At 38.2% G+C, this 62,230-nt stretch overlaps 1 protein-coding gene across 1 annotated transcript; it reads right to left on the bottom strand.

Annotated features, from left to right (window-relative positions):
• Positions 1 to 17,839: 17,839 nt before the first annotated feature.
• On the bottom strand, positions 17,840 to 43,903 carry LOC130607424 (mannosyl-oligosaccharide 1,2-alpha-mannosidase IA-like; the record flags this gene model as incomplete). The annotated part of the gene is made up of 7 exons (XM_057424494.1): positions 17,840 to 18,676; positions 20,048 to 20,163; positions 23,894 to 24,066; positions 24,869 to 25,088; positions 37,202 to 37,317; positions 41,398 to 41,491; positions 43,780 to 43,903. Coding segments are annotated over 7 exons (970 nt in total), but the record flags the coding sequence as incomplete, so codon positions are not given.
• Positions 43,904 to 62,230: the final 18,327 nt, after the last annotated feature.

The following is a 62,230-nucleotide window of genomic DNA, read 5'->3' as shown; positions in this document are numbered from 1 at the left end:
CCTTAGTGATATGGTTTAGTGGTGGTCCTGGCAGTCCTGGGGTAATGGTTGTACTTCATGATCTTAAAGCTCTTTTCCAACCTAGTTGATTCCGTGATTTAGCTTTTACATCAGTTGATTTACTTCATCTTGACTTGCTGTGCTCTTTTGGCTAATCAGGAAATGCATCCCAATCTGTTTATTTGTGCAGATGAAATTATTTTATGCCTAATATTTCCAGGGGAGATTATTTCAGTTATGAATCATCTCCAGAAGTCTTAAGTAGCTTACTGGGAAACAGAACCAGTGTTCATACCTATTTCATAATGGTAATGATTTTAGATCATAACAATGAACACAAACATACCTGAGCTGAAGATGTAATATTCTAGAAACTTTTAAAGCTGTTTAGTTGTGGAAGAATTATTCCCACACTTAAACAGTAGAAGAGTTTGGTAGACTTAACTCCACTGAAATCCAATGACTTGGAAGAATGGAGAGAAAAGATTGCTTCTACCAGTTGACTTTCACTTCTATGTTTGATTCAGTCTCTCTTGAGAAATTTTTTCTAGCTTCATCACTAGGTTGTTTTATTTTTATTATTAATTTTAGTTCCTTTTTTTCAGCAAACAGAGCTTCTGAATATAAAAACCAGAGGTCAGCTCTGAACAGGCTAATTTACACTAGTAAAAAAGAAAGTAGTATTAGACGAGGCAGGACCTGACTGATAGGAATCACAGCACACATTTTCATTGTAACTGTACTTCATATTTGTGGAAAGGATCTGAAATATTACTGAGAAAGTTTCTAGTTACTCCTTTAAACACCAATTTCATAATCTCCTGCACCTGTGCTAGCATTACTGCCACAACTTTGTGCAATTTATTTTGCTGACATCACATTTCTTATTAAGTACACTCTGATCTTCACAAATCAGGTGAGGTGCTGAAAGAAATATTTGCAGTGACCCATTTTCTGCTAATGAAGTATTGTGCCGCCTATGAATCACAGTTTCAGAAAAGCTTTGTCTGCCAGAGGTTGGATGTGGGTGTGTGAGGTGTTTCTCCAAAATATGTGGAAGTAGCATATTGCATGTAAAGACACGTGTTTCATTATCCTTTCATTTCTGCAGGAAAGGGTTACATAAACTAGGACAGCACCTGATGTTTGGCAGGTTTGCTTCATAACAATTTGACAGGAGTAACATTGCTCTGACTTGAAATGTGGGATCCCCCCACCTGGTAAGTGAATCTTTGCAAATGGAAAGGGGTTTAAGGGGCACAGCCATGGGCTGCATTGGGATAGCGTTGGCTGGGGTCGGGCAGATTGATGAATCCAGCAGCGACCTATGCTTCTTTACTGCAAAAAAGATTAATTCTTAGGTGGGTTCAGTTTGTGCTGGGAGCCAGAGCAGCTCCCCAGAATTTAGAGAAGTCATTTGAGCCAAGCTCGGGAAGGCTCAAAAATTGTGCCCTTAGGTTCTGAAGAGCAAGAACCGTTTTGAAATAATTGTTCCCTGTGGAGGCTGTAATGAGGTTAGGTTAGACACAATGAGTAATTCTAATTCCGTATTGTCTAATGACACAGTTTAAAAGAGCATTTCAGACTTGAGCCTCACAGATGACTGGGTTAGGTCAGTAATCTGCTCTGATAGAAGCTCTTCTACTCATTCCTCACAGCCATGTCTTTTTGTGACTGACCAAACATAGGCTTTCTAGGTTTCGGTATAGCAATCTGACTATAAGACCTTCTTTTGTTGCTGTATGTATAGAAGAGATGTTTATTTCAGGGCAAGGTAGAATACAGTTTTTAATATATATATTTTGACTGGGGTAGAAAAAACAAAATTATTCAGGGGGAAGGGGAAGATCTTTTTGAACAGCTGTATCAAAAGCTAGACAGAATAATTGCAGCATTCTAGCATATTGTCAGTAATGGCCTGGTGGCTGAATAATTTTTTTCTTACCAACCCTTTGAGATCTTCTTCCTTCAATTTGTCTCTGAAAGGAGATCAATAAAATAGTTTTCTCTTCCAGGAGTAAAGATGTGTCTAGACTTTACAATAGAGAAAGTAACAGTTTGTTCACAGCAGTGATGAAGTTTCCACTCTCAAGTACTGTAATGTGAACATAGGGCTCCCAGACTGGCTCTTCCTCATACAAAGTGCCTTTATATACACAAAAAAGCAAGCTCTTCTCTTAAGTCACTTGCAAACAAACTAAATAAGATTGGTAAAAGCAGTGACTTTGGAGAGTAATATTTTACTATCTCCAGTCCCAAGATTAGGGTAAACTTTAATCTTTGGAAAAGAGGAGCGTTTAAAACAAGTGTAATTTTCTGTAGATGTTGAATCATAGGATACTAGTTTGTAAGGGACCTCAAAGATCATCTGGTCCAGCACTTCTAGACAAAGCATGATATACACTAAAGGGCCCAGTACCCTGTCCAGCTGAATCTTGATAGCATCTGACATTGTGGAATCAACCAGTTTTCTGTGCAGATGGATGATTCCAATGGCTGAAATCGTTCTCACTGTGAAAAAATTTCCTCTTGTGTCCAGCTGGAATCTCCCCAGGAGTAACTTGTGCCTATCACCCCTCATCTTTTTCATGTGATTTCTTGTAAAAAGGGAACCTCCATCTTCTTTGTAGGCACCCTTTAAATACTGAATCATGGTGATGAGGTCTCTCCTGATTGTTCTCTTGTTTAGTCTGAACAAACCTAGTTATCTCAGTCTTTTTCCACGTGGAAGCTTTCCCAGTCCTTTGAATTTATGTATCCTTTTATACTGCCCTAAAATTCTGTGAAGTCATTAAAAATTTGAGGTCTCTTAAGCATTGTTCTGCTGATGCTCATCACAGACACAGAGCCCATGCCAATGAGAGAGATTTTTCTGCTTCCTTCCTCAGCCATACTTGTTTGGTCGTCAGTTAAATCTTGGTCCTCACTGATCTGCAGAGAATGGCTGGCAGACAGGATTAGGAAGACTAAGGAAAGCTCAGGTGTTGATGGCTCATTCCTCTCCAAAGGAAAACAATCAATAAATAGTGAAGGCACCTGGACCACAGCTGCAGCCTAATTAGTAAATTTCATAAGTATGATGGCTTGACTTGTATTTACTAAGTGCTTAGGAGATCGGTGGTGTGTCTTAAAATTGAATCCAGCTTTAAGGTGAGCAGGCTTGTAATAATTCCTGCTGGAAAAAAATGTGGGACCGCCTCTGCTAAGCTTGAACGTAGTTCAAGGTTGTAAAGTAAGAGAGCTCTTTGAATGGACAGAGAAAATTACTTTCATATTGCCCCAAATATTCAGGTAAGCACTTGTTAATGAACTCATTCCTCTTCTTTCTGCTCTTCATTAATTTCTATTTGTCAAGTTTCTTTGTGCAGGCAAAATTCAGCCAGGTCCTGCAAACCATAGCTCCATAATAACAGACAGGCCTGGCTTGCAGAAGCTAGCAGAGCAGGTAAGCAATGTGACCTTTATTCTGCTACCTTGGAGGCAAAAACAGTATCCTCGAGAACTGTAGTTTGCTGCCTAAGGATGAACATCAGTTATATACGGCAAAGAGTGGCATGTCTTCTCCTTGGAAAGGCAGTGTATTCCTTGGCAGGCTCCCCAGAGGACTCATCTAGATTTGTATCTGTTTGTCCTCACCGTACTAATCACCTCGTGGTTAAAGCAGATGACTGACTTAGCCTACTTAGTGGGGTCAGACATGGGAAATATTTCAGATCTCCTTATTCCTCTCTGTTTGCCTTGGTTTTCTCAGCTTCACAGGGGAGATAACAGCAACACCGTGATAGCCAAATATTTGCTTGTATGAGTACGTATCTTAATTAGCATAGATCTTTGAAAAACTGTCTGTGGCAAGAGGAATCCTTCATGCTCTAAAAAGCCAGGAATTGTTTCCTCCAGCATTTAATCACCTCTTAGGATGAAGCCCCTAATTTCTCCTTCTTCCCCTTTAATACACACATTATGTAAATAATCCCAACAATAAGTTGTCTGTAGTATTTTATTGCTTAATTAAAATGGTTTCAATATTATGAATAAATAAGATCAAGTTCAGATTATGAGTATAGTAAAGTTAAGGGGATATGATTCAAGAAGGAGTTTCAGATCCCTTCGCACCTGTTCCTCTATTTTGTTGGACTAATTTTATGTTCTAAATTAAATTATTCTTATGAATCCCTTTCCTCTGATGTTTTGCCTTCCTTCTCCCCCCATGCTTTTCATCATCTGTCTGCTCAAAGAGAGCCTTTGCTGCTCTCTTGCATGGGGAAATGAAAGCCACTTGAAAGCCCAGTTGACTGAGGAAGTCTGTGCTGTTCCACTCCATCCCTTGTGGGGCTGCTCAGTGTGGTGGGTTTGGAAAGTTCTGGGCTGGTTGGTCTCTGTTTTCAGATGAATGAGGGCTTTCCAACTGGCATTTGTTGTTACTTTCATCCACGTTTTAATTAAAAACTTGGGAATTCAAAGTTCATTGAACTGTAGTAGACTTACTTTTTACTAAAAGATAATTCTCTTCCTCTCTTCCCTGCCTTAAGATAAAACTCAAACCCAACACCACCCAGGGCCTTGCTTATTTCTGTTTAGTGAAGGAGAAAGAGTTGTTGAATATTCATCTCCTTTACATGGCTCTTACAAGAATATTTTTTAAACTTTTGGCTAGAGAAATGCTAATGTGACTATAGTTTCCAAGTCATAAGAAAAGGAAAAAAGAAATCATAAAAAGGTCACCAGAAAACCGGAATTCTTATAGGCATATAAGATGCTTATGTAGTAACTGAGATTCCATTTTAATTTTGGTAAATTGTAAATTCTCAATGGAAGGAACCACCCCTCCTTCAGGCTAGATGGAGGATCTGGCACACCTTGGACAATTCTAGCAGGTAAAAATAGCTGGGGTGCAGGTACAACTGGTAAGGAACTTCCTGTCCTGTCTTTGGTGTATTGAGAGTCTTTGCGCAAAGATACTTCCTTCCAGACCCGACTTCACACAGTGCAACCAGGGCTCTGACACCCACTAAGTCCTCCTCGCTGCCTCTGAAACACTGCCACTCCTGCTGGGATGCAGCTGCCTCCCTGCTCCTCCGTGGTATCCCTCTTGCTGGGAGCAGCCAGCTGTGCTGGGCCCTGAGTTACCAATGTATGACTGCTTGATCCCTATGTTCCCTAAAATTAGTAGCTCAATATTCCCAACTGATCTACCTTTGATAGAATCAAGTATGCAGCTATTGCAAATCCCCTCTCCTTTTCTTAACTATGTATTTTTAAGAACTTACTGATGTGTATTAATGGGACTTGAATGCTTCATCTCTGGAGAAAAATGAAGGTTGAAATGAGCCTGACAGGTTAGAAAGCCCTTAGAGAGGGATAGACTAATGTGAGCAGACTAAATGGCTAGTAAGAAATGGATTATAGCCAGGAATTCACCATTTTTTTCCAGGAACTTTGTCAGGCCATGATCATTTACATGCTGCCATGTCTGGCAGTACATAGTGAAAGATGAAGGTATTTTTTTTTCATGTTTTTGAATACATTTTTTCACTTTTTAATTTATTCTTTCACTCTTGTGTTGCTGATCCCTGGTTGCACCCAACCTCTTATGGAGCAACCTGTTTAGTCCATGGCTTTTCCTCCTTCCCTCATAGGAGCACAAAGAGGATGCAGGAGGCATCCTGGGTCAGCTCCCACATGTTGAGGGACATGTGCCATGGTTGTTATTTCATGGTGATGTCTCTTTAAGTCTACCTCCAGAAACTGGAAATACTTTTTCCTGTTCAAGGCATACTAGCCATAATCCCTGCTCTACCATTTTTTTTCTTTTACTTTTTATGCTTATCTCTTCCCCTGCAGTAAAATAAATGACAACTTAATGCGAAGGAGCTCATACTTGATTTATTCATGCTTGTATAAACAGCATGTATTTCTTCACATACAGGTAAATGGATTATAAAGACAAGACTTTGCGAATAAGATTTTGAGAAATGAGGGAGTTCACTAGTAACTCATTTATCTTGACAGGAGATGAATAGAGGTAATTTAGTCTCATAAAACTAAAATTGGCTCATGTCTTACATGGGGGTGGGAGGAAGAATAGTATTTAGTGGCTGGAAAGCAGAGTGGAGTTGACAATTGACAGCTGTGTGAGGGGGTTTGACTGCCTGGCTCTGTAACCTTGGGTGAGTCATTTTGTGTGCCTGGTGTACATGCTGCCTTCTCTAAATACAGATCTAATTCTTGGCAGTTTGTAGAAGGTTTTGTTCTCCCTGTGTGAAGCACCAGAAAATAGGACTCCAGTGCAGTGCTGCTGTATTGCTAAGTTTAAATAACAGGTTTTCCTCCACTCTTTTCTTCTCTTGTGGCTGATATATTTGCTCCATAAATGTGTTTCAGCCTTCACATCTTTCCTACAGACAGAAAGAGCGGAATGTAATCCTGAAAGAAAAGCAAATATCCTTTGGTTTTAAAGATATATAATAGTAAGATAAAAAGATTAGGGCCTGAGGGACTAGGCATTATGACACTCAAATGAAGTATATGATCTAAGGTACCTATCTCCTTGGACAGATAAGCTGGGTTGAAGGCACAAATGAAGTGTGCCTGGGAAGTTTTTCCCAGGACCTGCCTATTAAAAGCACGATGCAAAAGGAGACCGAGTTAAACTATGCAAGAAAAAATTCCCCTTGTTACTAGCGAAAATGTGCAAGTCTCAAAGTTAAGCGATACTCAGGGCTGCTCTGTGGTGTGGGCTGAATAGTGGCTCATTTGTGATGTCTAGAGATGGCCTGAAATGAGAGAGAGAACTGGCAAGGACAGGTGAATGCTAAAAAATGCATGCAAAGAGCTAAAGATTTTTGCCTAAATTCATTTTGGCGCAGTTCTCCTCCCTCACCCCCCTTAGTGAAGGAGGACAGCTGTTTTTGTTGTGGTGTGTGTTCTGTTGTTGAAGGTGGGGCAGGGAAAGAGGAGGAGGTTTGAGGGTAGACTGGATTGGCTCCAACATGGCTTATGGCTTTCGAAGATTCAGGAGTGTTTGATCTTTGGGACCATCAAAAATTCACTGGTTCACAGTGTGGGTAATGTTTGTAGACTGGTCTGAATGGATTAAATCCCCTAAAAATGCCTATTTTCTGCCTAATGGTGTTACTTTCAGCATGTTTTAGGCTCTTAAGAAAACTAAACAATGAGGTTGGCTTATTTCTACTGGCATTTTGGTTCCTAAGAAGTCTTTGCTATCTTGTTGAAGCTAGAATATTATATGTAAAATGGAGTTGCTAAACCTTGCATTACCAGTAATTAATATAATGATCGTGTTTCTGTTTTCATTTTTGTGGGCTTTCTACTTCCTCTGAGTGGTGATGATCTGCAGGCTGCCCGTTCTTAATGAATTATTTACACGTTATTGCTGGTAACTGATGACTTGTGCCTTTTTAAAACATTCCCCTAAATTACTCTGAAGATGCCACTGTGACCATACTACCATACACACTGCTTCTGAGCTTTTAATCAGCTCATCATGCTGCAAATTTGTGAATAATGTTGTTTACAAGAGTTTGGGACTTTTCACTAAACACCACAAACAACTTTGGCCTGGGGCTTGCTGAAGTCTCCAGTGGCTGCTTCAGCCTGAGTACTAATCCTTGAGCTTTGCAGCCCTGGATGAGATTTACCACCAGGATTTAAAAAAGCCTATTCAGATTTAGGAAGCTGTGCAAATGCTTGAGGTCTGGGTAGGCAGGAAAGAGCTGTATGAGCTCAGGGAACTCTCCATCTCTCCTAACCTTTAAAAGGTCTGTGTGCATCTCTCTAGGAGATTTACTTGAACAGTCTATATATTCCTCCTGGTGAAAGGGCAAATCCAGTGAGGGGTTCAAGTGGGCTTTGAAGTATGTAAGGCAAAGCAGAGAGCTGAGTGATCAGTAAAAACTGCTAGGTGGTGTTTGTGTTTATGAGCAACCAACAACTTGTTATAGGGGAAAAAACTATCAACTTGGAAGTTTTTTTTGTTTCTTTTGTTGTTCTAGCACAGAGTAAGACAAAAAGTGGAGGTAACATATACTGCACTTTAATAAGCCAGGAAAGGAAAGCTTTGCAGGAATATTTTCAACTTTTCTTGGTAGCTGGGTCCCTTCATGCTAGCAGCCTCTGCTCGTGCCATGGAAAAACACAGAGCCTGTGAACACACCAGGATGAGGGAGGGGAATTTTGGACTCCTGAGGGAACAGGAGGCCAGTCTGCAATGCAGGGTCATATCACGGGAATCTTTTCAATGACAGACCGTAATATTAGGTTTCTAAAGTAGATGCTTCTGCAGATGCAGAGCGGGAGTGCTGTAGCAGCCTTGCTTACTGTGTTTGCTCTGCATGCATCAGCCTTGAAAAAGAGGAGGCGTTTCTGTGGCAGCAGTGCCATTTTCGCCATAATTCAATTTGTGTCTTGTGTGAAGATGATTTTTATGAAGTGCCCAGTTTGAGCGTGTGTGGGAGACACACCCATTATCTCTGACTCCTTGTCCTCTTCCATTCTGAAGTATCTTGCCTTTATCACAGTTCAACTTGCCTGGTTTAGTGGCTTCTGCTTGTAAGAATTACATCGCCTCTTCTCCACATTCCTTTCTACCCAGAAAATTTTTAGCAATTCTTTTTTGCCTTATTCTTTTCACTACTGATCTTCGTGTGCCCTTTTCTCATTTGAGTAGTTGTCCATTGGCTTACATTTGTCTTATAACGTGAAAATTTCAGGAAGATAATGTGTCTGTATCACTTGCTGTTCCTTTATGGCATTATTGAGTATAAATGGTGGTTATTAATAATGCATCTCAAGATGGTCTCTTATTTGACAAGTGTACTTTTATTTTAAACTATAATATTTATGGCCTGCTTTAAGTGTTCTGCAGCATATTTTATAAAATTAATGGAGTCCCACAAAATGGGAACTCACTTCTGTGTCTGGCATTTAGATTTTTTGCTGCAAAATGGAAAGAGGTTACAGGATTTTGTATGCAAATTATGAAAGGTGGAGATTTGGCTTTACGTATGTTAGCAGCCAGTTGAGAGAGGGAGAGAAAAAGAGGCTGAGATGTGATATATTATTGCGTTTGAAAATGATAGAGAAAAGAAAGCTTCAAATTTTGTTAAGCTATTAATGTTAAGACATGCACACTTTAATTAAAGTAGCCAAACATCAGCTGAATGAAAGGCACTGATATGTTTTCACTAGGTATAACATAGCTCTGATAAGAAAATGGATAGTTTGCTCAGCAAGAATAAATCCAGACAGAGTGTTTATAGTCTAAAATAACCGTATTTGAAAAATAGATCATTCACAGGATATTAAAAAAAGAAAGAAGAGACATAGATGTCTTTTCCTTGAGTGTTCCTTAGGCTGTATCTACTCTATAAACATCCATGTAAAATTCCATGGAATTGTTTTCTTTGAGTGGAAAAATGGACTTTTTAAAAAATAAACGGGAGTTTTGCTATTGACTTGAATGGAGCTGGTTTTCTTTATGTGTAAGTTACTTTTAGAAAGAAAAATGCTCATCAGTGCAAGAAGCTTTCCCCAGTTAGTCCTTGTTGGCAATAGTATGGGTATAAAGATAGAAGATTTAGTACCTCAAACAAGTTGTGACTGTAAGCAGCCAATTAATTCTCTAGTCAGAAAATGTTCATACTCTTCAGTGTGAGGCTGTTTCCTCCCCCTTTTTGCCTCAGAACAGAAAGAAAAAAGAATTGGATACTGAGATCTATGTTACAGCCTTATCAAATCCTGTGGCAGAAGTAGATGGTTACACAAAATTGCTTATATCTGGAAATATATCTTAGTAGAAAACACTGATAGAGTTTACATATACTCTTATTTTTTTTTTTTTTTGTATTGAGAAATGTTCAGGTTTTGGATTAAAGATGTGGGCAATAGATTTTACTGGACAAATGTATTCAATTTTGGATCTAAAAAAATAAAACCAACAAAGAATACTTCATTAGTTACTTGGTCAGAGATAAGCAGAAGACAAAACCAGGAAATTGAAAAATAGGATTGTTTTTCTCTCTAGCCTCAATTTCCTGTAATTTAATGTAGTTTTTCAGGGCTTCAGATGGCGGTGCAACTCCAACTGGCTTCAGTTGTAAACTTTTCTCTAGTGCTCTCAGGGTGGAAATGGTTATGGTAACAGAGAGGCAGGCTTGCATTGCTCTGCACCAGTCTTGCCAAGAGACCCTGGGGAGGCCGCCCAGGTAATTGCTCGTTATCTAGGTCCTGGCTTATCTTCTTCCTGTTGTTTGCATCTGTAGATGTCAGGAAAGAGGTGATCAATAAGATTATAAACTCCCTGTGTCTGTCTCTGTCCCATTGGACAGCGAATGTGTGTTTTAATTAGTTTTCTATCTATCTGTATTCTTGCAATGACACAGGGGAAAGGTTCTTCATGAGAAAAGGAGGAAACAACAAGTTTCTTTTTCTGTAGAGACTAATGTTTGTTTTTTTTTCTAGCATCTTTCTTTTAAGCTCCTGCTCTCTGCCTGCTAAGCCTCCCTCTCCTTGGCTTTTCAATTTTTTTTGCTTGCATGGGCTGCATTGGAGCTAAGTCACCAAAATTAGTTTCCTGGGCTATCTTAGTGCTGTCTTTGCTATGCCATGAGAAATCACTGCTCCTGCTTTTTGGAATTTTACTCTTATGCTTTTCTACACTCTGAGACATGAGGAAGAGAGTTTGGAACTGCGGATAGAGGAGCATTCTGTTCTGAGTCATTAGGGTCAGCATTCAGCAGGATTACAAGTGAAGGGCTGGGAGCAGAGGCTTTTGGGGAACTGCCAGCAGCTCTGTTGCTAAATACCCAAAAGTGCTGGTCTGCAGTAAGCAGACACCATTGTATCATGCTGTAGGGGCACAAGGGTGGGCAGCAGGACTGAGGGACACCTTCAATGTGTGACAATGGCTGTGCATGAACAGACAACAAAGGAAACCTACTTTCCTACTTTCCCTCCTACTACAGGGAAAACATCAGGGACAGTTCTCTGGCTCCTGAACCACAAAGGAGCTCTCTGATGATCGAGCCAATGGTTTGACTCTCTTCTCCCCCTGCCCTTCCAGAGAACAGCATAGTAAATGTCTCTGGACATGACTCTTCCAGTGGTATTTTGAGCCATTATGTTTTGCATTCCCTGGGTTTCTCCTGCAATTTGCTGTTTGTCAGCTCCTGCCCAGAACGGGTGTGTAGTGTTGTAGTATTAATTCACTGCTGCTGCCCTTGTTAGGTCTGGGTGGCATGTTTGAGAATGGCTGTGACAAATCCTGAAACTCTTTTGCAGTTGTAGATTAGAAAGTGTTGTATAAACTGTAATGGTTGTAACTGCATATGAAGAGTGTGTTTTTAGAGTAAGTTCCATTTCTTCTCGCTTATGTACCATGGAATTGTAGCTCAATATTTGAAGTAACAAAGTTTTGTTGTAAGTGGTTTTGTCATGTATTTTTGTTGTTGTTGTTATTGGGTTGGTTTATTTTTTGTTTGTTGGTTTTTTGGGTTTGGGGATTTTTTTTCAACATGGAGCACTGATGGCTATCTAGCAATGGAAAATTAAATGCAAATATTCGAGAGAAAGCATTCGAAACACAAGAGGAGCTGGGAATTACATCAAACCCAGAAGCAAATGGAATAGAAAACAACTGTGGCTGAACATTTAGCTGTAGCTAAAAGATAATCAAACTATAATAAACCCTCTTGTAAGTACAGAATTTGGTACAGTTTTGCTCGTCCCTTACTTCGTCATCCTGCTATACAATTCTTTGCACTGTACTTTCGAAATAAAGTGTTATAATATTTCAAATTGCAAATTGAAGGAACAGTATGAAGCTTACAGATACAGCTCTTCACAGTACATAGAAACAGTTTTTCCCATGGGGTTGAATACACAGTTGGACACAGCAAGTGTGAAAGCAGCAAGGCTCTGAGTCTACTTTTATTCTGAGGTGGTTTTTTTTTTAAGTTGAGGGATTTAACATGCTCAGAGCAAACAGCAGTGACTTGTAAGATTCATGAAGCAGCAGCAAAGTGAGCTCTGGGAATACCTTTGTGAGAATGGTATCTGCTTTTGAGGGGGTAGGGGAACCTGAGGTAATTGGAGCCAAGAAAAGCAGAGGTGTCCCCAGCAGCAAACACAGAGCACTTGACTGAGAAAAGTAGGACTGAAACACAGGAATGTTTCACACAATTGAGGTTCCTCAAGGAACAAGCACCAAAATAGGAAGTTTTTAAAGAGGGAACGCGCTGGTTAGTAGATAGCACATAGTTAGCCGGTAGAGGTTAGTAGTATCTCTGACTAGAGATAGAAGGCAGATTATAACATTCAAACTGTTGGGGAAGAGCAACAGGGTCACAACTGTGAGATCTTACAGCAGTGCAAGAAACCTGAAAAACTTTGACAGTGTATTTTAATAAACAAAGCTCAGACCAGTTGAGGTCCACCAGTGACACAGCTGCCTATCATGCACGCACTCCCAAGGCCTTGTCCTTATCCGTAGCTGCTGGGCCATGTGATGTTGGGGCAGCTGAATCTAGCAGCTTGGCAGCAGTGAAGTTTCCTCAGCTCTGTCCCCAGGCCCAGCTAGGTGGAATCTTAAGGTCCTTTCCAACCCTAACCTTTCTATGATTCTATGTAGTCACATGTACACAGAGACAGACCTATACAGAACCTTTGTGTACATGTATATGGTCAGCAATACAGATCAGCACAGACATACTCAGCACTCATGCAAGCCCTTTATTCCTTATTTTTTCTATGCTCGGGAAATGACCTATAGGCCTTGCTTTATCCACCTTTGATGCGTCCTCTGAATATCCTCTAGGTCTTGTGCATACATGTATGTGCATACATACACATTGGCAATGTCCCTTCCCATTTCCTCTCTCCCCCCCCTTCTAAAAGGTGCTCTAGAGATTTGTTTCTGTTGACCCCTTCTAATGGGTGGTTTCTGGACACCAGGGATGAGGCCCACCTGGGACAACCCTGGAAAGGGTCCTGGACAGGATGTTCTTCCTTCCAAGTGCCTCACTCAGGTTGCCACTTACCTGTGTGCTCCAGTGCTCCTCTGGGAGTGTGGAGATGGGCCTTTGTTGGGCTGACAACCATGGGTCTGTTGGGAATAGTTGGGAGAGTATTGCATGGTGCCTCAGTATGTCACTACCTGTGCGTTCCTTTGGATATGTGCTGATGAATTTTTTAAAATCACATAACCTACCATTACTGTAGGACGGCTATTTGCAGCATCAGAATGTTGTAACTATCCCCCATGGCTGAAATAAATAATTTTGAGTTCTTCTGTCATGGACCTTGCCAACCAGAACACCTCTCTGAGCTTCTGGAGTACCAGCAAGTCCCCTTGTGATAGCGTGATGCTCCTTGGCAGATGAATCAATGGCCAGAATGTGACAGTATAATAAAGTCACACTGACAATTTTATTAGCATTTTGTTTGCTGGTTTTTATTTTTAAACTTGAGGTGCTCAAGACTAATAGAAGCTCTGTGCTACTCTGATTGTGTGAAAGCCAGGTACAGTTGAAATGAAGGGATACATTATTAATAATGACGGGGTCTTTAATGTCTGTAAAACATCGATATGGGAATGGTGAAAGGCAAACAACCTTTCACAAATCAACCACAAAATCTGCACAGAAAGTTTGTAAAGCATGTGAAAGTCTTAAGAAAGGGGCTTCTAAAGGGAAGGTTGATTATGGTGATTTTACTTACAGGGTGAGTGAGAGCTGGTGCAGAGAGAGGAGCAGATATCTGAGGAATAAGGGTCAAACCACTAGCTTTTGAGGTGCTGTTGATTGCTGACAGCCTGCTGGGCTCTAACTAGATTCTGCAGCTGTGTGACTTGCTCCATCCACCACTTTGTGGATGTATGAATGCATACATAAACATGGGAAAGAGCAAACCCATGTGTTTTATTTCCCCTCACACTGTTCAGACAGGTCTCGGCAACCATTTCCTGGGCTGGACAGACTGCTTTTTATCCTTCCTTTTGCATTTGAGATCAACCAGGACAGCCTAATCACAGGATTAAGGCAGATCTGAAGGGCGGTTTCCATAGGAGATTCTGTCATGTGAGTGCTGAGTTCCTCTTGCGATAGGGCAATGCAGGTGGTGGGGCAAATCCTGTTTGTCTTAATTGTCAACTCAGTCCTAGTTCCTTTTTTTCCCTGCAGAAAACAAACCACATCAAGCATCTAATTAAGAGACTGAATAGCTTGAAATTATAAGCAGGCTTGTATTTATGCTCTGAATAAGACTCTGCGGTACGGTTTGCATTAGTTAATGTTGAGCAGCAGTTGGCATGGTCTGGAGGTAGTTAGAGGAGGGGCTGCCTGCTGGCTACCCCAAGGACTGCACTACGTAGCTGCAGACCTGCAACTATGCTGGCAAAGTGAGATGCCAGATCAAAGAGCTACCCTCGAAAATGACTTAAGCAGGTCTAATGAGCAAGTCATTTGACAGAAATTGATGCTACTGAGACTGTTCTGTAAAATCACAGCAATTTATTTCACTATCATCTTTAAATGAGGCTTTCTACCGAACAGAGAAAACAAGGTTACCTATGAGGTGAGCTGTTATTTCAATATTTAGACTAGAAATCTTAACATCCTTCTGACACAAAATATAGTTACAGTTCCTATGACAACTGTTCCTCTCCCCTCTGGAGCATGGACGAACGACAGCATTTCATTACATGATCATGTAATGCTGGGCACTGCTATAGCCTTGTCAGCTCTGCTCTGGTGTTTGCTCCTAAATGGCATTTAGCTGAAGCCTGCTTGTACTGTGCAGAACATGAATTGGAGTGAATGACCTTCGCTCTGCTTGCTGCCTGCCACTACCAACTTCCTAGCTTTCTGCTTTTCATTAGTAGGTTCACTTTCTACTAAAATACGTTTGGTATGCTGAATTTTATTGACAAAAATTTCTAGAAATTTATTTCTGTGGTAACAATTCTATACACCAGTTAACATTAGTTAACAATAGTATCTTAATAAGTACACAGAGTACTAATCTTTATCAAACCAATCTGCTGACAGAAAATTCATTACTATAGCAGCCAAACCAGAATATATATGCAGATTCCTGTAGCTACTTCTGCAATACACTTATGAAAAATTATAACAAGTTGAACAGATATATTAAAAGACTTTATTCACAATAGAGAAATTTTTACAAATATAAGTTCTTAAAAATTAAGCATCTTGATCTATTATGTATTCCATAATTTCTGTTTATATAAAGATGAAAAGACTAAATGGACTCTGTACAAATCAAAAAACTGTTTAAATGCATGATAGAAATGGATATGTATGATGAAGTCACCATAGAAACAGTGAGCCATTAAGAATTGCAAAAATCTGTGTACAACCAACACATATATGTAATACTTATCTCACAAACAATCAAAACATTATTTTTTTCCCCCATGAAAAATTGTGGGTGCCATTTAAAGCGATTTACCTGTTAGGACTTAACATATGAACACTGAAATGCATTATTATGCTATGAAGAAATGTAAAAAGTATAGGCAGTTTATGTAAAGATGTGTGTCCACCCCCCCATGCTCCCAAGAATAAAGCAATTTCCTTTGCCCTTATGAAGGACTGGGAATACACGGGGACCAGTACTAGTCACTTCCATGTAGCTAGTTAAGGGAATGGGAAATAAACTGCACACTATCTCAGCACTCTAACAAGCAGTGGTAAGTATGGACTGTTTCAAAATGATTGCTCTAACTTTGGTGTTTTGGGGTTATTAAAAAAAAAAAAAAAGAGAAATCAATATATTCTCAGCTTATGTAAAGGTTTTTTCTTACAGTTGGCAGATCTACACATTGTACAATCTTCTCGTCTACTTACATTAGTTTACAAAAAGTACAGTATAGTGCAGTTTGTACATACAACCTGAATACCAATACCAGTCACATCTCGTTTGTGCTCTTTCAAATCATTGTAACTCCCAAACTAAAAAATACCAAAAAAACCCCAAAACCAAACCAAAACAAAAAAATCCAACCAAACCCCAACGTACTTAACGTCTGTATTACAAGCAAACAGTCATGCTGCTTATATTTAAACATGTAAGATCTGATGCATACAAGAGCTGTGTGTTTGTAGCCTGCTTTTTGAAACATAAAGAGCTACCTGGTTCTCCTCTTTTTCTCTTCCGCTTGGTAAATAAGATCACTAGATACTTCTGGGGGATACACTGAGGTTAAGAAAACCATGTAAAAAGAGACTTACAAAACATTTCTTAAAGACTTTTTTTGTCTGAGCTATTGTAGTTATTTAAGCAACATGAGGCCTATAACAGCTGTAATTTTTCTGTGGTACTCAGAGCGTGGTGGGGGGGTGGGGAAGAGCTCCCTTATAAATACTGTTTCTGAAGAAATACAATGAAATATTATAGTCCTCCGACAATACAATTGCTGGAATATCAGAATCAGCAGGATTTCTGCTCTTGAAGAGAACCAAGACTTCATCCTTGCTCATTCACTTTTGAAAAACCATTACTGTGACATGAGGGAATCATACTTTAAGAAAAATAAAAATAGAATAAGAAAAGAGAAAAAAAAAAGGCAGTAAAGCAAAAACTCCTGAGCCAAGGTGCTGGTTCCATGTAAGCAGGCCTTACCTGCAGGTTCATGAACTTTGTGCCCATGCTCTCAGCCCTGGGTGGCCCAGGCTCAGCAGGGTACCCTTATTAACTTCCGTGTACAAATGCTCAGCTCTGCCAAGCCTGTGAAGGAAGGATCGGCATCACTGAAGATCCTCTTGCCTTGCCCCCTACATAAATGTCTTTGGCAGCTCATGTGGCACATACCGTGTTCTCTGTCTGCAGGGGAAGCAGAGAGGCAGTGCTGTCTTTACAGAATCCAGAGAGTAAAATTTATGGGTCAGCTTCCAGCTGCTATATATAAAAATTTAACTAGTTATCTTTGCTCTTGGCTTCTACCTAAGTAAGAAAACTTACATCACAGACCTCTATCAGTGCAGAAAAAATGTACTTCATAATGCCTAAACAAATGTGACTCCTCAGCTGTGATTAGCTATGCTGGACTGAGCTATCTTACTAAATACCTTTTCAAGATTACTGTTCGGAACCGTATCTGTTTTGTTGCAATCCAATTGATGAATTACGTGCTTTCTCAGAATGGGAAGCCAGGTGTTACTCAAAATTAATAAGTCATCCTGTCACTAAATGAAAACATAGGTAGACTTAATAATCATGTAAACCGCTCCAAACTGCATTTAAATAGAAACAGGGATTGATCACGTCCCATTTCTTTTTCCCTTTGGTGATATCGCACATTAAAACTTTTTTGGCAAAGCTGTTACCTTTCTTAGTAATCTAGGCCTATAATCTAGGAAATACTTTTAAGGACACTGTATTTCTTTCACTTACATAAGACATACTCAGTGCTTTCAGAAAGTTTTAGTTCTATGCTGGATAATTTCCTCTCTGAATGATTATCTTTTAAGAAGATAAATTTTCTTAAAAGGCATCTGAACATCTAGCTCTAATGTTGATACATTAAATTGTTTTGTGACAATAAACTATCAAGTCTGTTTTCAAGTCAGAACCTACTTGAATGTTTGCGGAAGTCCCAAAAAATTGTCTCCAGTATAATTAATTCTCAGCTTACCAGAAAATGCCATTGAGTACTTTTTTTTGTCTCCTTATCATACAACCATATGAAAGCTACTGGACTAAATACATAAAGAAGGTATGACTCCCTTCCTTAATAAGAAATTACTACCTCAGTTTACTCTATAGTACTCTGACTGAAAACATGAGAATAACACCACTTAGAAAAGGGAGGAAACAATTTATTCTATTAAGATATTCTACTCAAAACCTGAAAAACTAAGGTCTGTTAACTAATGTGCTAAATTCATAGAAACTGCTTTAGTCTAACTTCAACTTATACTACAGTTTCAAAGTCGTGTCTGCATGAGATGAAAAATATTCCTGTGTAGACCTCATTGACAATGAAATACATCAAATAGTTTACCAAGTAATAATAGACCCGCATAAGAAGAGGCTGTCACAGTCACAAGATTTGTCTTGGATGACACACAAAACAAATTAACATAGAACAAAAAAAAAGAAAAAAAGCTCTTTATACTTAATTCAATATGGCTTTTTGCAACATGGCAAAATATTACAGCTTAAAGCAGACATCTCCTCACAGAGGAGAAAAGAATTTTGCAGTCAAATTAAAAGCATAACGGATAAGGAGTAACATGCAGACCCTCTGCTCCTTTTGGCCAAGATGGCGGTGCAGCCTAACACAATCTGGAGAGATGTCCTGTTTCTCTTCTAAGAAGTGGTTCAGCTGGATTAGAGGACTCGGGTTATATCATAATTAGTTTGGGTCCATTCATAAGCATTTACTGTTAAAGAAAATAGACTGCAAAACACTTGATTAAAAAAATTAACTCAAGAATTTAAAACCAAATCATGTGCCCAAGTCCTGAAAAGAAACACAAGGAATGAAACAAAATATAACTTAATCTTCATCTATTTCTGGTCATCTTCTTTATTCCCATCATCTTTGTGAAGAACAGGGAGAGGATGAGCCTCTGTGTTGAAGACCCAGTGTTCGAATGGAAAAAGTTCATCTTCAGAAAATAGCAAATACAAGTACCTGGCAAGAAAAAAAGCAGGAAATGTGACCACATCAGGGTAGTAGAACTACAGTAGTCTTCAGGAAAACAAATACCTGATTTCCCTATGTGAATGTATCAATGGAACAGCTGACCAAACACAAACCACTAGTAAATCTCAGCATCAACAATGATTAGTACAAAGCTTTGAGACTCAGATTGGATTTAGGGCAATAACAACTTGAGAAAACAAAAGAATGCCTCTATCCTGATAAAGGACAAATAAGTTTAGACTATCAAGGTTAAATATCCGTTCACTGCACTTCCATTTTATCTTCAGTAATTTTATTACATATTGTTTTGATAATATACAACCACAGTAAATTTTTTCCTCCTGAACGTCCACATATATCAAGGTGTAGTAATGAAAATATTGAAGTCCAATCTTGTCTTATATCTCAGAACAACTTCTGGGTTAGGATTTTTAAACACGTAAACTAGCAGTAGGCCAGTAGCTTGGCCATCGATTTACTAAGACAGACTCTACAGAACCCAGCAGTAACCAATACACGAATCCAAAATTGTATTTATTGTCACGATACAAGGTAGTAGCTACTGTAGTGTGATTACTGCAGTCTGCTTAGGGTTGAAGGTCTGCTTAGCAAGTGAAATTTTATTTCTTCCTCAATCACCATCCTTCCCAGAAGGCTTTTCTTGGTCTAATTCTGATAGGCCAATTTAAAAGGTATAGTGGAGGGCATGCACTATCTCTAAAACCATGCCACTATGTATATAAATGTATTTTAAATATATATATGGTATTTCATGTACTTGAATGTTACACTTTCTGTTGAAATAGCATGATTGCTTCTTTCCTGCTTTCTGGTCTTTGCTAAAAAAAGTGAAGAGACCAAGACAAAACTTCCTTTGTTTCATCAAAAACTTCAGAGATGATAGATAATTAAAGCTTTTATTTAACTCTCTTAACAGGCCCTGCAAGCTTACCATGCAAGTTGACTTCTTTTTTCTTTTTCTGTACCTTTAAAATGAAAAGTATGCCATACGAGCTGGCTAAGTCCTTGGTCTAGTTCAATTTGTTTCACTAGAGTTGGCATATATAATTAGATCTTATCAAAGTTAGGAGATGTAATTTCTCCACAAAGACTATCAAGTACTTTTATCAGAAGTAAGGATAATTCCCAGAAGCCATAGAATTTAGTTTATTTACATAGAAGGCAGAAAAAGAAAAGAAAAACAAAAGGCCTATTTGGCTTCCTATCACCTAAGAAAAACTATTATTTCAGTTAAATTTTGTTAAGTGAATGTCAAGGGTACTAATGTTAAATACTGATCTGTAACAATGATACATAGAACTACTTCATATTAATGGAAAGTCGACTTTCTTAACTTACTTGAGTGTTTCTGAAAGGAAGAAACTTTGCTGCACATCATCATGGCTTTCATGATTGTTATAAACATCTCTAATTCCAGAATAGCCACCATCTACTCTGCAGTGTTTTTCCAGTGCCTGAAAAGGAAAAAAACCACCTCAAACTCAAACCAAAAAACAAACAGTAGGATTAACAAAAAGATTCATCTGACAGTTTTCATTTGACAGTAATGCTAGGTAAAAAAAAAAATCGAAAAGTTGTCACAAATGTTTTGATAAAGAGATGAAAACTAGACAAAACTCTAGATGGAAAACTCTTAAAGACAAGACACATGTCTAATTTTACATTGAGGAAGAGAAGCAAAATGAAAACTGACTGAAAGAAGTGAACACAAACCAGTTTTCAGAAGGAAAGATATGCGCATGTAAGGATGTAAAGATATACGGATTTTCACTTATTTTATTTTTGCCCTTTTTAATAGCGATAATGATAGCCTCTCTCTCACAGGCTGGTCTATCAGCCTTCACATACCTTTCTTGGTCACACTTTAGTGCTTAAAAATTATTGTGATAGAATTCAATACCATTATAAAGACCGGTCTTTTCCTTACCTCCTGCAAGCATTTTCTGATAAGAGATGAGACTAAAAAGTCACTAATAATTTCTCAGGTATCCGTCACCTCCACCTGCTCTAAAGGCTGCTCAAGATCTGTCTTTTGCTTTGAGTAGATATCCTAAATGTCCTTGTTTTTGCTGGAGTCCCTGTAGCTATCTGCATATATTTAGCTTGCATGTCAGGCTCTCCATAGTTTTCACTGGAGAGTAAGCTGCCTATTGTATATTTAAAAGGGAGTTTTCTCCAGGAGAGATTCTTTATTTTATAACAGGCCTATTTGTCTTTCCTTATGTGTCTTCAGGTTCTTTAATTTTCCTGGACACTTTTACTAAGTGACAAATATACTTAAGTTTAAACAAGTAATTTCCCCTGGCTGATGCTTCTTCCCTCTTGTCTACTTCAACCTGCAGTGAATTCAAAATGCTGAATCTGTGTCTGGATTTTCAATGTCAAACACAAGATTGTGTTTTCCAAGGCACAGCAGAAGGAGAACTTGCACTTGAAGGAGATGGCTGTTATTCAAGGAAGTATCTGCATTCTAAACAGGGTGAGGTAAAACAAAAGTAAATTGCATTTGTGGTTTATGTGGTCTAACATGTAGTCAGAGTCTTTATGAGTTCATGGTAGGGAGATGCCATATAGGTACCTGAGCAAACTGCTATGCTGTAAAATAAGAGGTTAACTTGTACCATGTTAGCCATCTGCTACTACCTACTTGACACAAACACGAAGATCTTAGCCCTCAAAATTACCTTCCACTTTACTAAAGGAACAGGACATTCATGTGCAACATTAAGTATGATTAAAAGGCTCTTGGTTGTCACCCTCCTTTAACTGGAAGTACTGGCCCTTTGTGCCCAAATCTGCAGTTTCAGACTACAGTGATGTTCATACTGACAGTGGGATAGTGGTGGGTGGGGAAGAAACTATCAAACACATTTTAAATTAGTAGCTCTCAGAAAATGAGGGTGGCTAAGATCAGTTATGCTGGAGTAATGGGAAACATCAAGCAGAGTGCAAACTGGCTGACAGTCTCAAAGTATCATAAAGGGAAAAAACAAAGGAAGTGCTATGAATTCAAAATATGTGCCACATTTATAATGCAGAAGGGGAGACTTTCATGGTCTAAGCTGATAAAAACCTTTCTGACTCAGTAACAGTAGATATTGCTGCTGGTCATAACTGCATTTTCTCCAACTGCTGCAATAGATACAAAGTGATCTTGGGCTCAAATTAAAGCAGCAAAGTGAGTTTCCAGAAAAAAAATGGACAGGCTAGAGCATGTTTTTAGTCTGTCAAAGTTAGAGAAAGAATTAATAGACTACTTGGGGAGCTTAGAAGTCATGATTTAGAGAGCAGCCTCCTTTTCAACTATAAGAGCACTGGGAAAAAAACTGATGTGTTTTTATTGACAGTATCATGAGTTGAAAATGGACATGAAACACTTGAACAACTTTTCTGGGCAACAACAAATGGTCTGATTGTTCCTCCTTTTTTCTTGTTTTATTCTCAGATTCCTCTTCATGCAGCACATACTGGTAATTAAACCAACCATATTCAGTGGTCATGGACTTCCCCAAGAAAAAGGGAAATAAGGGACTGCAAGAATAAGGAGCAAGAGGGAGCAGAATTTATGAAATACTTGTGGTAAGCTATCAAGATGTGTTGGAACAAAAAAGAAAATAAAATACAGTATCAGGTGGAGCTGTATGGCTAGAAACATCAAGGGAGAAGATGAAAAGAAAAAAAAGATTTGAAATCTAAATTGACTCTATAACTTCTGTGAGGCTGTAAGCTTTGTTTTCGTGAAACAACTGCGCATTAGGGCAGTAGAAGATGGGCCTGTCCAGAATGGAACCAGCAGCATCTCCCACACGTGGACTGTAACCCACTGTGTTAGAGCCAGACGAGAGTAGCCACAAAAATGTTAAACAAGGAGCACATGGGGAGCTCTAGGAAGGTAAATAAGTACACAGACTTGAAATAAACACAAACAAACTGAACCAACATGGTAAAGAATAATAAGGAAAACATTTCAATTGTTTATAACAATGATATCAGTGTGGGCAGCAGCAATGAATCAGGAAAAACATCTCCTGGAGAATAACACTTGGCATTGCTGAAGCCTGGTGGGCTGACTTCCACAAACAGCCACTGTAAATATTCCAATTATAATCTGTCTGGGAAGATTCCAGTAGTAAAATGTGTCCTTTCTGAGTGGTGTTAGCAAAGAGGAAAGGAAGAGAACAGCATTCCAAATTAGAGGTTTCAAAAAAACCCACAAAAACAACAAAACAAAAAACATTGCTTTGCAATCAGTAATTCAGGAGCATATTGTTTCAAGGCTGACAGAGCCAACACCTGAGGAAGGCAAATAAAATGTCCTAAATAACTACAGTCTACCTAGCTGAATACAGCATTGACTGCAGCTAGAGCATTGCTGGGAATATTTGAACAAGGAGAAGTTAAGAGAATAGAAGTATAGTTAATGCTAGCAACTATTCTTTATGGGAAGTATATTTTACCATAAAGTTCATTCTTCAGGAATACCTAATTACCAAACTCTCAACACTTGCACAACATTTGAGATAAGTTCAGTATCTCACACAGTTAATACTGAACACAATTACAGTTCTTGGATGCTGTTGACAGAGCTGTTGACAGGTAACTGGTGGATGTCATGCTGCAGCCAGGTACATGGAGTCATAATCCAGTAACATGAGCTGGTTGAAGCTCAAATGCTAGTGGGACACAGAAATTTACATCTAGAAGAGACTGTTATCATTGATGGAGTTCAGTCCAGATGACCTGTGCTTTTTGAAAGTGACCCTTTTTTTAAATGTTTGATACTATCTAGTAATTCCTCTTGGCCTTCATCACTTTAATTAAAATCACCTTCACACAATTACTATTGGAAATGCACTTCATATAACTTATTTCCATGTCCAAGGCTCAAATCTGACAGGCTTGCACTTTCCCTTCACGTGCAGCAATATTCCACATCTTGAGCAGCACATCCAAATATGACCTTGATCTGAAATGTGTTGAAGAAGGAGAAATCACAATCTATTTCTCTAATATACAGTACCAGCAGTATTTGGTTTTGTCAAAATGATCTTAGTTCATCTATTGAGTAAATGCATCTCTGGAAATTAGAGTTAATATTACTGATTTAAAATATATATTTATGCTTCAAGTACTAAACAACATTCAGATATCATTCAGTAAGAAAAAAGCCTGACAGAACATTACCTCTACAGCTTCCCATCCCCACTGCCTGTACTTTGGGTCATGAGTGAGCCGCCACATGTACATGTAGGTCTCTATGACTTCTGGTCGGAGGATGTAGTATTTTTCATTTTGTCTTGTAGCAATGGCCTCAACACCACCATCAAATCTGAAGGCTTCTGGTCCCAGTTTCATGTCTAGCCAATATAAAGACACATGGTAGAATAAAGGCATTTTAAAAGGCTTTGAATTATGTAACCTACCAAATCAACTATCATTTCATGGGGCACAAGGCCAGGTTACCCAAAGGGTATGTAATTTCTGAAACATACTGCAGTACCTCCTGGTTTTAATATTTTATAAATAATTCAGAGTAGGAGAGAGCTGGTCTTCATCGATGCTCTGAACAGCAGTTCCAGTTTGAACAATGATGCTAACATTTGTATTCTGGAAGACTTAATATAACTAGTAATGGAAATTTTGCTTAAAAGACAAGGATATTTACTTTTCTATATCAAACTGGAAAATGCATTCTGGGACCTGAAAAGCTGCTAGGGTTTTTTTCTGTAAGGGGATGAAGAATCCAAAGAAATTTCCCACACAGAAATCCACTTTTTGTGCAATTCTATTGTCTGCAGCATAGCACCAGCAGAACTGAGAACATGATAATTTTTTGTGCATGAAATGTTTAGAAGCTACATTGATGCATTAATGAACAGTGTGCCTCTCTTAGTTGTATTTGTCTATACAGAAATTGGCAAGTGCTAAAAAAGGCTATTACATTAATTATCAGAGTGAGTAGCTATGATTTAGGTGCACGGCAACTACTTATAAAACACAGCAGCATTCTTAAAGTTGCTTAGAGCAAAGAGGCATTTGCTCAGAAAGGATGAAGAATTCTTACCATCATACAATTTTCATTCAGCATTATGCAAAAATACTGGTGGCTGCCTTCACAAAGTCAAGCCGTGAAACTAAACTCTGCCACGCAGCACTTACTTGTACGATCATAGGATTCATGGCAAGTCCTTGCAATTTCAGCACCAAGCTCAATGTGATGGCCTGTCCTGTCATTGGGTGCTCCATCTGCTCCTAGAGCAAACATGCCTCCAGCAAAACAAGTGAGATGCCCCATCTTGTGTTCAAGCAGTCCACCCTTCCACTCAGCGATGTATGTCAGCCCTCCGCTTGATTTTCGAATGAGGTGGGTCTCTATGGCCTGCAAAAGTACATGGTTTCAAGCCAAGGTACCATTTGGTAAAGTATGAAGAACAAATTTGTCTTGTATACTGGTTGTTTTCTCTTCATTATTGCCTTTGCTTATAAAATAAAATGGGTAATAGGAGGTAGCATCACCTCAAAGTGCAGCCAAACCAACACAAATTAGTATACATCAGTAATGATGATTAATTTTGCTACAATTTTGATCAATTTAGGCAGTACATTTTAAAAAAACATTGGAAAGACATAAAAAATACAATTACATTTTAAAATTATTTTCTTTCCCTCTCTTTGAGCAGTTTCAAGTAATTTCACTTTAATGGTGATTAGTGATCCTTTCAGCTTTCATACTTTCCATTTTAATTCCGGCTTAAAGGATGTGGTTAATGATATAATTTCATGTCAGTTATATGCAGATGTAACTCATATTCAAAATGCCTGACTCAGTGGGTGCACTAAATGATGTTAGGCCTCTGTGTCTATATGGTATTCCAATGAGTTTCCCCTCCCAGACTGATTTCCTCTGTAGTTAACAATCAAGTGTAGTGTCTTACTGAGATTTCTGGAAGAAACCTAAGCAGAAAAAAAAATATACAAGTCTCCTAGAGAGAAAAAGAAGTTGGTGACATTAGCAATGTATGGTCACTGATTGCAAAACTCAGGAAAACAACCTTCCCTTGTGGTAGAAACATAATTTAAAAAACGAGAGGAGATGCAGAAGAGCACATTAATTAGAAGCCCACACAGAAAGTAAGCTATTACTCTTTAAAGGGTAATGGAGAGGAGACAAACAATGCTACTATAGGTTCGGTTATCCAGCAGTGCTCTGGTTTGTTCTATTGAAATCCTAAGATCCAGAAACAGTCCTCAACATGCATTATATAAGAGAAAAAACATCAATAATATATCAGTACAGAGAACTATTAACAAAAAAGCCAGGATTTTTTAAAAAAGTACTATAAAGAGAAGGTATTGATTGTAGTTATTTCTTCCCATTTGAACATCTGTAAAGGTAGTTTTTATAAGCATGAAAAATCTTCTCTAACCTAGAAACATCAGCAGAAAGACTGTAAAAGTTTTACTTACTAAGTTCAGAAATGAAAAGCAATTTAATTAAACAACATTTCATTAAACCTTTCAGTATGGTATCTCCATCTCAGCAAATCAACAACTCTGGCAAGAATTGATAACTCTACTGGTCACTTAGCTGTTGAGTCAGAATTTATTTTAAAAATAAACAAATATAAAAATAGATTAATGACTAAATTTGCCTTTATTGTGATCTTTCAGTAAAGAATTAATGAAAGACAGAATGAAATATTACTGTCCCTTGCAGAAATAAGAGTAATCATACACCTTCAGAACCATAGTAACTAGACCAGAGATGATTCTTATAGTATGAAAATTGATTTTGTACTATCAGTTAATCTTTCAGAGTTGTTTGTTTTTTTCCTCTCTTTTGGCTCAAAAGTAAAGCTCAGGCTGAAAAAAGATGACTTTCACTTGGGAAATTTTAAAATTATTTTGACAAACTGATATTCAGAAACCAACAAATTGATGTTAATGGATGCTAAGAATGTCACAAAATAAAAATATATTTCCAAATTAATTATTCATGTTTAGTAAAGCAAATCATCTTGGTTTTATAAATGGGTCCTATTAAGAACTAGTACATATGCCTATTAAAAGTTATTTTTATTATGTAAGCACCTCACTTAAAGCTATTTTTATTAGGTAGTTATTTGATATATTACAGACTGTCAAACTGCCTTGCCATACTTTGTACAGTCATGGGTCCCTGAGTGCTAGATAATACCTGCACTGATGCATATGCCTTTATTAACGGCATGCTAGGTAACTAACAATTTCTACCTAGCCACGAAATCCAAATAAGCTTTGATATGTACAAATAACCTTCAGAATCTGTCAGCCCAAGTGTGCTGAACTTGCAAATCCATCAGCACTCAATAAACTCAAGTTACTCTGGAAGACAGGAAAACAAACATTGTAACTTGGTAAAGCCTAAACTTCATTTGAAGTTATGTGCTTATCAAGTCATATTTTGCAGAAGTTACATGATTTAAGCACACTGACCTTAATCAAACAGCTTTTGTAAAGCATGAAGGGCAAAGGAGCATCTCTTCCAGAAGGCTGGCAGCTCTTTTTGTGGTACTGGGTATTGTACCAGCAGAGCGCACAAAACCACTGCCCTGGAGCTTACAGGGGAACTGGCAAAAGCTTCAACTAAATCTGAGAAGTTTCTTCATGGGCCTTTTTTGGTCTGAGCTAGACAAACTGTTCTCATTAAATACAGGTTTCCCTTCACTCATTGCTACTTATATACCCTCTGAGACTAGAGATTAGCCACTTGCCCTGGAACAACATTTTCCCAAGGCTTGCTGTTGTGGTTTAAGCCCAGCTGGTTACTCACAGCGACACAGCTCGCTCTCTCACTCCCCCTCTCTTCCTCCCCCCCACTCTGGGAGGTATGGGGAGGAGAATCAAAAGAATGTAACTCCCATGGGTTGAGATAAGAACAGCCCAGTAACTAAGGTATAATGCAAACCACTGCTGCTACCACCAATAATAATAATGATAAGGGAAATAACAAGGGAAGAGAACACAACCGCTCACCACCCGCCGACCGATACCCACCCGAGCAGTGATCTAGCCCTGCCGGGTAACTGTCCCCAGTTTATATAGTGGGCATGACGTGCTGTGGTATGGAATACCCCTTTGGTCAGTTTGGGTCAGGTGTCCTGTCTCTGCTTCCTCATGGCTTCCCCTCCTCCCTGGCAGAGCATGAGACTCAGAAAGTCCTTGGTCAGAGTAAATGTTGCTGAGCAACAACTAAAAACATCGGTGTTATCAGCACTGTTCCCAGGGTAAGAGTCAAAACCACAGCGCTGCACCAGCTACTAAGAAGGAGAAAAATGACTGCTACTGCTGAACCCAGGACACTTGCTAACAAATCTGTAGGATCAAAGTTGCATGAAATCTGGAATAATTCCAGCATGGCATCAAATCGTGAATTTTTTAGATGTGTTACAATTGTTTCTGGCACACAACATAAAGAAAGTTATAAAAAATCAGCATATTTAGAAAGAATGAAATGTATTTGATGTAAAAAAAAAAAAAAGAAAAAAAAAGTATAACCTGCATGAGTAGAACATATAAAAAACCTCCCCAACACTGAAATTTTGAACTGTATTGCTAATAGTATTGGCAGCAATAAGGCATAGTAAAACCTTCTTTTTCACCATAAGTCCAGCCTAACTATAATTATTTGTTTCAGAATTTACTTCCAAATAAAGCACTACTTCTGGAATGTACGTTTGTATAATGCATTAATATAATAAAATATTTTCAAAGTAAACAATAAAAAGAAACACTAGACTAGAAACACAAGCAGTCCCTGTTATGGTTTGAATTGTGACTCAAGTGCATCTTGTCTTACTTCTGGCATCGTTCTCATGAGTTCATATATTAAAATTGTGCCCTTGCCTATCTGTCACATTGAAAGAACTGCAGTGAATGAGACATTAGGAATTGTCTATATTACAGGACTGCAAATTGCACGTGTGTAGTCTCTGTTATCGACAGTACAAGAGAAACTCTTTGGTTTTTCCCAATCTAATTTCCTCCCCCTTGTGCCCCCTTTCTTAAAGCAGTATGTTCAATTTTTTTTGTATTCTCTGTTTATCAGCCTGCTCCTAAGCCTGTGCATTAATTGCACTGCTGTTCCTTACCCTTGCAAAATTAAGCAGAACTGGTCTCTCCTAATAAATACTCATTTTCCTTCCTTTAGTTCTCCACTCCTTTAAGGTTTTCACACAGTTTAAATGCTGTCTTCATCACCCCCTTCCTCAGTCCCCGACTTGATTTTGTGATTGGCAAGTCCTTCATTTGCCCTTTGAATTGTTTAGGACCTTGAACTGGATTGCGTAGAGAGAAACATAAAGGATATAGAACTGAAGTAACCTCACTGATCAAATGAGTAAAAAAACCTAATTAACAAGCTTATTTTTAATAGATGGTGGCTAATCTCTTGGTGGATTATGCTGACAGGTAATAAAAATATTAACAGAGAACTCTACAGAGCACGGATGGAGGCTTCTCAGTAAAAAAAATCTGCACCTCTAAGTTGCTCATGCGCCACAAAAAGGCTAACTCTGCTAAAGGAGCAAGGATAACAAATTACAAGCCTCAAAATGCAATGCAGAACTGCAGTTCTACTTCCCCTAGCACTTAGACATTTTACCTCTCCTTTTACAATAACTCTAATTATGATGAATGAATTTCATTGACTACTGCTGTTTTAACAAAATCCAGGTATTTCATTTCCCACCTCAAGATGTCACTGTAGCTGGAGATAAAACTGTCTTGCAAGTCAATTACATATTTCTATACCTTAATGAATTTGAAACTTCAAAACTATCATCCTAGTTCTAAATTTCCAGGATTAATAATGTTTGTTTTGGGAATAATTACAACTCAGAAGGCTTCTTTACAACAAAGAACTATAAATTATCTCAGTTCAAACTTTTAATACATTTTTCTTACCTTAGGAATCTTGCTGCTCATAAACAGTATTATGACAATTTGAAGCAACAGTGAGTATGAAAGAGAATTCTACCACATGCTATTTCCAGTAATTCAAAGATATATAATGTCAATTGTTCATTCATTTTAGTATTTAAGGCTTGCACCAATGCATTTTATTGCTTTGAAACTGCACACAGCAGGTGGGTCAGGATTACTGTGGTGTGGGTCAGGATTACCGTTTTTGCATGCTGTTGAGTTTGTAAGTCAATTGCCTGTTTTCTTGACTTTAAGTTACTTTCTTCATGTTTTCTCTGTTGATCTAATGCAACAGACACTTTTCTTCAGCAATGTTAATAATTCATCAAATCTATACTTTTATCCAAAATTCCTATGAATTTATCATGCAAAGATTAAGATTTGCATTAGTACAGCTCTTTTGGAGATGGCAGAAAAACGCTGCACTTTATTTTTTTAAACTTTATGAGTTATTCTGTTTTCTTAAACATTGTTCATATAGGTTTTAAATACATATTTCAAGATGTTTGAATCATATAAAAGCATACAGCCAGAAAACTTCGGATGAAATAGGAAGTTCAAGCCCTTGTTGCAATTTATTTAAATACTGCTGCCAAGGAAAAGAGGCATCTTCTTATCCCAAGGTCCTCTCTGCTTACTAAACTGTGCTTTAAAAATCAAACCTGAGATTTGGACACAGAAGAGTTTTCATTTGTTTAAATACAGTATATAAGAAACATTTTGAAAGCAATAAGGCACTTACTGAAGTCTTTTACTTCTTTTACATCTTTTTACTGAAGACATGTTATACAGACAAGTTTACCCGTGAAATGAAATATGAATGCTTAGAATGGAGATACCTAAATTTTTGAAATGGAAATACTGGCAAACATTTACTACTGTGCTGTCTATCCATCTGATCACTAAAAAGATAATTACGTTTTAGGGGAAAACTGATAATTTGCTTTTGTCTGAAAATCTAATTAGGGTTTTTTTTTCCCTGTATAGATCTGTAAGCGTCTCTGAGCGCACCAGTGGTCTTGCACTAAATGTACTTAATGCTGTTTTTTCTACCAGAAGGCTGGATTTACTCATATTCTTAAAACAGTATTAACGGAATGGCATGAATCAAAGCAAGTCACTCTCAAAATGTTTCATTTTGCATTTTCTGAATATTCTAGGCTATGTATCTCCTGCTCCTGACAAATTCTTTTGATGTCAAAAAAAGGAAATGAAAATAGCACAAGTAGTAATGACAAGGCTGCTGTGACAACAATAGCAAAGCCAAGAGTAAAAAGGGGACAATTTCTCTCACAGGACTTTTCTAGTTCAAATTATCCTTAAAGAGACCTAACAATTTCTGCTGCTTCTCCTTGATAGTTCATAAATAGGCAAACATTTTAATAAGTACTTTCTATACCAAACATAGTCCAAAAAGTCTACTTTCTATGCCAAACACAGTCTAAGTCCAAAACATAGGCATTGTGCAATTATATTATTAACAATTTAAAAATCTGCAGAAGCCTGTCTTTAATCTTGATGCTTTCTGTAAGCAGCTGTGGAAAGCCTTAAAACTCCTCTCAAGAGGGGAAATACAGCAAAGAGAATAAAAAGGAGCAGCGAGTCCTCTGGGTGATCTCATCTGTTAAGTGCAATGAACTTTGCATTCCTACAAAATACAGCTATGCTATTGTTATGTGCAGAGCACCAGTGCAGCTGGGTGATAAATATTTTACACATGACAGCTGACAAAATATGTAAATAAACCATTAATTTTTACACATTGAAGTTATAGACAATACCTCCCACCCTTCCAAAAAAACAAATGTATGCAGAGGGAATGCTGGGTTCTATGCACTGTTTCATTCTGAAGATGGGCTCCTATTGCACCACCCTGTCTGCCCTATTTATGTATTTCCTTCAATGCCAAGAAGTGCTCAAGTACTGAATGTTCAATTCATTAATATACTTTTAGCTTTACCCAGCGTGACAAACTGTTCTAATTGAGTTGCTGCAGTTCTGTCACTGTCCACATCAGTTACGTACTTTTTAAGATCACTACAATCACAAAGCAAACGACTTCAAGCAACTTAATCGAAACTGCAATCAACACAGACCAGCCACCAAACTGTCACCACAGTTAAAGAGACACTCAAGAAAACTCTGGAGATGAAAAGGGCCTATGTGCCAATATCATGTTTTCAATTTGCTAACAACACTTTGTTCTTTCCCTCATTTCAATGAGAAAAGATTCTACATGGATTTGTTTTGTTTATCTGAAAGTCTGAAATCTTGACAGCTCTGAAGAATATTCACTACTTAATGCTGACAAATATACACCATACCCATGCCCGCAAAACTGAAACCATATAGCTTCCTTTGGCAGAGTACAAACTGAGTATAGTAAGGCTAGTCTCAAAGTTAGCAATGTGCAAACAAAAATTATAAGTGATATAAATATTTTATACTAAATATTATATAAAAATTATAGAGTGATCCGCTATACTTTCTGCCTGAATACTCAAAATCCTGAGGCTGAAAATGACTTTTTCACCTTTGGATACCCACAAAAGGTTACTGCATTCCTTAATCGTGCAACCCAGCCTAGCAGGAGCCTGACTTTCAGGACTGCTGTTGGAATCTGGCGGAGAAAGGCCATGGCCCTGCTTCACAGCATCTATTCTTCTTTTTGCTATTTCTACTATTTCTGCTTCCACATGCTAGGTTCTCCAGAGATCAGTAAGTCATCTTGTTACAATCTTCTAAGCAGCTGGTACCCAGGATGAAAAATTAAACAATCTAAATGTCTAAAAGTAAACTATCATGGCTTAAGATAAAGCTGTGCCTCACAGCAGCTTTACCTCTCTGATACCACAGGGCTGCACTGAACCAAGCTGCTTGGGAAGTCCTAGTGAGGGATTCTCCCTACTCCCATGAAGTTCTTCTGGGCTGAGTTACTGCTCTCTTTACAGCCTTTAGATATGCCTCTTCTCTAGAACTGAGAAGGGGATGAAGGAGCATCAGAGAGAAAGTATTTAAGATGCTTAACGCTTGCAGCAATGGCCAGAAATAAACATAATGGGAAAATCTGGAAAAGATACATGATTATCAGACATCAAGTGTGAGACAACCTATTAATAAGAACAGCTGGAAAACTGCCCTTCAACTTAGAAAATGAGTGCTGACACATTCAAGAGGGGAGGATTTGATGCAGTTGCTTGTGGCACTGCTGTTGCTAGACTAGGTATAAGTAAACCCACAAGGTCCACTTTTTCTCTAAATTATCATGCTCTCTTACTGAACCTACTCAATTGTGTCTCAGAAATCAACTGTGTTAACTGAAAAGAATGGGATGGCTCCTGTCCTGGATATTTGCAAAGACTGATGGATTGTTCTGTGGGCAGTTACATGCTCAAAATAGGACTAAAAGCTGCATAGATGTTTGTTTTGTAAGTAAATGTTACATGCTATCCACCAAAACCAATTTAAGAAGATCTCTTCCTGTATTATATGAAACAGAACATTATATGCATTGCTTTACAAAAGAGAAAAATAAGTTACATTAAAAATACATTCACTTGTCTTTTATGTGAAATCGAGTTTATGAATCCCTCTGATGGCCTTATAAATACATTCATATTATGCTCTGGTATTCAAAATAAGACTGCCTCTGTCCCTTTTCCCTTTAGAAATCAACCCTTTAAATGGCATCAGCAAAATACACATCTTATTTATGGAAACAGAAAAAGTTTCTAAATCTAGTTTGACATCTTAGTTATTGCTTTTAACTTAAACCATAAAACAATCTGTAGGTGCTACAAAAATTCTAATAGAAAGAGCTCTTTGTTTTGATATGAGTTATAGAACAATGTAAGAAATCACCCCAAAGCTTTACCTAAATAAATTTCAACTTTTCACAGTGAACTATAACACCGTATATTTTCATTTGTGGTTTCTGGATTGTGGACGATATTGAATTAGGCATCAAACCTTCACATTGCTCTTTCAGAATTTGGTGGGTATGTGCTGGACCGAATGGCCAGGAATAATCACACTGTTCCCTCTGGCGTAGTCTTAAAAAGATTCTGAAAGCGTCGGGGGAAATTTATCTAAGAAAATATGAAGCAGTCTCAGAATGCCCAAAAGTGTAGGCTTAGTCATAAAAAAAGACTGCACCTTGTGCAGACACTTAAATTAACTTTAATTTAGATAAGTAAGAGATCAATAGCAATAAAGCCAAAACGGGGATGGATTTCAAAACAGGGTAGTTACTCGGTGAAGAACCTGTCATCTCAATGGGGCCCAAGCAGTCTTCAGCTTCTGTGAGACTCCAACTTCCCTGCTGTTTTTTCTGAACCAGCTGCATTACAGCATCAAGCTGTACCTCCACACGCTGCATGTTACACTTTCAGCTTTGGTATAGCTGTACCTCGGTACATGAAGCAGAGAAGATGAATGCCATCACTCAGAAAACGAAGTAGCCTTCAACCAGCAGCATGGTGAAATCTAGCACATATTTAGTTTGGCTCTCTCAAATACTGACACAATGGACAGACACAAGGCTTGGACTGCTTAAGATGTAATACTGCTAAAAGTATTAAGACAATAGGTATTTCAACTCTAGTCATCTACAGCAGAGCTCAGGCTCTTGACATTGATATTGCCACATTTGGTGATGCTGCTGACCGGCAGTTCTGCTTCCCCAGCTCAATCCCAAGCATGGAGAACTGGCTGCACAATGTGGTGGCCATCACCACTTCTGCTCCCCACTGTGACCTCAGAATGCCTGCAAGTACTTTCAAACCCAAGGAGGTTGTTATCCAGGTATAGCTGAAGTGTGAGTTTAAACAAAGCCATGCTGCTGCACCCTGCATGGACACAGCTTGGAGTGCTCCCAGTACTCTTCCCTGATGCAGGCAGCTTTCCACCCAGTGGGTGGTTTGGGCTGGCTCAGGAGGCATCCAGGCACACTGCCACTGTGCAGCTGATGTGAGAAAGCACACCTGCTTCTGTGGCATATAGCAAGTGACTTCCTGATGTACCTCAGCTCAGCTGTACTCAAGTCAGGGGAAGGTGAACCTTTCAGCCTTAGTAGGAGCAGTCAGCACTGGCCATTGAGGCACAGGGCTCTCTTGGACTCTCTCTGTTATCAGTTGGGATGAAAGTGCCTCTGCTGCTCCCCAGCAGAATGGGAGGCAATATGCTCACAGTCCTTCCAACAAGGGTGATGGTCACACCACATTTGTGATATTCTGGCTGCAACGGTATCCAGACTAGACATACTAGCAAAGGCACGTGGGTTTTTTAACTGCATGAGTCTCTGCATTAGCACTTAGCCTGTGTAAGAAGTGTTTAAAAGAGAAATGTGACGTTATTAAACAAGTGGAAGTAGAAGACTGGAAGCAGCTTTGAGGTGCTTCAGAATGCCTTCCATGGTAAGATGAATTGATACTGTATTATCAGACACTTTGTTCTCTCTGTTTGGCTGCCAACCTAATAGCTGAGCTATTACAGTATCACTGTTCTTACGTTAAAGCCTCAAATGCACTCAAACCTAATTTAAAATCCACCTTTTGCTCTGAAGCTAAAACCACATTAGCAGTGAAAATGAAGCTGACTGCATCCAAATCTGCACTTACAAAATCAAAGGCAGGATTTTTTTAGCAGAGGATACTTGGTTGTCAGATTTACTGCCACCACAGATCACACCCTACCGCAAATCACAAATGACTTTTCTCTCTAATGAGAAATGCACCCCATTTGATGGGCTGCATCAAAAGGAGCATGACCAGCAGGTACAGGGAGGTGACTCTCCCCCTCTACTCCACCTTTGTGAGACCCTGCCTTGGAGTACTGCATTCAGCTCTGGGACCCTGAAGATAAGAAAGATGTGAACCTTTTGGAGAAAGTCCAGAGGAGGGCCACAAAGATGCTCAGAGAGATGGAGCACCTTTCCTACAGAGACAGGCTGAGATAGTTCAGGTCATTCAGCCTGGAGAAGAGAAGGCTCTGGGGAGACCTTAGAACAGCTTCTTGTGCCTAAAGGGGGCCTGAAAGAAATCTGGAGAGGGACTTTTTGCAAGGGCATGTAGTGACAGAACCAGGGGCAATGGCTTTAAATGGAAAAAGAGGAGATTTAGACTAAACATTAGAAAAAAATTCCTTGCTGTGAGGCTGCTAAGACACTGGCACAGGTTGCCCAGAGAAGGTGTGGCTGCCCCATCCCTGGAAGTGTTCAAGGCCAGGTTGGATGGGGCTTTCAGCAACCTGGTCTAGCTGAAGCCGTCCCTGCCTGTGGCAGGGGGGTTGGAACTGGGTGATCTTGAAGGTCCCTTCCAACCCAAACCACTCTATGACTCTATGAAAAAAAAAAAAAAATTAAAAAAATAAAAGAAAAAAAAGATAAGTTGCAATGAGCCAAGGTTGCAAATTTTTAACGTCACCACTTTTTGTGGTACAGGAATTGAAAGGGGACTTATATCTCTTCACTAGGGATAGTGCATTTCTAGATGTATTGAAGAATAAGCAGATATTGCTTAGCGTCTCAAAGCCTTGTCTACAGTGGCACTGTACATACACACAGCAAGAGATAGAAGTCCTGGCCCTAGAGAGCTTCCAGCCAACACAGATGAAAGGATGGGAAAAAAAAAAGTAATATCATCCTCTTTTATGTATATGTATAGGTGTATATATATGCACGCATGTGTGTGTGTGCATATATATATATATGAAAGCAATGAACTGAGAAAATAGGTCTTTTGCCCAAGACTGGAAGGAAAGCCTGTAAATATGAATTTAAACTTAATACTTCTCATGTCTCAATCTGGTGTCACAAACCCATTATTTTTCCCAAAACAGCACATTAATGGGATACCATCAATAACAAAGCAAACTGCAGACCAGAAGAATCATAAATAAAACGTGACATAGGAATGTAAGTATGAACAATTCTGATTTTTGAAAACTTTCTCATGTCAATGTCAAAATTGAATAACTGGTTGTTTTCACAGAAGCTGGCAAATATATGCCTCTTGTAACAAAAAGGCATTATGCAACAAAACCTATTTTTATTTATCATTATCTATCATAATATAGTGATCTCTGTTGCCCACAATCAAAATATTCTGACAGCTGAAATATAAGGTCAAAACACAACAGAGGAGCTCTCTCCTGGATGTAAGGAAAAAGGACAGAAGGAATATATTTAGGGGTGATGGAGGAAAAAATAATTGAATTTCTATCTGAGAGCTGCTTGTAGATGCATTTCTGTTGCATATTTTATACTTTTCTCCTCCGGTATCAGAGAAGACTGACTGTATTGCAGTTGGAAAGAAATAGCTATACTTCAAGACTCTGCCCTTTCCCACAGTATCTGTATTCCTTCTGCATTTATATTTGATGAAGTCTTTTTAAAAGTGAAACTAATTCTTTAGAAAAACACAACTGTGGTGGCAAAGACATAAATCTCTCACATTGTTTCTTGAGCCTTTCTTTTTAGGATTATTACAGATTAGATTATTATGGAAAGTAAGATTTAACTATTTTATATACCTGAACAGCATCATAATACATTTTCTTGCCTTCCTCATCTGTCTTGTCCGTCATCAGCCATGCCTTGAGCAAATATTCATAAAAGCTATCCCCAAGCCCTCCAATGGAGACGTGATCTAAAAAGGAAGAAAGAGATTGAACAGCAATTTCATCTTCAGTCTGGGCAACAAAATACAGTTTGAAACAGTGCATTTAATGATCTCTTCCTACAACAATCTTTAATAAATGTAAGTGTGGAACCTCAGGAAAAACTTAGCTGGTACGTACAGAGAATTATTTCTTTAAATGGTAACTTCTTTGTCAAGTTAAAGCACCAGAGTTATTCACTGTCCACAATGTGCCACAGGAGTTCATGGCAAAGAAACAAGAATTTACATGTTTAACATTAAATTCACATACTCTATCCCATACAAAAATGTATTAATCCAAGTTCTAAAACGAGGAAAAAATGTAGAAAGAGCTCTCTAATTTGACAAAGGCTTTCCCCTCTTAACATGCAGCATTGTTTTTATTTGCTCTTTCATTCACTAATGCTCCATTTAAGTCACTTCATAAAAAAGGATGAAATGTTTTAGCTCACTACTGCAGAGTTGAATTTCAGGTTACTTAATGGTATTTCAAAATGCCAACACATATATTTAAAAATAATAGTATATTTTTGAACCTCTGGCTTCTCTCAGAACTCAGCAGTGATTTTGGAAGAAATAAAGAAGATTTTGCCACATCTACAGAAGATTACTGCTATCACACTACTTTATTCTTCCCATCGCTTACTATGTGAAATAATCTGGTACTATGCATGCAGTGATTATTCAACTGCACACGTTTAGGACACAACTCTGCAAACCCTAACACCACATATGTTAGACCATTTGGTGTGAGTTGCACCAGTGATGTGCAAGTTAGTGAAGATCTTAGCTGCTTGCACGAGGCTGCATTCACTTGCTGTGCAGGAGTCTAAAAGATTCTTGGCAAAAATTTAAGGGGCTATCACAGTTTCATAGATCCCCTTTCATAGATCCCCTTAACACACGAAATTCCACAACTATATGTATATACACACACATATATATACATGTATATATACAGCATATATATAAAAATGCTTATAAAGTGTTTCTTTAAGCTCCATTAAACTAAGAACACTAGATAGAGGTTTTGTTTTTTTAAGTTAGTGCTGCCTGGTAGCATTAAGGGATTTGGCATTTATTGAGTCTTCAGTGAAAGGATTTCTAAGTAAGTGCTTTACCAGTACTACTCATTTATAACCATCAATTTTACACTGAGGAAGGGGTCTACTAATTCTGCCCAAGACATCCAGGATGGTGACCTGGTTACATATATACTATGCAACAAGTCTGTGGGTCCATACCACAAAATTCTGGGCATGACAAAAGCAAGACACACATGAGGTAATCCAGGATCATAAAACAAGATGCAGAAGGGTAAGTGGTACAGAGCTCGTGCTTCCCAGCACTTAGCTCTGACCTTAGCTTCAAAGTTCTTGCTCTGTTGGAGGAATTCAACAGAACCCAAAGAATTTATTTTTTAACTTAGTATCTTCTCTTCTTGGAATGCCTCCTTTCACCTTCTGATTAGGTTGCAAAGCCATGCAAACGTATGAGAGACTTTTATTCCATTTAAACTTTTTTCTCTCCAGTAGCCTGTGACATACAAGAATGATTTCATTTTCCAAATGTTCCTTTGCCTAACAAATACATTGTAGGTTCAAACACTCTGCCCCATTTTGAATGAGATATATTAAATTCCTGGAAAGAATGCACCATTTATTTAAATGTTTATGTTCCAAAAGGGAAAGAGGCTTCTTTAAAAAAATGAGAACATTTTCTATGATCGAAGGCTGATCTTTGAACAGAAGCATTTAAATGACCTTTACAGTTTCCTAAATAAATTACCATAGAAACCTCTGACATTTGCAAACTAAATAGCACAAGCACAGTTTCATCAATAATAAGCCCTGTTATTATATACATTATTGCAGTAGACAAATCCAATTGATACATGCTGCAGCAAATCACTGTCAGTTTACTGTCAAAATAACAAGGGCTAAATGAATTTACAGGAAAAATGGCAGTGATCCAGCAGTGTCCTTCATAGTTACAGCACTGCTAGAAAAGAAATGTTCACAAACTATTCCTCCCTCCCTACTTCATGTTTGAGAAAATGCTCCTCTCTTGTACCAGTGAAGGTTCTAGGCTGTTTGGTTTTTTTTCCCCCTGTTGTAATCAACTGGAAACAGCCTACAAAACCAATCTCAAATAAGACATCTTAAGTCTTACATCCTGGTCTTCTACTATGGGAAAAAAATTGATAAAACAGCGTCCTCAGACAGAGGCAACTGAATTGAAAGAGATGCAACAACATCAAATTTGCTTTTGCTGCTTCAGTGTGTAGTCACTGACTGCAGCAATATTTGTGTCCATTATACCTGCATGTGCAGGAAGCACTTACTTTGTCAATGCTATTGGAAAGCACAGCTGGTATAAACAAAGTTTTCCTATGCACAACATAAAGAACCGGCATTTAATGTGAACAAGGAGTACACAAGGCACAATTATACTAAGAACAGGGAACTGGCAAAGCCCATAAGGCTACTTAACTGCTTTAAAATAAACAAGGCAGAGCCACTGTGTTAGTTGAAACTAACTAGAAAGATCTGTTCTCATGCAGCTCACCAAAACACTGAGTTTTTGTGAGTGACTGAACCCAAGGAAGGAGGTAACTGGACCTGGCTCAAAGACGCTGAGGTGGCCTTCTAGCCAAACCTGATGTCTATTGCTATAGGATGAACACTTCCAGTAGGAGGTTTTAATGTGTTACAAAGCTGTACTGAACCAACAGAGGTAACAAGTGGGCACACATCTCACAGATCTGTAAATGGATGTCAGAGTTTGTACCAACATGCCAACCAGAGTCGATGGTTATGCACATGGGTGCCACAGCCTTGTGGATGGTGACCTGAAGGATACCTCACAGCGCAGCAAACTAGAAGGCTTTTTAAAATGATGTGCGTACTTCTAATTCATAAAAGGAAATGGCCTTTACCTTGATGGGCTAATACAAGTGAGCAGCACAACCTTTTTGCACATCTTTTTAATTCAGAGTGTGACACAAAGCACCCAAAAATGTTATTTTTTTCAATAAAACACTCATTCTTTACACTTGTGAAAATTACCTTATCTATCCAGACTGTGGCCAGTCCCATAAGGACTCCAGAATCAGACTTACTTACACCGTAGCTACATCCTAAACAAACCATTATATTTCAAAACTTCTCCAGTCCTCTCCCTCTCTTGTACTGTCTAACCAGCACCAACACTGATGATCTACAGGACCATCTCATCTGCTTGTGTCTTTTCAGACCAAGGTAATGTATCTTGTTTGTTTCTTTCAATAATGTAGAAATGAAAAAATATAAGAACATTGAATCACATGAACTGGATGGTGGCAGACTGAGCCTCAGTAGGGAAAGTGGAAAAAGAAGTAGGGTCTCTAGAATCGTGATCCTGCACACTATGTAGGCTTTGAATGAAGGCAATGTACAAGAAAAGGTTGGTCATCAGGAAGTGGCTAAGAACTTCAAATACTTCAAGCATTATATTATACTCTTTCACTTCTAATTTTGGTGTCTCCAGTAATAGTTCCAAGGGGACTAATGCCATGACACAGTTTTGTTTCATCTGCTTCCTCAGTTGTTGGCATTAGGCTTCAACAGAAATCACAGCTAGTATTAACTGGAAAGACTTGTTTTATTTTTCTATTTTTATCTTCAGTGGAGCCACACCACTCTAAAAATATGGAAGTTGATTCAGACTAGCTGATTATTTTTCCTTAAATAGCTACTTTAGAGAGCACTTTAGATTTTTGAATAAAAGGGTTTTGTAGCCTACAAGTTCCTTTCCAAAACAATACATATTCAGAAACTTCCCCACTTGCAGAAGCCATACAATAAAATATCAATAAAAGTACATTAAAATATAGCAAGTAGGATGGTTATTTCTGTAGTATTTTTTTTTACATTGTACAGAACCTCAGATATAATGAGGGATTTTATACTTTAAAAAAGTTCTTTATAAATACATATATATAAAAACCAAGTAACAGTGATTAAAGAAAGACGTTAACGACTGCAAACACATACCGACAGACAGTTGACAAGGAAGAGAGCTACTTACGTTGGCCCCATTGGCCACTGCTGGGATTTAGATAGTTGGGGTAAAGGCCCTCTGGTTTATCCAGTCGATTTAGAACTTTTCGGATATTCATTACCTATTGGAAAGGTACAAACCACTGAGCACTGATCCATTTTCCCCACACCCCAAATAAAACAGTGTAGCCACAAAAGTACAAATATGCTCAAAAATAAAAAAAATGTTTTATTTAACTCATACACCTGAATACCTCTGTTCAAATATATTGCTATTGGAAAAGATCCTCTAAGCTGATAGCATCATGGAAAGAAGCTCCTCAAAACCTCTGGAGGTTCTTCATCAAATATCAGCAATGAAACCACGCAACAGAAGCAAGCTCTGAAGTTCAGGGCTTGCCATACAGGGTATCTCACCTCTCCACAGGATACTGAAATTCAAGGAGGCTAGCTGCCTTAACTAAGCTACTTCAGCACTCCAGCATTATATTCTTCACATACACAAATCAGAAATGGTATTAAATATTAAGCCTGTCGCCTAGTTCAGATGCAGAAGTGAGTTGTAAAGCAGTTTCGCCTGGAAAGGAGAGCAGTGCTGCAACTGAGCTTCATACAACCAGCTTGCCCAGCAGGAACCCATGCAGCACTGAACACTCCGCTGACACTGCTAAGGAGCTCGCAACAAATGAGAGGCCCAGGGAAACAATTACAGTGCAGATGGTCTGCAGCTGGAGTCATCCAGCAGCATAATCCATTGCAGAGCACATGAAATAATTTATGCTGAATTATAACATTTACAGAAAAAGTGAATGTAGCAACTTGGGAGAATGAAGATCCTGAGCACCACAGACCAGAGTCTAACAAAAAGGCACTGACAGCTTCATTATAACTCCCTGAATGCCTACAGGTCAAGTAACTAACTGCTGAAAAAGAAGATAAATTAGCTTTTTTAGGATTTCCAATTGTAGTACACAAACTGCCTTCTTCATTTTGACACTATGCTGCTAACAGTCATTGCCCAAAAGCAGACTGCAACAAGACCTAGACTTCATTTAATGAATTCTTCTGTGAATCCTTCAATGCAAAGCTTATTCCAGTGTTTCTTCTTTATCAAGCAAACCAGCCCTGGAAAGGCTTGCCTCAGAGGGCTGTAGAATCGCAATCTCTAAAGAGTTTTGAAAGCAGTTTACATAAATAGATTTTCAGTGTCTTGCGGCTATAGCTCAATGCCACTTTGGAAGAGAACCATAGCCTAGCATTTGTGAGATACACACTTTCATCACACTTTGTCTCTTAGAAGAACGAATGTTATACGTTAAATTACCATAAATGCCAAAAGATAATTAAGTAATCTAGCAAGTTTGTTTCTGGCTGTTCCTTGGGGCTGCAACCTACTCGTCCGTCCTCCCAGCCCAGCTCAGATTTATTTAAGAGAAACTCTGTCTTCAAATTCATCCTAAATACATTAACATTCCTAGGAGTTTGATTCCCAAAATTGATTTCAGTGCTGACAGTGGTACTGTAGCAAAGTCATTCAGTCCCTTAAATTTGGTACAACTAGTATTAATTTTAGATTTGACCACTGCTTTTAAACCTATGGCTAAACACTTGGAGTCTCATTATTGATTAGATTATTAAATAGGTAATACCACTTTTAGCTAACATGGGGCAGTTGAAGTAAGAACACAAAACCAAAACAAGTGGAAGTTTTAACTGGGGAGCAAGAAAAATTAGAAGATAAATGGTAAAGTGTATTATAAAGAATATGACTCACTATTTATACACCAAAAAGCAAAGCAGAATTGCTTAGGTGGGAATTGAGGGAAAGAGGAGCTGTTTTCCATGGCTCTTGTAAACAAGAAATATCTAGAAGACAGCGTTCTCAAATTTTGGAAGAATAGGTAAGCATGGCAAAAGCTTTGTCAAATGATGTTTTCTTGGGATTTTTTCCCTTCCCCCAAAGAAAGTTCAAAGGTCAGTGCAACAGAAGGGCTTTCTGACCACACTGACAGTAGTAATACTATACATCACTTTGAACACTAAACTTGCTGAAATCACACAAGGTAGAGCTGTAGTGCTTTGCTTTCTATAGGCATCACTTATTATCCCAAATATAATGCCAATTTTTGTTCTCATGGCATTCGGGCTCTACAGTCTTATTATTTAATGCGATACTAATTTAGAACATAAACAGAAACTACATGTTTCATGGCCCAGGTAAATGCTATATACAAGAATATGCATCACAATGATTTTGGAACAGATTTTTGGTACAAAAACACACCAAGGTGATTAGGGAAACCGTGAGAGACGCTTGCAGCTGAGGAAAATCCAGGTCTCTTCCCAGAGGTATTAGTCTCCCAACATGTGATTTAACTTTTACAACATGATTTTGACTGAACTGTCTAACCTTTTCAGCAAAGACAGGGTTTCCAGACAGATGGCTCAAGTGTACAAACTCCAGATGCAAAGTCCCAAATTCTGCCAAAATGCTGCTGCCGCCAGAGGCCCATGGCCAATTTCGACCAATTCCACTAAGATAAGGGGAAAAGAAATACAGAAAATAAGCATGAGCATCTATAAGACAATGCTAATAAAATATAATGGGTAGGAGATATACTGTTACCGAGATAGGGTAATTGATGTAAAATGTACTTAATATCTGCGCAAGAAACCATGCTTCAGCACCCGTCCATGACTTCACCACAGGACCTTGAATCACTTTGGTCCAGTTCTGCTTAGGCTTGTAAAATTGCTTCAACAAGCCAGTCTTTTAGGCCATGAATAGCTCCATTACACACATCATTGTATCAGTGTTTCACAATATCACATCTAAAGACATTACAAAAACCACAAAGTATAAGAAAATATTCTCACATTTCACCCGTTTTCCCTGCATGTAGCACAACACTCCTCAACTCTAACTCGTCTTTCTATAGTGCAATTATTTATTAACTTGAAATACTGCATACATACAGCACAAGTTTTAGGTTAAAAGTACTACATGCAGTATATTGTTCTTCATACCTGAGAATTTAATACAGTAGGATATGTAGGTGATGTCTGTCAAGGCACTCTTAACAGATTGAGTAACTTCAGTTTTAATTAAGACCTAAAGACACTTCATGGCAAAATTAATCTCAGGTTTTGTACTGAGAGTAGAGAATAACATACTTATTGCTAAACCCCCGCTAGAAATTAATGCTGCTTAAGATTCAGCATGAAAAGTCTGCTAAAGTTTCATTACAAAAAAGTGTTGGTTTTTTTTTCCCTTGAAATTTCCAGCAGCAATATTTAGAAACCCTCCTGAAATTAGAGAAAAGCTAACCAAATTTCTGGAGCATCTGGGTGAATGATGACATATTAGACCAGCATATTATTAGCATGAATGTTAGGTATAAATACGGTTATTAGGTAGTGGAATGTCTTCCTTATTTTCAAGTTGTAAACAGCATTAAACACACACACATATACACATATATAAAAATCTAATTTTACTCTCATACATAAGCTGCCACTAAGTCATCAAATAGCACTTGCACAACCATGAAAACTGGGTATTCTTCCTGAGTTAAAATGTGACTCATATTATGAAAAAACAAAATGAAGCAAAACTCCAAGAAATCCCATCTGTAGTTCATCATGATGGAAGTCCTCAGTTGTACTCAGCTTTCTTCTTCAGAAGTTCAAGTATTTATAACTGAAGTTTGACTAATATAATGAAAGACTCCATTAAATTAATTTCCCAACTAGCTATATTAACACAATATCTCTGAGATCTCTGCCACACACACAAAATACAAGCAAGTCATTAAACTTTAAAATCTGGGTAAATGCTACAAATAAAGAGCATGTTTGTATTCTACTTAAATGTCAAGACTCTAAACTGTGCAACACCTTTGGCTGCCTGGCCTTGAGCTGATGGCACTGTAGGAACTCACTAAAGTGCCACCAAAACTAAAGCCAGAATATTATCTACTGATAATATGACATATTGTCCCATTTAATATATATATATTAATACTATATTAATATATAATATGATTTATTGTTCCTTTTTTGAAGTTCCATAGTATCTATCAAACACTCCCCACAGGTATGCTGTAAATTTTCCCAGATCACAAAGCACTGAAGTTACTAATTTATCTGAGTGCTGAGTGGAGGGAGAACTTGGCAGAGCAAAAGGCAAGAGATCAGATGAGGGTCCCCTGGCTGACCATAAAGGTGCAAGAGGCTGGGACACATGGATGTCCACTGATGCAAATGATTACCCAAAAATCCAAAGGAGAAAAATGTTTCTAATCTTCATAGCTGCAGACAAAATCAATGAAATTAGGGTACTGCAAAGGCGCACGCAATACAGCTTTGTTATCGTATTTGTATGACAGAAACAGAACACAAGTCTTAAGGGATCTGAATATCTCATTTTAAGAACAATCTCACAAAGAGAGTGCTTTTTACATCTGATGTAAAAAAAGTGACGAGAAAAACCCACCTGGCTTACAAGCTCTCCATACTTCCATCTACTGTGGGTCAGAATTTTCCAAAGGGTGACATAAAAGCATCAGATACTACAGAAAATAGATCAAGGTGAATACTGCAGACGATAGGTCTGGAAACCTCTTACCTACAGACTGAAGAGCTTACACTTACAGACTGGCTATCACTCAAGAACAGGCACAACTACTGGGACACGCTCATCCAAGTTCTGCCAAACTGCTGACTAGTAGATAAAAATATTATAGCTTGTTTCCAGATCACCCAGATTACAGTAGATGATAAAAGACACTACTGGTAAGTAAAGTTCACTGAAATATTTCAAGGTTTTGAAAAGTTACCACGTTATGGTGCAGCTGGCAAAAGCCCACTTTTTCTCTTATTATTTCTCAGTAAATCTCAAAGTGGAAAAATTGAGCTGTTTCTGCATCACGGCATCAACTGGACTTGGCAGAAAACATAATAAAGTCCCTACGTGCACTCCACCACAGTGTCTGCTGATCACAATACAACCTGTCAGAACATTTTGATATACTTCATTGTTAACTAGAAAATTTTCCAGGTATGGCTATTGAGAGGTTTTCTGCAAGCAACAGTGTGTTTTACCATGAGTGGAAGTTTCTTCTTGCTAAAGATGGTTTGAAAAATATAAACTTGAATTCATTACTCTTAATGCTAGAAAAGTAGTAAGAAACATCTATGTGGCATCTATGTATTATTTAAGGTAGCTTTTATTGTTTTAAGTTGGGACAGCTAGTTAAAACAAAAATGGCATCAACATATTTCTGGAATAACTGCAAAATAACAAGGGTATCTGTTGGTTTAGTCCTAGATGGGTGATCTAAGTCAAAACTGAGAAGTGGTAGAACACACGAATTGTGATTCAGTGCCTTAACTATTTTTCATGCAACCTTCAGCTGTGGATGTCTGATAGTCTTTCGCATACTTCATCTTTGGGAGAAATGAAATAAGTAAGTTTTCCATATTCCCTTATGCTAACTTGAGCAGCTACAGTATTCCTTCTGGTTCCACTTAACTCTGTCCTTAAAAGCGATAATCCAGTAAGTACAGCTACGCAAACAGCCAACTCCTGAAGAGACATTACTAGAGTCTGGGAGATACTTGACAAAGTTCTCAGCATACAAAATGAGAGAGATTTCACATTTTCTGATCCTTTTTGACCAGGGAAAGTAGACTGGCTTTTGTCTTGGCTTAAAAAAAAATGGAAACTGAAAAGGGTGCTCTTTTGCCATCCCACCCCAAAATAAATTTTCCTAAATACTGTATACTTTTAAACAGAACAGACCTTAAGCAAGAGAGAACCTGAAGAGATGAAGGGATATGGTGAAATGGAAAAAGACATCTGTGTCAAGGATATAAATGAGTACATGTATAAATGACATGAGATGCCTTAGAAAATAACATGCAGTAAATAAGTGTAATAGCTCAGCAAATCTTAACCAGGCATAGTAAAATTCTGATTTCTACCCATGCATGAGACAATACATCTAATGCTCCCATCTCAGACATGTTTTCAATCTCTTCACCAATATTATTATCAGGGTGACCAAGAAATTCTCCAAAGTTAAGAAAGTCAATGGTGGGTACCTCTTTATTCTTCAGCCACAAAGCCGATGTGGGACACTATTTACTACTCAAAGTTAGGGGCCGTGCTCCTCAAGTCTTGAGATGCAAGCCTGGAGCTCTGGTGAAAGGTTTTATTTCTACTCCAAGTTTTAGCAAAACTATTTATAACACTGCAAGTTCCTACAGTTTTTCTTCCAAGGGCACCCACTACTCAGGTGAAGAAACTACAGCAGCAGTCTGAACAAAGAACAATCAGGGCATTTTGAGGATTTTCAAAAGAAGGCTTATGGCTCTCTGAGCTGCACCAACCTTACATGCAGTTCACTCATCCCAAACAAAGTCAAATCTGAAAACTTTTTGCAGCTTATTTTCACTCAGTTGTTCTTCTTTAATGCCCCAAAAGCCTTGTAAGTTGACAAATGTGCTCTTCAGAAAGAGATAGATACATATCACCACTTTGTAGGGGACAGCAAAACAGGCCTACATATGACACACATCGTTTCTATTAGCTGTATTCCTCTATCTTGTTTTCTTTTTGCAATTTAATTTGTCCTTATTTTTTTCAATTTTACCATGTTGATACTCACTACAACCTGTACAAAGTGTCAGTCATGTAGTGACATTAGAGTCAGAACCAGAACCCCTTCTATAGCCTTTGGGAAGGAAGGAGAAACCACACCACATAAACTTGTTTGATGTTCCAGACCAGTACTAAATTAATTTCAGTTTACAGGGCACTATTTTAATGTACCTCAAATCACTGTATCTAAAATCATATACTTTCTACTTCTTAAATCCCATTCATTTTGGAACCAGTTTCTATATAACTAGTGCTATAAGTTTTAATTAGGGATTAGAAGTAAGGATCTGGATCAGAAAAGCATATTAAAGCAGGACCATCATTATTTTATGTTTCCCATTTGTTTTATAATCTTTGTTATGAATACTGCGTGACACAGAGTCTGAAGTACAGTGTTTGCAATTACTCTGTCACTCATTCTCAGGAAATATGAGCCTGATTGACCTCAGCTGTTGGTAACTCAACTCAGTAGTGTTTTTCCGGTAGACCACTGTTGCTCCTTCTGTACCTATGAACAGAAAGTATGAGATGAGTATCTGCTCTAAAATGTACAGAAAGTCCCAGGAGAAGACACCACAGAGGAAATGTAAGTACGGAAAGGCTGGGTGGTTTTCTTTGTTTGTTTGTGGGTTTTTTTAACTACTGAAATTCAGTCACAGCATTTATGAGATTTAAAAAAAAAAAAATTACATAACGTCCCCAATATATATATATAAAAAAGCAGCCAATTTTCATCTGAAAGGAACAGCGAATCCTATGGGAAATGGTGCAGACACTTTAAAGGGTCAAAATACTTATCAAATCAAAATTCTTGCCATCAGTGAGCAGAACTATTTCAGCCTCTGCAGACAGTTTGTCTGTTATCCCCCAACCTTTCCTGAAGGTTGCCAGGACAACTCCACAAGCTGGAGGCAAAGCAAGACTTCAGAATTTAAATATTTAATGCAAAATCTAATAGTCAGCATCCTCCTGCAGACTTAGCCTATAAAAAAGGAGAAAGGCCAGAATAAAAGAGATTCAGCAGCAACAATGTGAAGTGTTCAAGAGCTGCTGTTGTGATTTTTTTTAGAATTAAATATTAAAATAACTCCCCATATCCCCTTTAGACTTTATTAATGCTGACGGTTTTTGCAAAAAGTTACTATGATGGTGGGTGAAAATGATGGGGAAATGCTGGGGAAATGCAAGCGCAGTGCTACTCCAGCAAGAGTATTCACAGAAATGAATCTCTTCAGCACTCCCCTCATAATCAGCACCAAGAAGATATTTATAACAAAAAGTAGGACTGGAGTTAAACAATTGGTAATGCTATATTTTTAATTCATCAGTTCTAAAATCAATCTTTTCCTAGCTTGCAATTTATTTCCAATGGTCTTTGATTGTCATGGCCACATCTGCATGACATTTCTACAAAATATTGCAAGATAAATTTTGACAGATTAAACTACAAAAATAAATACCTAAAATCTTCCCGCAGTACTGTGACACGAAAATGGTACCTCAAAGTCCATGAATCTACAATACCTAGCCAGGCAAAGTGTCGTGGTTTAAGCCCAGCTGAACCCAGGACACAAAGCCATACAGATGGTGCCACATACTGTGAATTAGTAAAATAAACAAGTTAACAGAATGCATCATATAAAAAATTTCTCTCATAGATGTAATGTGTGAAATTATTATTATTTTCTCTGCCATATTTCAATCCAGTGAGAAAAAAATCCCCAACGGCACATTCCATTTTGGTAGAATTGGTTATTATCTCTATGGATGACTTTTTGTTTATCTAAACAAATGTCTTCCTCTTACATAAAGCCAGTGTAACTACTTAATGGCCAGTCACTGCATTTGTAATAAACACTTATACATTGTAAAAGCCTTCAGTCTATTTCTTTTCTGCCACTACCGGTATTCCATTATAATATTTTTATTTAATTAAGTCAACTGGGTCTCCTTAGAACAAATGAAGAGAGGTCAGTAAAGGGTCAGGTTATCATTTACACACTCAACATCTACTTATCACTTTAAACAGAAGAAATCTAAAATATTAAGTTGCTGAAGAGCCATAGATGGCATAAAATATGTCAAAATGCTAAATCAAACTTAATTGCTTTCAGCATTTCCTAGGCAAATGAACGAACTGAAATCCAAAAAATTAATATGTTCTAAATATACTTTGTGACACACACTCCAACATAAAATTAAGGAAATAATATGAAACCAATTCATGGATGCTGTAGTTGCATACTATGATTCACCAGCTAAGGGAGTCTCTATGGCAGCCAAAAGGATGATACTCAGAGGTTATTTTCATAGAATATCTAATATTTCATGCATTATTTAGGGTTGCCACATCTGAAAACACTTTCATGAGAATAATTTTTTTATTTTACCCTGAACAGAATCATTTGTCAATGTGTCACAAAAAGAATGAAAAGATGAAAAGCAGCTTCTTCTCTTCCCAGAAACCAATGCTGGTCATTAGACACACATCCCTTGCTAACAACTTGCGAAAAGAGAAGCTACATCCAATACCATAGTCCAAACGGGGGAAGTTAAAGGGTGATCTGCTGTTGATAAAACTCAGAAGAGCTTCCCTTCAAACTCCTGTTCTGTATCTTTTTCCTTTTAGTATTGCAGCTAACAATGCTAATTAAGTATGTTTAAGTATAAAGAAGCTGTGATGAAGAATGAAATTTTTTTATTAGAGGTTCATACTTTTTAAAACAAACAAAAAACCAACCATGGAACACACAAGCAACGCTTGTTACCGTTTCACCTGCAGTATTTGATAAATTACATGATCAAATGATAGTTTTTCATTTCCTTCACCCCCTGCCCACAAGAGGGCACCTTGGTGCAGGGGCCTGCCTTCACAAGTGTTGAAATTGATGATGTGTTTGTTAACACTTCAAAGATATTCAACATGGTTTTGTTTTTCCATACCAGACAAACCCTCCATACTCGCGTTTGACAGAAGAAAGATAGGAACACATAAATCCCACATTTGAGTACACCACTGGTACTCAACTTTTCCATGCAAATCTAAGGGTGGGAGCTGCCAGGGCAGCGCCTTGTAGGCAAAGTCATGGGAAACACGTATCAGGGCTAGCACAGTAGCTGCGTATTTCTAACCCCAGGAGCAAGTGTGAAACACCTTCCTGTCCAGCTTCCAATAAATGGCAATTAACTTTTTACAGGCCTATGTAGTTCCTGTCTCCCCACAGACAGCACCAGCCGAGGCAGACAGACAACTGCTGGAGCTCTGACTTTTCCACAGCATCCCTTTTTCTGAGAAAGGAAAATGATTATAATCTGGTTAAGCATCTCTCTCACGGTGTCTTGACAGCTGGAGACAGAAGGAAAAGAAACTTAAAAGCTAGCGTATGTAGTAGTGTTTGATGTCTGTTTTACTCCTCTTTGTTAGGAGAATTGTTTTGGCGAATCCTAACAGCCGGTTATTTTTTCAGCTGTGCCAATGAACACGTAACTATTGCCCTTGCCTGATCATTGCCCAGCTGGAAGTTTCCTACTCAGCTGAGCTGCCCTCTCTGAAGACTGGGTGATACTAGCTATTACCTGGTGAAGTCATTTCTAGGGATGCTGACTTAGCAGGAGGAGGCAGACAGCGAATAAGTACCATCAGCAATTGCAGTATGAAAAACACAAAACTGATTACTAAATTTTACAGTACAATGGGGGACAAAAAAAAAAATAAATTATATGCTGTAATGTCAGAGAAAACTTCAATGCTTTTTTTTTTCCCTGTAAGAAGTGGGATAATGAAGAGGCATAGCCTCAAGAGCTGTTTGTTTGAGAACATTAATTTTGTCTATTTACCTAGTCATATGCAGTGTCAGCATTAATATATGCTGATCTCCTGGCCACTTCAGTTCTGTCAGTACAGGAGATGCATTCATTTGTATTGGAGGCAAATGCACATCATTGGCTGGAAATGAGAGCAGGAAAAGTCAGATTACTGCGGCTGACTGTTCATCTTGTAAGAAACTACCAGCACAGCTCCAAACAGATGCTAATATGAAACAGATCTTAAAACAAGATCACTTTTCTCCATGAGGTTCATCAGGTCCTTCAAAGGCAATGTATGTGGCACACTTTCCAATCCAAACATTACAGAGAAGTCCCTCTATAAAAGGGCGGGAGAAGAGGAAACAGTTTTTTTTGCTTCCCTTGTTAATTTTAGGAAGAGAGGACCAGTCAGAATAGTGTTGATGTTTTGAACATTAACAGTTGTTTTAGAGACCCTACGGTACCCAAGGCACATCAATTGCACTGTGTGTGGTTAAATTTTTCAAGAACAAAAGTTATCTTCTTCCCAACATTTTTGCATTCCACTTTTGTAAGGAAACCTACACAGTGAAATTTAAAGCTGTCCCAGAATGGTCACTATTTCCTTATTGTACTTGCATGTCAAAGGTTAAAATGCTCAACAATCATAGAATGATAACAAGTGGGCTGATGTTCCTCAAGGTGACCATCCAACAAGCAATTTCTCTTGAAATTGGACATAACAGCAACAGAGACTGAAGAGCACTGTTACTGTAAATGCAAGTAGTGAGCAGAAGGTGCACAAGCTACGAGGTTTCCAGTATCATCTGGTGCTGTGGCATCTCCCAGGACAGATCCCCACCTCCCAGAAGGATCAAGTTGTAGTGAAGGAGCTGTTGGAGAAGTGTGTGTATAAACACCTAGGGGAGGCAAGAGCAGTTCTGTCTGCTCCATGTCCAAGTCATAGTCCATGAAACCCCACCAAGAACTCTTCGCTCAGTAAAAAAAAAAAGACACTGCTCAGTACCACCATTAAAATTGCTGTCAACAGGACCAGCCCCTCTGTGGTGAAAGGTACTTGCTCATGATTAGGTCAGAATACTGATGGCTCCTGGGGGGAAATGAGTGGACACTGAAGTGAATGGAAACAGCAGCAGAGGGAGAAGGAGGAGCCAAGATGCAGGTGGAGACCAAAATGCCTGAGAGAACCAAGATGAAAAGGAGGCAACGTTATCTGCCTCTGGAGAGCAGCAGAGAATCAGCAAAGGCCAGTGAAATTGCCCGTGGGAACACCATGCTTTACTGTATGCATTGAAGTCTGACAATTCCTGAGAATAAAAATAAAACACCTCCTCCATGCGCTCCAAAAGTCACCAGACAGCCCCATACACTTCTTTCTTGATCTGATACATGGGTTTTGAACATCTGGATCTAGCGATATTGTGTCTACTGGTGCTTAAAATAAACAGACTATCTTTTCTTACCAGTCTATTCAGACTGTTGGCCTGCTCTGTTTATGTCAAATTCCTGTAGCATTTCTCTGTGGAAAAAGACGGAATTTCTTTAGGACCTCTCTGGCAGGGTTTGTACAATCCTTTCCTTATGGCTGTCTGCCCTGTGACACTTCTCATGTTACTGGTGCTCTAAAGGGGCATCAAAGCTTGTGGAACTGGCACCCTGCAGCAAACCAACAGAGCAGTAAGCTCACATGTATGCTCACACATGGAGGAGTGCGAGAAAGGGAGAGACAATTAGTAGCCAAGCTGTACATGATTTGAAATGTCACTATGAGACACGTCAAGCGTTTAAAGGTAATTTTCAGTGTCACTATCTAACACTGTACTTGTTACCATAATAATTTTTGATGAAAGTTACCTTGAGCACACCACAGACCTACATGTCTCCCACAACACACTAATGAATAAACTAAACAATTCATGTTTCCTATTACTTTAGCACTAAAGGTTTAATTAATCAGTTCCAAGGGCTAAAAAAGCAACAGGGAATACAACACAACAGAGCAAGGCTAGAGATAATAAGTACCAGCACAGACTACTTTTAATCAGGTCCCTGAAGAAAAGTGAAAATAACAGGAAATGAAAAGTCATGAATGGAAGTCTACAGTTCTGCCATCCTTGTGATAATGTTAGACAGTGTAAAAGAAGAAAGCATTAGAAAAAAACCAACATATTAAGCAACTGGTACAATTCAGTGTTGGTGGCAGTGTAAAAAAATCCCCAAACTAAATGCTACCAAAATACAAGAGCCTTCACTTAAAAAAAAAACCCCAAACCCAACAAACAACCCCAAAGCAAGAAAAACTCCAAAACCTCCTGATTCTGAGAAGCCAACGGAAAACATCTCATTCACAAATTCACTGGCAAGAAAAATAATTGGTGCTAGAACCCAGAATGTCCCCGTTTCTTTTATCTTCTTGATGTGTTTGTTGTTTCTTTCTCTTTTTTTTTTTTTTTTTTTTTTGCTGTTGCTCTTTCTTTCCAGCCCCACAACTCTTCTCTTGCTCTTCCAGTCAACTTCTGTGTTACCAGATATTATTCCCTCTACTGCCAGTCACTTGAGATCTTTAAGTTGTCTCTACACAGCCTCAAGCAGAAAGCAGCAGAATGCATTTCTGTGATGGAGATCCTGCAACAGTGGTCTCCACCAGCTCAGTTCAGGACCTCACAACCCAATCAATAATATTAGTATACTGAACTATTGTGAAAACAGTGGTTTCTCTATTGAAAGAGCAGGAGTCACTTTTCCAAGAAAAGCCACTACTGATCTGGACAGGACAAAATCCAACTATTTGGTCTCTTCAGTCTGATGAGGACTTTTCAGAGAAGGTAAAGTTTCAAAACATCAAAGTAACGGATGCCAAGTGACAGGCCATACGAAACTTCCCAGCCATTAATTGCCACTTTCCTGCTTCTCAGTGGTTATTTTATAATACTCTAGATCACCCTAATCTCAATCTTGGGAATTTTAAATACATCTGTATCACTCTTGTTTATCCAGATCATATTTATTCCTTATCATAGAACCATAGAATAGTTAGGGTTGGAAAGGAACTTAGGATCATCTAGTTCCAACCCCCCTGCCATGGTAACTTTAAAAAGCAATTTTAATCTTTTGCTTTTCTGAACTTAATTTGCTTTCATTAGCTTCTCATGTCAAGAAAATATCTAACTGGATTCACAGTCTTTAACTGAAAAAATCTTTCAAAGCTTTTAGTCACATTTATTGTGCTTGATATTGCATGTGTACCATTAAATGTTTGAAGTGAAAAACGAAATCGTTACACTAACTGCATGGCTCCGTTATTAAAAGTAATTGGCTGACAAGTTGCAAAGGACTGCATGGCTCCGTTATTAAAAGTAATTGGCTGACAAGTTGCAAAGGTCTGCTTTAAGCAGTTTTGCAGCTACCATTCATTGCAAGGAGTCTACACCAAAGGCTTTCTGGCTGACAGTCAATTATTTCTCCTTCTAATACAGCTGTTGGATGAACAGTGGTTTCAGGTACTGGACAGCTTGTCACAAGACTGACTGGCAGCTGTGAAGCTCATCTGATATAACATTAACTTATAAATACCATAAACTACATTTGCGTATGCATTTACAGGTACATGTATCAATCTAAATATGTAGAATGCAGAGACACCACTGTTGTTGAGAGAGGCCTCTCCAGTATCTGCTTTCACAGATGCTCTGACAGCTGTATAAAATGCTATTGAAATGGCATTCTGGTTCATGGAAAGGGACAGCTTTTCCAGAAAAAAAAAAAACCTGAAGCAGTCTTTTTCAGACAAGTGTTCCTAAGACATAATCTGTTTTGACAAATGCTTTAAGAAAAGTATAAATGTCCCCTTTTTTCCAGCCTGCTTCAATCTTCCCCTTGCTCTTTACCTGCACATTGCTGTGTCATATAAATCCATTTGTTCTGGGATCAGATAAACATTTGTTTCTCACAGTGCCAGTCACTAAGGGCTTGATCCTTACTTACAGCCAAAAGAAAAACTCCTGGTGGCTTCAACAGTCACTGATGAAGCATTAAATTCTGGTAACTGTCTTTAAAATTTCTATAGAGATGGTAGGTTAATATGAATGCAGGGGATCCATATTCAGCCTGACTGGAACACCATCATCACTGTACAAATCTTTTCCATTAATACTATCCAGATTTGGGAACTGAGAACTGGTACTCTTTCTAGAAATTAGCCATGCAATGCTAAGATAAAGACTGTTCTGGTTTCTTTTCCCAGAGTATTTGCTTATGTAGAGTTTTATCCCTCAGTGCCCATTAACTATGTGAAAGTTAAGATTAAAGTCAATTACTTTAAGGGAAAGAAGTTCTTATTTACATGCAATTTACAGATTCCTTTTCCCCAGCTTCATACATTTGTAGAAGATATATATTAAGCAGCATAATCCAGTCAATTTAGCAACAAAGAGCTATCCCTAGTTTTCTCAAATGATATTAGTTTCAGGTATATCACTAGGGTAGTAGAAGATATCCATGCTATTTTTCAGTTTCTGATTGTGATTCTTATGCTTGTGCTCCAAATATAATGCAGTATGGTTTAATAAACATTAAATGTGATTTTGTTGATCACATGTTTATAGATTAATCAAGTCCCTCACTTTTGGTGTCATCAAGGAAAATCAACCAATGGCTAAGATATGATAAAATTCATTAACTAATGTATAATTAAATAAGAGTATTTCCTAGTGTATAGCAGGCAGATAGAAAAACAAACCAGCATCCACATAGTATAATATATGCCTGATTTTCACCTGAGGAAAAAAACCCATTACACTTTTCCTGCAGTAGAGTCTCTGTTATCAGTTATTCAGCTGTATTCCACCAAACCCAGAACTTCACCTTTAATCTACTTATTATTACTTCAAGCAGCAAATTCTTTCACACAGCTGCTGCTCATCTTATAGATGAGTGATTTTCAAGAAACCAATGATGCTGACAATCTCAGATGGCAAAGCACAGCACAATACACCTTAATTCTCAGATATGCACTAAAAACTATGATCCAGCATAATCTGATTACCCAATACAGAGGTGAAGAATTAAAAAAAAGGACAAATCTTACCCTGAAAACTCAGCAAAGTCAGATTAGGCAAGACTTGTATTTTTAAAGAAAAAGTAATTTTGTTCCATAATCTTTTCTTTTTTTGCAATAAAACATGTTATAAATTATGATACAATGATACTTTAAAGTAGTTAATAACCTCAAGAAGGAAGGGAGTTTTCCATCCAATTGCCTAATAATTCAATAGACTTGAAATAGGCTGAAAGACCTACACTACCTTGGCAGAACAAAAAAATGAGAAGTACCAAACATTTCTTCTAAAACTATTTCTTAAAGAAACAATCAGAATCCATGCATTAATACTCATGACCACACTTCAGATATTCCTTGGAGGATTTTGCAGACCAGATTATCAGATGATAAAGGCGCAGGCATCAAGTAGTCAAATAATCTTTTTTGAACAGTAGTGGGATTTTAATCAATACAATGAAAATGAGATAATAAAGGACAAAGTGAAATCAGCATGAAAAGATGACTATTTAAAATGATAGAACAATCAAGGTCTCAAACCCGACCCCCGACCCCCCACTTCTGGAATCCTGTTGGAGACAGTATGTGTACTTTTTACTCCTGCACCAGCACACGCTGTTTCATTAACCACATTGAAAAAGCATCTGCACATTTAACAATGTACACAGGGAAAGTAGCTTGCTATTTTTTTTTTTTTAATTATCAATGAGAACAACGATGCTGCAGTTTTATAAAGCATTTAAGAAAATCAGGCTTCTGTCCCAATTTCAGCAAAATATTTAGCCAGAGTTTTTAAATGTCATTTGTAATCTCTCATTGCTTTTAATTGTTTTAGTGCAAGAATCTGTACTTCAAGCTTCTTTTTTTTTCTTTTTTTGTTTGTATTTCTAACAGTAGACTGGAATAGTTTAGCATGGAGTATTTTGCAAGGATCTTTATGCAAGAAGCTCCATAAATGAAGCTCTTGTCAGTAATGGAGTACCTTCTGGATAGATATGGCATATTGGTTAGTCTTTTTGACACTATAGAAAGATAACATCAGTTAAAATAAGTGTTTTTGTTAAGGTGTACGTTTGCCTTTTGGGTACCAGAAAGACTTTGAACTCAAAAGCCATCAGAATAAATTATTTATAGGCCTCTTATGAGTAACTTAAAAAAATGTCTACTTATCAAAATTATTATGTATTGACTTTTATTATATTACAAATTAAGGAGTATGAGAGCAACACCCTGACACAAGTCAAAGTTGTTGGAGTAACACAAAAGTGGAGATGGCTTCCCTTTCTCACTCCCATCTCATTCAGCCAGGCAGATTTTCAAAGGGTGTGTCTTCAAGGCTCAGCAGCCTGAGTCCAACTTGTCTTTGATGGGTGGGTGAGTGCAGGGATGGAATGTAAATGCCAGGCTCCCTCCTCCTCCCTAACAGGCAAGCATGAAGAACAATCTCTGATAAGCTGCTATCTCTGCGGACAGCAACAGGTCTTTTTCTAATCCTCTGAAACACCCAAGACATGTTTTGTCAATACATAGCTGATTAACCACAAACCAATCTGGCTTGCACACAAAAACCTATCCAATTACAAAGGATTGTAAAAAGAAAAGAGGAAAAAATAAACTGGTTGTTTACTTCAAAGAGGCTCAAGAGATACTGAAACATCAAGTCTCCCTCCCATGTCAGAGGATCAAGTAGACATAGGTACAGAATAACTCAAAAATTACATAGAAGTGATGGTGATACCATGGTTTTGTCCAGTGTTGATATCTTTTTGTTGTGCTTGAGTCAGAGGAAAGAAGCATAAATGATGCTGAGCATATACCAGAGCTGCTCTGAGAAGCCAAGCATTTTGCTGACTCAGAAAATGTGTATGGAAAAGAGGTCTGGAGAATTAATGAAGCTACTACCCAGGATTACAATTTGCTACAGAAGCATCACAAAAAGCTGAGAGAAGCAGGGTGGGGAAAATGGATTTAGAAATGAACTGTTTAGTGGAAATGCAAAAAAGGCATCTCACAGGGTGTATGATGTGGCTTAAATGTGAACTGAGGAATGAGGATGCTGAAGGGTGTATGTTATTCACTCATAGAAAGGCCTTCCTTGACCTGCATCCAATACTGGGCATCAGCTGTATTTCAAGAAAGGCAGGGACAAATTTTAGAAAGCTTAGAGAACAGTAACAAGAATTATCACCAACTCAGACAGCATTGCCCCAGGGATGAGGGGAGAAAGAGTGATCTTGTTGACAAGTAATAGATTAGACATGGCAATAGCCTTCTTCCAACACATAAAAGGGGATAAATCTTCCACCAAAATGGCGACGTATTTAGCTTCCAGGACAGACATCAGAGAAAATAATACCCATCCAAAAATATTCTGACAATAGTGAAGACACAGAATCGCTGGAATCAGCTTCCTTAGAAAAGCATGGAATCTCCATTTTGCAGGTGTTGATGAAATAGCTAGACAAACATCCATCTAGGATAACTAGGCGCAGCTTTAGTGTTCAGTACAGGATAAGTGACTTCTGCCTTATTTTCTGTGATTATTTCATTTCTGAAACTTCCTAAAAAAGTCTGAGAAATCAAGATAAAGCCAAATTATACCTCCTTGATGCATTAAGCTTGTTTACGACATCCCATCTGTGTGCATTATAAGAGGAGGAGGGAAGCAAGTAAAGCCCATAAAGAGTCCATTTCTAATTTTTAAGGTATGCCTTATTGAAGCATCTGTGGTAAGTCATTCAGTAGAAACAGTGTATCATGCAAAAATTGGTCAGTTTAGACTTAAGTGGAGAAAAAGGATACAAGTTTAAACCACTGTCTGAAGTCTGGTTACTCAGAAGTAGGCTTGTGAACTTGTACTGCTCACAAAAACCTTGGATGCTAGTAAACCTTAACTGTACCACTGGCTGAATACTAGAATGGCAGATTTAAGCCTTCAAAGGCAGGTGCAAAAGCTATTAGCTTTTAAAAAATGCTTACTAAACCACAGTTAAGCAAAACTCAATTGATTTACAAAATAAATTGTGGGTAGAAGACAAAGAGTTTATTTATGGCCTCAATAGAACATCATGACATCATGTGAAACAACATTGCTGAAAGACTGCACGTTCTAATGTCCGTTAGAAAATATTAATTTGAAAAGAATTAAAATGATACATTTTTTAAATCTTCTTTGCTTCAATAGCCTTCATTATCTAGAAAGTACGCTGTATGACATGGAATGGATAGGCTGAAAGGTCAACCGGAAAGACTTGTCAGATTTGCTGTATCAACCACGATTTGCTGGGATATATATAAAACACACAAGCCTCACCTAGGCTAAGTATTGAATCAATACATTTACATTAATGGGCCTTTGACAGACTAACACTCAATTTTTTTATACTATGCAGAAACCACAGAATATGAACACCATTACAAGATATATAGCATATGGTTACCATTAAAGCTCGATTACAATGAATACTTGCTCATTTATTTCTCCAAGCACTACTGCAAGGAATGTAGCAGCAGTTTCACAGATGTCAGCTGGAAATAGTAGCCTTTCATTTAATTTGCTGAAAGATCGTTCCCTCCTATTAACTTCCTCGTAAAGATGTGTCAGTGTTGTAACAATAAAAATGTCATTTTAACCTGAAGTTTAAACCAATGAAGGCAAATTTCTGGAACAAACTGCTTAGCTGGCTCACTAGTGTCTGTTTTCTTCTCAATAGCTCTCAAACTGCCCCACCATAGTCTTATTTTGTGTTTACCCTCAGCTACAGCAAGATCCATTACTGCTGGGATTTTATTAGTGCTTGTTGCTGGGCAGTGGATTATTTAATATAGGGCAAACCAACTATTTTAATAAATCTTTAAAAATTATGTTCAGCTATACCATATTGCCATGGTTTAAGCCCAGCTGGTAACTCAGAACCATGCAGCCACTCACTCGCTCCCAGACGGATGGGGAGGAGAATCAAAAGAATGTTAACAACTCCCACGGGCTGAGATAAGAATAGTCCAGTAACTAAGGTATAACACAAATCACTGCTGCTACCACCAATAATAATAATGGTAAGGGAAATAACAAGGGAAGAGAATACAACCACTCACCACCCGCCGACCGATACCCAGCCAGACCCGAGCAGTGTTCTAGCCCTTCTGGGTAACTGCTCACAGTTTATATACGGGGCATGACGTGCTGTGGTATGGAATACCCCTTTGGCTAGTTTGGGTTAGATGTCCTGTCTCTGCTTCCTCCTGGCTTCCCCCCCTCCCTGGCACAGCATGAAACTCAAGTCCTTGGTCAGAGTAAATATTACTTAGCAACAACAACTAAGCTAGGTCTAGGCAGTTAGGTTATGGTGTACTACAGTGAGCAAGGTATGCTCATCAAAAAGCAGTAAACATAAGGTCATTCACTTTTTAATGTGAGATTAGAGCAAGAACACTATGTATTTTTGATGTTGTCTAGGTACATCCACCTAGGTCAACACTTAGAAGCTGAGTCCACATGAGTCCACCGGACTAAGAAGCCAGGTTGACTGTTTTCTGCAACATAAAGACATGCTTGTGAGCTCCTACTCTTCTCTGCCCTTACACAAGTCAGCCTGTAATGAGTAAAAAGGTAAATCAGAGCAGAACAGGAGAACAGCAGAACAAATGGAAATATTGCTTGCTAAGTCATTCATTTTCAAGGTTGACTATCCAGGCATTAGCTCTCCGCTATAGTAATTCCAAACTATACAGCAATTTTTGGAAAAGAAAAACATAGCAGAGAGTCAGCCTACACAGCATCCAATAATCACCCTAACAGTGTCAGGCTCCAGCAGCAAGAGGTGCATTCGCTTGAAATGCTCACCCAGCCATAACATCGATATGATAATGCCATACAGTTAGTTTGAAAGTGTACAGGATTTTTAGCAAAATCCAGAACAATCTCAGCAGATACAGGTTCTCTGGTAATTCTTTTTTCCCTTGGTGGAAGAATTCAGCATCTTTTACATTTTTTGTTTTCTCAGTATGAATATCATGAGACCATCAAAGCAGAAACCCAAAGTTATGACAGAGGATCAGCTTTCAAGGTTATATGTGCATGCAACTGATCAGCAATTGGGAGATTAAAAACAGAAATTTAATTTTTTTTCTTTAAATTAAAAAAATGTTACAAGCCAAACTATCTATCAAACCTTTTAATACAGAAAAACACTGAAATATCTACAAAACACCTTGAGGCATTTATATATATATGACTGGATTTGCTTTTGGAGGATCTCTTGGACTTTACTAGCCACATCAGTTCTCCAACCATCTATTTCATTTTGTCAGCACAGCTGAATGAATTACAACACT

The sequence above is a fragment of the Pezoporus wallicus genome, unplaced genomic scaffold, assembly GCF_028554395.1.
Source record: "Pezoporus wallicus isolate ANWC-B61680 ecotype Strahan unplaced genomic scaffold, APGP_CSIRO_Pwel_v1 contig_13825, whole genome shotgun sequence".
In the NCBI taxonomy this organism is placed as follows: Eukaryota; Metazoa; Chordata; class Aves; order Psittaciformes; family Psittacidae; genus Pezoporus; species Pezoporus wallicus.
This window is presented reverse-complemented; position numbering and strand designations above follow the sequence as displayed.